General features: G+C 43.6%; 2 protein-coding genes across 8 annotated transcripts; one reads left to right on the forward strand and one right to left on the reverse strand.

Annotated features, from left to right (window-relative positions):
* Positions 1-1762: 1762 nt before the first annotated feature.
* Positions 1763-3604, forward strand: LOC105022670 (E3 ubiquitin-protein ligase RNF128-like). Its single transcript, XM_034295536.1, has one exon. The coding sequence runs from the start codon at positions 2110-2112 to the stop codon at positions 3226-3228; it is 1119 nt and encodes a 372-aa protein (XP_034151427.1). The 5' UTR covers positions 1763-2109; the 3' UTR covers positions 3229-3604.
* A 31078-nt stretch (positions 3605-34682) lies between these two features.
* On the reverse strand, positions 34683-55817 carry sema6dl (sema domain, transmembrane domain (TM), and cytoplasmic domain, (semaphorin) 6D, like). 7 transcript variants are annotated; one of them, XM_010891304.4, is made up of 19 exons: positions 55670-55817; positions 48545-48718; positions 47751-47923; positions 47511-47573; positions 46705-46806; positions 46481-46571; positions 46253-46372; positions 45876-45964; positions 44840-45057; positions 44475-44606; positions 43509-43664; positions 43207-43380; positions 42596-42736; positions 42310-42387; positions 41775-41833; positions 40873-40929; positions 40050-40262; positions 38847-39091; positions 34683-38716 (listed from the first exon to the last, which is right to left on the reverse strand). In XM_010891304.4, the coding sequence occupies exons 2-19, from the start codon at positions 48654-48656 to the stop codon at positions 37529-37531; spliced, it is 3411 nt and encodes a 1136-aa protein (XP_010889606.4). In that variant the 5' UTR covers positions 48657-48718; positions 55670-55817; the 3' UTR covers positions 34683-37528. The 7 variants fall into 7 exon arrangements, with proteins under 7 accessions (XP_010889606.4, XP_010889607.4, XP_010889609.4 ...); XM_010891305.5 differs by lacking the exon at positions 55670-55817 and adding an exon at positions 54994-55247; XM_010891307.4 differs by lacking the exon at positions 40873-40929.
* Between the last annotated feature and the right edge of the window lie 16272 nt (positions 55818-72089).

Consider the following 72089-nt stretch of genomic DNA (forward strand, 5'->3'; position numbering starts at 1 on the left):
TTCTGCTTGGCAGGAAATTATGTCCTTTCCACTTAATACCTCCTGTGTTACTTAAACAAGTATTAAACAGAAAAGGCTGTTTGCAGCCTTAGTGTACCGCTGTTCAATCTACAGAATCTGCCTGATGCCATCAGTGAAACTTCACTGACACTTTGCGGAATCTAGTCCCCCAAATCTCTGTTCAAAGGGGACAGATCTAGTATTCGATGGGTGTACCTAATAAGCAGACCTCTGAATCTTGTGGAAATATACATTTTATTCCATTCCTGTTTTTGTTAACCAGTGTGTTTCTGGAGAAGACATATTGACCTTGAGCTTTCTTTTTGTTTGTACTTAATTTCCCTTGATTAGCTGGATAATACCTCTGACATTAAGTGTTACAAATGTATATCCAGTCATCTAGGCACATTCAGAAAAAGTGACATGAAAATATCTTAAGACCCCATTAGTGTAATGGTAACCACTGAAGAGACTGTGTTGTACGTATAAAATTAAGAGACCACTGCCCCTTTTTGAGTTTTTTTTTTGTGAGGAAGAGAAGCGTTCAATTTGCAGTGGTCTTTTAATTTTAACCCTTCTCTTCCTCACTCAAAAAACCTTCCTTTTCGACTTTTTTGGAAAGTAATGAAAAAGTTGCAGTGGTCCCTTAATTTTAACACTTCTGTTCCTCACTCAAAAAACCTTCCTTTTCGACTTTTTTGGAAAGTAATGAAAAAGGTGCAGTGGTCCCTTAATTTTTTCCGAAGCTATATATGAGCAATAAGGATGAGACGTTTCTACCATTATGAAATAAGCTCATGTTGGCATGTGCATAACAAAACCACAACAAAACCCTACTTAGGATATGATTTTCCTGGAGCTCCTCCCACAGCTTTCCTTTTAATACCTCCTGCTTGACGTCTATGTCCTGTGAGTCCGTTTCAGTATGTCCATGGTGCTCTTTGGCATGCTGCCACAGTATTATTGCAGTTTAAAAGTTCTAATTTGTATAGATTAGAATTTGAAATGTAATTGATTCCAAGGGTTGGGTCTGAACTCATTTACAGTTCTGTTTACACTAGACCCATGATTTTGATTCCCTTCTCCTTTTTTTTCTGTGTGTCATTATATAACAAATGTACAGCTCTGGGAAAAGATAAGAGGCCACTGCAACCGTTTTCTTTCCTTTCCAAAACAGTTGAAAAGAAGAGTTATGAGTGAGGAACAGAAGTGTTCAATTTGCAGTGGTCTCCTCATTTTAACCCTTCTGTTCCACACTCAAAACCTTCCTTTTTGACTTTTTTGGAAAGTAAAGGAAAAGGTGCAGTGGTCTCTTAATTCTTTCCGGAGCTTTATTATCGTAAAATAAGAAAATGATCTATGTATATATTCTCCTTTTTTCCCATTCTCCTTTTTTCTCTGTGTGTCATTGTATAACAAATGTATTATCCTAAAATAAGAAAATAATATTATCCTAAAATAACATGGCACATGCATGTGTTCAGGTGTGTGTGTGTGTGTGTGTGTGTTTGTACAAACCAATCCTGGGTTCCAAGAAAGTAGAAAACAAGCCCTGGTGTGTTTGTGTGTGTGTGAGAGAGAGAGAGAACGAAAGTTGGTTATAAAGATCTGTTATTACTGTAGGCGTAAACCTTCAGCAGCATGACACATCCAAAACCACCAAGGGTGTTTCATTACCCATGGAATGTTCTTATCACTTCTTATCTTGTTGTCTTTATTGGCTTCTAGCTGTGTTTTGTTCCCTTCCATGACTGGTACCTGTTACCTATGGCCTTATACCTGCACCAGGTGGACCAGAAGCCAAGCCCTTCTGTCTCCTGACAGCCTGTATGGCTGTTCCCCAGTCCAAGGTCCATTTAGATAACGAGTTCATGGAGCTGACGCGGAGAGAGACGGGCTCAGGTTACAGCAGGCTGCTATCTGATTACTGTCAGACAGGTAGAGAGAACGACAGGCAGAAACAGACCCAAAGACGCAGAAGGTGGTGAGCAAAACAACAGCTAACAAACTACTTTTGAACCAAAGTCTGTACTAAATAGGAGACTGAAGAGGTCCGTACAGAGACAGAGAGACTGCTTCTTGTGGTAGTGTGGTGGTGTCTGAACAGAGATGTTAGTCCTGTCATTCGTCTGTCTGTCCGGGCTGGTCCAGTCCACGGCGGCGGGGATAACCTGGACGGCCTACGTGGGGACATCTTACCGCAACAGCAGCACTAACCAGACGGTGGAGAGCTTCTGCGAGTGCGGCGTGTATGGAGCGTCGTCCCCGGTGAAGAGCGCTATGGGAACAGTGGTCCTGCCGGCGTCAGACCCCACGGGCTGTGACCTGGACCCCTACCCCTTTAACAACAACACAGCCTCGGAGGGGGCCTGGATCGCCCTGGTCAAAAGGGGCAACTGTACCTTCGACCAGAAGATCAAGGCGGCGCAGGCCAGAGGCGCGGCTGCCGTGGTGATCTACAACGTGGACGGGACGGGTAGAGGCACCAGTGTCATGACCCATCCTGATGCCCCTGGCGTCGTGAGCATCATGATCGGGAACCTCCGAGGGACAGAGATCGTTAACCTGGTGCAGAGGGGCGTTGACGTCTCCATGCTGATCGGCCCCCACGTGCCCTGGATGGATGCCTATTGGCTTTACTTCCTGTCCATCGCCTTCTTCATCGTCACAGGGGCCTCTATTGTCTACTTCTTGTTTGTCTCCGTCCACCGGCTGCATGGCTTGAGGGCTACGCGCATTGCCAACAGGCGTCTGAAGAACCAGGCCAAGAAAGCCATTAGTAGACTGGAGGTGCGTAGACTCAAGCAGGGGGACGAGGAGATCCAGTCTGACAGCCACACCTGTGCTGTGTGCATCGAGTCGTACCACCCGGGAGACGTGGTGACCGTTCTGACCTGCGGCCACCTGTTCCACAAGGCCTGCATCGAGCCCTGGCTGCTGGACAAGAGGACCTGCCCCATGTGCAAGGCCGACATCCTGAAAGCCCTGGGGGTGGAGGGCTGCGAGGGCGAGGAGGAGAGCCGCGTTTCATCTTGCCCACCACCAGATGTCACTGTCGTCACAGTGTCTGGGGGATTAGGAGAAGAACCGCTGTTTGACGTTCCTCTCAACGACGATCGCACCCCGGCCCCTGACCGCCCCGTCCAGGCCTGGCAACCACATCACTATGACAACATGGCTTTTGTTGAAGAGACACACCCCCATGGGAACATGACCACCAGAGGATAAATAACAACAACAAACAGAAGATGATAATGGGCATCCCTACCTGGAGCATCAACAGACAGCTTCACACAGATACAACAGCGTCTTGAATATATTATCACTGTTATATTCTGAACTGCTATGCGAAATTCTACTGTGGATTTAAATGATCAAATAACTTATTGGGGTATCGATGCTAATATTATGGCAATGGTTTCTACTTCTTAACTGCTGAGTGGGCTACAGCACCTTTATCCAGGAAGGCTGGGAGTTATTTTTCATTGTTTTTGTTTTAAGATCAAAGTTTGTCTTGTATAATTTGTTAAATGAACAAACCACCTTGTATGATAATGAGAAATACCTAATATATTTTTTCTATTAAATTGATATCTCTGCTGTACATTTGTCTGTGTAAAAGACAGAATCAAACTATACTGTAACGGTTTGCATTGAAACAGATTAAATGACTAACCAAGAATCAGTCTGTAAGTATACTGGATATGTGTCTGGAGGTTTGTGATGGGGTAGGTGTCATCTCTAAATGTTATGTGAAAGTGTCATTTCCAGATTTGATGTTATGTGGTAGGGTAGATGTTATTTTGAGAAGTGATGTGTGAGTGGAGAGTAGGGGTCATTTCCAGATGTGAAGTGTCAGTGCTAGGGTAGGGGTCATTTCCAGATGTGATGTGTGAGTGGTATGTTTAGGGTCATTTCCAGATACGATGAGTGAGTGGTAGGTTTTGGGGTCATTTCCAGATGTGATGAGTCAGTGGTAGGTTTTGGGGTCATTTCCAGATGTGATGAATGAGTCGTTCATATCTCCTCACAGGCGAAGCGAAGTATGCATTGTGAATTATTGGCGAAAACTTTGCTGGCTATACTGGAAACTATATGCGGTTATGTTGCGACTGTTTCTGGCATGGAATAGTTCATCTTCAGTCTCGCTAGCAATTGCTCAATTCTTATTATTATTCCTAGGAAGGTAGTAGATACTAGTAAGCACATTACTGGCTAATAAGCTGTTCACACGGACAGTGGGAAAAGCAATATAGTTCATAGACGATATTTGTGGTGGAGATAAACTTAATAAGAAACGTTAGTCAGTTTAACACAATTCTCAATGGAGTCTAGCGACTGCTAGGGTAGCGGTCATTTCCAGATGTGATATGTTTGTGGTAGGGTAGGAGTAATTTCCAGGTGTATATGCTTGTGGTAGGGTAGCTGTCATTTCCAGATGTGATATGTGTGTGGTAGGGTAGGGGTCATTTCCAGATGTGATATGTTTGTGGTAGGGTAGCGGTCATTTCCAGATGTGATATGTTTGTGGTAGGGTAGGGGTCATTTCCAGATGTGATATGTTTGTGGTAGGTTAGGGGTCATTTCCAGATGTGATATGTGTGTGTGGTAGGGTAGGGGTCATTTCTAGGTGTGATATGTGTGTGTGGTAGGGTAGGGGTCTTTTCCAGATGTGATATGTGTGTGGTAGGCTAGGGGTCATTTCCAGATGTAATATGTGTGTGTGGTAGGGTAGGGGTCATTTCCAGATGTGATATGTGTGTGGTAGGGTAGGGGTCATTTCCAGATGTGATATGTGTGTGTGGTAGGGTAGGGGTCATTTCCAGATGTGATATGTGTGTGGTAGGGTAGGGGTCATTTCCAGATGTGATATGTGTGTGTGGTAGGGTAGGGGTCATTTCCAGATGTGATATGTGTGTGTGGTAGGGTAGGGGTCATTTCCAGATGGGATATGTGTGTATGGTAGGGTAGGGGTCATTTCCAGATGTGATATGTGTGTGTGGTAGGATAGGGGTCATTTCCAGATGTGATATGTGTGTGTGGTAGGGTAGGGGGTCATTTCCAGATGTGATATGTGTGTGGTAGGGTAGGGGTCATTTCCAGATGTGATAAGTTTGTGGTAGGGTAGGCATCATTTCCAGATGTGATATGTTTGTGGTAGGGTAGGGGTCATTTCCAGATGTGATATGTTTGTGGTAGGGTAGGGGTCATTTCCGGATGTGATATGTGTGTGGTAGGGTAGGGGTCATTTCCGGATGGGATATGTGTGTGGTAGGGTAGGGGGTCATTTCCAGATGGGATGTGTGTGTTGTAGGGTAGGGGTAATTTCCGGATGTGATATGTGTGTGGTAGGGTAGGGGTCATTTCCGGATGTGATATGTGTGTGGTAGGGTAGGGGTCATTTCCAGATGTAATATGTGTGTGTGGTAGGGTAGGGGTCATTTCCAGATGTGATATGTGTGTGTGGTAGGATAGGGGTCATTTCCAGATGTGATATGTGTGTGTGGTAGGGTAGGGGTCATTTCCAAATGTGATATGTGTGTGGTAGGGTAGGGGTCATTTCCAGATGTGATAAGTTTGTGGTAGGGTAGGCATCATTTCCAGATGTGATATGTGTGTGTGGTAAGGTAGGGGTCATTTCCAGATGTGATATGTTTGTGGTAGGGTAGGGTTAATTTCGGATGTGATATGTGTGTGGTAGGGTAGGGGTCATTTCCAGATGTGATATGTGTGTGTGGTAGGGTAGGGGTCATTTCCAGATGGGATGTGTGTGTGGTAGGGTAGGGGTCATTTCCAGATGGGATGTGTGTGTTGTAGGGTAGGGGTAATTTCCGGATGTGATATGTGTGTGGTAGGGTAGGGGTCATTTCCGGATGTGATATGTGTGTGGTAGGGTAGGGGTCATTACCATTATAAAGTAAATTAATAGTTTACCAAACCTTCCTTAGGTGCAATTTTGAATGACATTGCATTTTCTTGGCCTGGCTAGGTCATGTGGTAGGGATGCAGGCCTGGGAGTAATGATGATGACTGTCTGAGGAGAGGGGAGGAGGAGAGGGGAGGAGGAGAGGGGAGGAGGAGAAGGACTGTAATTACCTCCTAGCAGCAGGGCTTCACTGATCCCACATCCACTGATCTGACATAATCACCTCCCTGCAACTCAGGGGTCATGTGTGTGTGTTTGCACGTGTATGCGTGCATGCATGTGTGCGTGCATGCGGCCTTGCGCTCCCTAGGATGTGGCTAATAGAACCTGGTCGTTAATTAGCAGGAAATGATCCAGCCAGATGACCGCAGCCCACTTCTGCCCTCATCCTTTCTTTTTCTCTTTCTGTCTCTCCCATCGTCCCCTCTCTGGTGTCCAGCCCTCTGGACTAGTGGTGTCAGACCAAGCCAAGGTCACGATCATCTGTATTCTGATGTACTGCTGCAACTGACTGTGTTGAGCCAGACGAGAGTCCTCATGCCCTGTTATGGTCAGAGCAATGACCTCCATTACATCTATTTTCGAAGGCGGTCTGAGTGAAATATGAACAATGTAGAGCAGGTCGGAGGCTGACGGTATATAGGCAGTATAGGACAGCATATAGGGTTACATTTTCCAGTTAATGACTTTCAACCCCTTGTGGTTATACTCACATCCCTTTCTGTGTCTGGTCCAGGCCAGTGAGTACGGGCCTATGAGTACGGGCGTATGAGTACGGGCCTATGTGTAGTTTTTTAAGCCTGCTTGTAGCTAGCTAAGATAAATGCAGTTTCCAATTTAGGGGTTAGATTTAGGATAAAATGTTTTGGTTTTGGCATTACGGGTTAAGGTTAGGGAGTATGGATTTATGTGTCTTAGGTCCTCACAAGGATTGAAAGAGAAGTGTGTGTTTGTGTGTGTGTGTGTGTGTGTGTGTGTGTGTGTTTGTGTGTGTGTGTGATTTCTGAGGGTGAGATACATTAATTCTAACCATAATGTTTAGAGGTTGGGAAAGAATGAGAGGCACTGAGAATCGATATTACAGGTAATTCTAAGAGAGAGAGAGAAAAATGAAAAGAGAGAATAGATAGAGGGGTAGTTGTAGAGTATAAAAAAGTGTAGAGTGTGAGAGAGTCGATAGTAAAGTACAGAGACAAGGCAGAGAGAGAGAGAGACGAAGAGATAAAGGGGGCCAAAGAGAAGATGGAAAGAGAGAGGGAGAGAAAGAGAAGATGGAAAGAGGGAGGGAGAGAAAGGGAAGATGGAGTTGGAGAGGGAGAGAAAGAGGCAGGTAATACAAGCTGGGCCTCAGACTGTGGTGGTGGTGATTGATAACGGCTGTAGAAGGGAGAAGATTGGGTCTGAATGTTTTCATTTAGAGAAACATTGGATCATTTACAGAAACAGTGGTCAGTGGGGTAGCTGGCTTTAGCCATTTGCCCGTCTTGACCTTCGCTCCCGGACATCAAACCACAGTCAAACTCATTAGTGATAACTGGACCAAGACCATAATACTCTGGCTTTTACACACTAGTCCTCTGGTTTTGTGTGTGTGTGTGTGTGATTTAAGCCTGTGGATTGCAATTACAGTAAAATGTAAGGGACATTTTGTATATGTTTTCGTTATGTATATATTTTTTGTATACGTTTTTTGAGTATTGCTTCGGCTGCTCTGTTGTGGTGTGTCGTGTGATAGGTAATCAGCCTCTCAATGTGAATAATACCACACTGCCATCTAGTGAAACAGATAAGCAACTGCACTGCACTTGAATCTCATTTACGATTATGACTACAGCAAATGCACATCGTTTCTGCATTTCATCTTGCAAAGCTTACGTATAAAGATGAATGGGCTCGTTCAGGATGCTCTGCCATGGGATGGCGTGCTGCTTTAGTGTGGGAAATAGGGATATTATTCCTCATTTGCTTAATGTTTTTTTTAAACCACTGTCACTCAGACAGTCTTTACTGAGAGGCCCATCTATCAGAGGATGAAGAGTTCACAAGTCATCCTCTTCCTCTCAGTCAGCAAACTGGAGGTCTTAACTGTAGCAGCACCATCAGTCATTCTCTGACAGTCTGAGAGTGTGTACAGAATGTGTTGGGAGCGTGTGTATTTGGTCTGAAGTGCTTCGTAGGAAGAAAGCTTCTGTGGTGACGTAGCCCTTTCTTTACTCACACACACACACACACACACGCACACACACGGAACACAGCCTCTCTACACTGGGTCATTAGCTTGATGAAGGAGGTTTGATTTGATCAGAGAAATATGGGCACAGGGAAAACTAATACATTTTCCCGGTAAGTGCTGAGCATTGGAGTTGTGTTGCTGTGGAAGCTGCTGTGCCCTGTGTTTTGGGGAAACAGCACAGACTTCTCAGCCAATTCTTGTAAAAACTGAATTACCAATATGCTCATGTCACAATGCATTATCAGTGTGTTATTTGTAATGTTTACCAGTTGGCTCGATCATGCGCTTTACAAAGTAAATGTCACTTCGGGTGTTTTCTGTGTCCGTCTTAATCAGGTGTATTGTTTGGTATCTTGCTGATAGACTGTTAGACTCAACCCACTGTGCTCACAACCGCAGTGTGTACTCTTTGCTTGCTACTCTTTAAGCAATAAGATACGGTTGTACTTTTACAAACGCGTAGAATCTCTGGATTCCGCCTGGGGCATATTGGCCAGATGTAAAACAATGGTGGGGCCTAATTGCTTTTATAAACCAGCTACTAATGCAATTATTCATGATGATAAGGTATTGACATGGACAGTGAATTATTTCCTCTCCGGGTTATCGGTAACACTTCCTTCGTCCTGATTCGGGTGTCGGCGTGTGTGATCAGAATCACAATCCCTGTTTTCTGTGCGTTTATATATACACACATGATTGTGCTTAGTGTGATGGTGCTGCTTGTACATACATTCTTACACACATGTATGTACAATTTAGTATGGAATATTATGGGATAACACGTGGTACATCTGTAATATACATGGATTTACAGTGTCAGTGTCTAGGTACAAGAAGACGAGTGTGGAGAGCAGAGATGAGAGTTTTGAGTACGGCATGGTTCAGTTATTAAGTTTACAGGTTGGATGTGTCTTGATGTGGTGAGTGGCATTAGTCTCTATGGGCCATAGCAGGGGAAAGAGCCAGTTCAGTTTATTGTGTTTGGCCGTGATTGACCGGAAGGGTCCAGCTGCCATTACCGGCCGGACGTTTTTGGAGCACAGGGTGACCGGGGTCATGGGTTCAGCGATGTGCTCCCTTGTCCTGGAGTCACATGGGACCTCTGAGGTGGGCTGGTGGCAGCCAGTGACCCTTTCAGTGGATTGTACAATGTTTCAGCGGACGTGTGTAGCACCCAGATGCAGACCCCAGTCCTGATGAAATGGGCAAGGATAGTCTCTGTGATTTGGAAAGCCAGATCGGGATTTACTGGGGGGGGGTTTTCAGCTGTCACAAATGGTACATCGCCTGGTCAGGCTTCTTGGCGATCACTTTGATGTTGTCCTCCTGATCTTGTCGGAGATCATGGTCCCTAGGAATTTGAAATAATTTGCAGAGCGAACAGCTGAGCCCTCAATCTAAAGGGGTTGAGGAGGGGCATATGTCCTTAAGTCAACGGCCTCAATTTTGTCAGTGTAAAATTGATATTTTATTTTTCAGCATGATAGACCTAATTTTCCACTTCTACTGTTGAATAATCGTCCAGACAGGTCTTTTGTTCAACCTTCCATTTGTAAGATATATTTGTCTGTTTATTGTGCGCTTGAGTCATATACTGCCATGACTGGACATCTGTCTGGATGATGCTTCAACACGGTAAGAAGGAAATGAGGTATAACATGCCAAAACCCCCAAAATCCCTTCAAGCTCCAGATTTTTGACTGAACCAGGCCAGCAGCCTGCTACCTTCTCCAGGTACATGGAGGCATAACCATCAGTGACGCAACTTTAAATGGTTTGACGGATGCGTTGTTGGAGGTGCTGTCCTTGCTGTAGTGTGAGTAACGAAGGGTTGACAGCATGCATTCTTGTGGCACTCCATACCTGAGGGATGACGAGTCCGAAATGTACTTTCCCGTCTCCACGTTGGCCACTGACAGATGAAAATATTCAAAATGTACATAAGACACTGTTCTCCATCTCTGTATCGCTAGCTTTATCCCTTCCTCCCTCTGTCATCCTCTGTTCTCCATCACTCTTGCGCCTACCCTACCCTCCGTCCCTTTCTTTCCTTCCCTTTAATCCATTGCTCGAACCCTCCATCTATCCTTTCCTTCACTCTAACCCTCCATCAATCCTTTCCTTCACTCTATCCCTACATCTATCTTATTCTCCATCCCGCCATCATTCTATTCATCCTTGCTTAACCCCCATCTGTATGTACAATAAGAGGCAAAAGTTTGGACACACCTGCTCATGCAAGGGAATTTCTATTTTCTGCATTGTAAAATAATAGCGAAGACACCAAAACTATGAAATAACACACATGGAATCCTGTAGCTACCAAAACTGTCCAATTGATCAAAATACATTTTAAATTGTAGATCCTTCCAAGTAGCCACCCTTGGCCTTGAAAACAGCTTTGCTCTCTCTCCATTCTCTCAACCCCCTTAATGAGGTAGTAACCTGGAATGTGTTTTAATTAACAGGTATGCCCTGTTAAAATAAAATAAAAAATGCATTTCATTAATCATTCATTTAAGACATAAAGGTCATTAAATCTGAAATATGTCAAGAACTTTGTGACATTCTTCATGTGCAGTCACAGAAACCATCAAGCTCTATTGTTACTGCCCTCTTGCTCTGTCTGCCTTCTCTGTGTTTGTGTGTGTCTTTGTTGTTTGAAGATTGATGGCAGGTGGAGCTACAACTGGGTTTTGGACTGACTAGAAAATTAGAGATCCTGGTACCAATTCCTGTCTGTCTTCTCCATTAGCACTATTTCATCTTTTCAAAAATGTTTTTTGGTTGCACCCTTCAACACTTACACATTTTAAACTAACCATGCACTTCTCTTACACTCCTCATATGCCTGCTTTCACACATTTCTCTTTATTAGTTGTACGCATTGTTTGCTATTGAATAAACTCTTTTGCTTCTCCTTAAACCTCAACGTGTGCAGTCCCTTGTTTGTCGCAGGCTAAGAGCCTGGTTGTGATACTATGATGAAACCATAGGAAAGGGAGGCCCAGAGTGCCTCTGATACAGAGGGTACGTTCATTACCAGTTACCAGTCTGAGAAATCGGCAATTAACACCATGTCAGATTGCAGCTCAAATAAATGCTTCACATAGTTCAAGTTACAGACATACCTCAACAACTGTACTGAGAAGACGTGAATCAGGCCTTCGTGGTTGAATTGTTGCCAAAAAAAACCTACTGAAGGACCCCAATAAGAGGAGATTTGCTTGGGCCAAGAAAAATAAGAAATTAACATTGGGTGGAAATCTTTTCTTTGGTGTGATTAATGTAAATTGGAGATTTTTGGTTCCAACCACAGTGTGGGATGTAGAGTGGGTGAACAGATGATCTCTGCATGTGTGGTTCCCACTGTAATGAATGGAGGAAGAGGTGTGATGGTGTGGGGGTGCTTTGCTGGTCACACTGTGATTTATTTAGAGTTCAAGGCACAGTCAACCAGCATGGCTTCCACAGCATTCTGCAGCATTATGACATCCCATCTGGTTTGCGCTAGGTCTGACAATAATTTGTTTTTCAACTAGACAATGAGCCAAAAGACACCACCAGACCTTGTAAGGGCTATTTGACCAAGAGGGAAATTGATGGAGTGCTGCATCAGATGGCTTGGTCTCCACAATCACCCGACCTCAACCCAATTGAGATGATTTGGGATGAGTTGGACTGCGGAGTAGCAGCCAACAATTGAATAGCAGCCAACAATTGCTCAACATATACAGAAACTTCTACAAGACAGTTGGAAAAGCATTCCAGGTGTCTACTTCATGAAGCAGGTTGGGAGAATGCCAAGAGTATTCACAGTTGTCATCAAGGCTTAGGGTGGCTACTTTGAAGAATGTAAAATATAAATTTATTTTTATTTGTTTCCTTTCTCCCAGTGTGGAGAGATGGTGAGTGGAGATGGACAGATGACAGGATGGCACAGCAATAGAAAACATCAAAGATTGATGTTTGTTGACCGGTACCATGATCCACTCTTAGACAATTTCTAAAAATAGCTGAAATGGCTGAAATATGGCTGATATAATAAAAAAGAATCATCTGGAAGTTGCATTTCAGTAATCCACTGCTTTGTGCAATTATGTGTGGCTCGGCCATCTGTAGTTTCTGACCTTTGGTCGGGGTTAGAGTTCACAGAGACATAGAAGGGGGCCAGAGTAAATGGGTCTAGGGGTGACTGGACACGATCTGCTTTGTAAGACATAGTCATATTAGGGTAACACTAGGCTGTGTGTGTGTTAAATAAAGGCATCCTCTGTCTTTGTATCATCCTGCCAGGGTGTTAGTTTTGGGACTGTGCCTATCTGTTGTAATGCACCAGAAGTTGCTTTTCCTTTGTTACTTTTTTGAGTCAGTAGAGAACCTGTTCGCGCACACACATAGACAAACACACGCACACACTGGTCACTTGCTTGTAGGGGGAAGCTTGTTGGAGCTACTCAGGAAGCTAATAACAATGTGGATCTGTAGTGAAACGGGAAAACCATTTAAAAGACTGCAGTACTTATACATTGTCCATCTTACACTCTTTCCATCAGTAGTTCTACAATCTTCCTTTTTTACTCTTCCCATCTGTAGTTTTACAATGTCCCCCATTTGACTCTTTATCTGTAGTTTTACAATGTCCCCCTTTGACTCTTTATTTGTAGTTTTACAATGTCCCCCTTGACTCTTTATTTGTAGTTTTACAATGTCCTCCTTTGACTCTTTATTCGTAGTTTTACAATGTCCACCTTTGACTCTTTATTTGTAGTTTTACAATGTCCCCCTTTGACTCTTTATTTGTAGTTTTACAATGTCCCCCTTTGACTCATCTGTTGTTTTAAAATCTTCCTCCTACACCTTTACCATCTGTAGGTTTACTTTGTGCTTATTTGACCCTTCCTATCTGGTTTTTCTTTCTGTTTATCTGTCACGACCTACTGCATTAAATGACTGTCATAAAATAAGGGGGAAAAAAATAATTTAAGGAGATATTTGCTTAAAATAAGTGAAATAATCTGCCAATGGAACAAGACAAATTACACTATGTAAGAAATCTTGAAAAGAGCACACAAGCACAAATATTTTCTTGAAATTAGTTACAAAAAAATATGTTTTATCAGTCCTTAAAATAAGTCTGAAAATATTATTAATATTGATCTGATCTCTCAATACTGTTGCAGTGTCTCTCTAAAGTCAAAATAACACAATAATACATTTATTCTCCTCTCTCCCTTAGTTATTTTTCTATCTTTCACTCTCCATTCCTGCTTCTCTCTCTCCCTCTGTCTGTCTGTCTGTCTTTCTCTCCCTGGAGTGAGTTGCTCCATACATGTCATGCTCAGGTTTTCCAGTGTTTGTATTCATCAGATGCCAGGGGGCTGTAGGGCACCAGGGTGTGTGATGCTCGCTGGCACAGACTGGTAGACACAGCCTCGGAATTCATTGTCACAGAGAAGGAGGGCGAAGAGAAAAAGTCCACCGCCAAAGTGAGGGGGAGGGAGGGAGGAAAAGAGAGAGGATGGATATCTCGGCCACTGAATGTTCTCTCATTTCCATCGTGCCAGGTTTGAGAAACAGATAGGCATTCAGTCTCTGGCACGGTTGAGACCCACTTCCAAACCCCACCTACCCCCTACCCCTCATATGCTGCACACGTGTACATCGAGCTCATATTTCATTTTCCAAATGAGTTGGAAACTGTAGAGATATGTAGCCTTAGTTCTATCTAGTTAATATATTTCTATTTAGTTAACCTCAATGGTCGTGTTTGTATCTCGTTTTACAATCCCTCCTTATACATCTCCAGTCTTTGTGTCAGCTGAGTAGTGAATGCACACAATGTATGGTGTCTGTCGTCTTGGAGACAATGGAAGTGTTTGTAGCTGGTGGAGAACGGCTGCTGTTGTCCTGGTTCTATATGGGCAGGTCTGGATTACACCCCACTGAAGGCCCTATTGTTGGGACAGAGGAACGGATTCAGGGGCTGGATGGTAATAGGATACACAGAGGCTATGACTTTGAAGGAGAAGGGAGGGAGAGGAGAGATTAAGCAAGGGCGTGGTCAATCAAGTTTTTAAATGTAAATTAAGCAAGGTTTGTATTTGTCCTGTTCCAAACATCATTGTGTTGATGTGAAATGGAAATGTGTTTTCTACCCCAATTTCCCCCGGGGCCACCTTCAGTGAGTGGGGTTAGCAACCAGGGATCAGCTGCTATTGATGGTGACACTAGAGCAAATAGGGTTAACTGTCTTACTCAAGGGGCAGATTGATGGATCAACTTGTCAGCTCTGCTATCTTTTGGTTACTGGCCCAACACTCTAACCATTAGTCTTCCTGCTTGCCTATTCTTTATGAAGGCCTGTAACATTTTGTAGGTGTCAGAATACATTTATTGCCATAGAAACAAACCCTCACTTCTCAAACAATGTGATTCCAAACATTTCATACTGCTTTTGTTGGTTGAAAGAAAATGTTGTAGTTTTATGCTAAATTCCTTAATTCATTTTTGCCATGGGGCAGTGAGAAATGTTAACTGTATGTTTGAAGCTCATTAGGCTAGGTTGTTAGGATGGTAAAGATGTGTTGGGTTGGGTCTGTAGGATGGTAAAGATGTGTTGGGCTGGGTCGGTAGGATGGTTAAGAATCATTGGGCTGGGTCGGTAGGATGGTAAAGATGTGTTGGGCTGGGTCGGTAGGATGGTTAAGAATCATTGGGCTGGGTCGGTAGGATGGTAAAGATGTGTTGGGCTGGGTCGTTAGGATGGTAAAGATGTGTTGGGCTGGGTCGGTAGGATGGTAAAGATGTGTTGGGCTGGGTCGGTAGGATGGTAAAGATGTGTTGGGCTGGGTCGGTAGGATGGTAAAGATGTGTTGTCCTGGGTCGGTAGGATGGTAAAGATACATTGGGCTGGGTCGGTAGTATGGTAAAGAATCATTGGGCTAGGTCGGTAGGATGGTAAAGATGTGTTGGGCTGGGTCGGTAGGATGGTAAAGATGTGTTGGGCTGGGTCGGTAGGATGGTAAAGATACATTGGGCTGGGTCGGTAAGATGGTAAAGATACATTGGGCTGGGTCGGTAGGATGATAAAGATACATTGGGCTGGGCCGGTAGGATGATAAAGATGTGTTGGGCTGGGTCGGTAGGATGGTAAAGATACATTGGGCTGGGTCGGTAGGATGGTAAAGATACATTTTGGGCGAGATGCCTTCCATTTAGACGAATGGTGAAAACTAAGCATGAAGCAGAGGATGGGGGATGTCCAATACATGGCCAGTTCTGACGGTGGGCATCACAGCCTCAATCAGCACTTGGTTGTTTATTAAAACACAAACCATTGAGATAACCTTAAGCAGTCAGAATCAATTCTTAAATGCTATTGTCTAAAGTTGACATTCATAAGCAAAAGTGACATTTCAAGGGGAGTCCGTGAGAGCTGCAGATTTAAGATCTACGACTAAGCCCTGTGTGTCTGTCTGAAACACACAGAACACACCCTGTCCCAACACGACATGAATCACCTTCAGTCCCCTGGGAAGGAGTATTATTCCCAACCCCAGCCTCTCCGCACCAGGCCAAGTAGTGGTGTCAATGTGTGTCTGTGTGTGGATGTGTTGTGGTGTCTGTATGTGTGTCTGTGTTGTGATGTCTGTAGGTGTGTCTGTGTTGCGGTGTCTGTGTGTGTCTGTGCATCTGTGTTGTGGGGTCTGTAGGTGTGTCTGTGTTGCGGTGTCTGTGTGTGTGTCTGTGTTGTGATGTCTGTAGGTGTGTTTGTGTTGCGGTGTCTGTGTGTGTCTGTGCATCTGTGTTGTGGGGTCTGTAGGTGTGTCTGTGTTGCGGTGCCTGTGTGTCTGTGTTGCGGTGTCTGTGTGGTGGTGGTGTGTGTGTTGCTGGTGTGTATGTGGTACTGTTATTTATCCTTACGGCTGACTGACAGTAGCCGTTGGCATGGCAATACCCCCTGTGGTGTTTACGTCTTGCAGAATGATCAAAGACTATTCTAATACATGACTCCTGGCCCTGTCTGTGCGTGTGTGTGTGTGTGTGTGTGTAGAAAGACAACAAAGACAACCCAACCTGATGTTTTCCACTGTTCTTGGGTAGGATTAGATAGCTTACTTTCAGTCCTACATTGTGTTAAAAGAGCTCCCTCCCTTCCAGTGTAATGACCATGTCCTGATCTGAACTGATTTGATCTGTTCTGAAGCTCTATTTTTCAGAGACTTGGCCTGAGCAGCAGACTCTTCAGACGTATTTTCCCGTCCAGTGGATCTGTGTGTGTGTCTGTTTGTATGCGTGGTGTTTGTGTGTGTATGTGTGTGTGTGTTATCGATGTGAATTTATGCATGGAAGGTGTCTGAGAGTATCTCTGTCTGTGTTTTTTATGGTGTGTGTATGCATGTGTGGGTCTGTGTATGTTACGTGTGTGTGTGTGTGTGTGTGTGGGCTGAAACAGGTCTTGCGGATCTGAAAGTAATCGTGTGGAACATGGCCAAGAGGCAGACAGGATCAAGAGACTAAGACCAAATAGAGACCGTAAAACTTGGTGTGTGTCAAGTGTGTTTTGCTGTTTTGAGACCTTGTGATAGTCGGGTCAGGTCAGGGACAGCCTCTGTCTTGTGATGAAGAAGATGGTGAGCAGCAGTCTGATGATACCTTGGTTCAGGAGAAGGACGTTTTATGGATATAGGAACTGATTCAAACTCTGTTGTTACAAAACAGAGACAAAAGAGTCAAACAGAGTCAATGTCGATATGATATGATTCACGTTTTTTACCCACTGTGGTTTACTTTTGGACACTAAAAACTATTTAATGTTTTCATAACAGTTGATCGTTTAAAATGTTGCATAATACAACCCTGTTCCCAAAAAGATTGGGCACTGTAAAATGGAAAGACAAACAGAATGTTGTGCAAGTCATTTAAACTCTGTACTCAGTAGAAAATAGTACAAAGACAACATATTAGATGTTGAAACTGAGAAATGTTATTGTCTCCTGAAATTTTTTTTATTTGATGCCAGCAACACATTTCAAAAAAGCTGGGACAAAAAAAAAAACAGCCTAGTGGAACATCTCATAACTAATTAGGTTAATTGGCAACAGGTCAGTAACATGATTGGGTATAAAAAGAGCATCCCAGAGAGGTTGAGTCTTTCAGAAATAAAGTTGGGGAGGGATTCACCACTCTGTAAAATACTGCCCAGGCAAATAGTGCAGCAATTGAAGAATAATGTTTCTCAATGTAAAATTGCTAAGAATTTGGGGATGCCATCATGTACGGTACATAATATCAATAAAAGTTTCATAATGCGCCAAAAACAGTTGCAATCTTATATCAAGCAAGATTGGAAATAGATTTCATTTTCAAAACTACAGCATGTGATCTCCTCAGTTTTCAAACGTTGTTTTGTTAAACGAAGAGGTGATGCAACACAGTGGTGAACATGCCCCTGTCCCAAGACTTTTGAAAAGTGTTGCTGGCATCAAATTCGTTTTCCAAAAACAATAACATTTCTCAGTTTCAACATTTAATATATTGTCTTTGTTCTATTTTCAATTAAATTCAGGGATAAATGATTTGCACATCATTGCATTCTGTTTTATTTGCATTTTACGCAGTGTCCCAACTTTTTTGGAAACGGGGTTTGTAAATTAAAAATACATTTGCATAACAATTAGCATGCACTTTTGTAAAACAGCTTGCATATAATCTGGCATTACATCTAGCATACATAACAATTCTTTAGCATACATTACATTCTTCTATTTGCACTTCTGGTTACATGCTAACTGCATTTCGTTGTACTGTTCTTGTTCAATGACAATACAGTTTAATCTAATATCATTAAACATGCATGTTCTATACCATTCACAAAACCCTAGTTCCTGTGTGTCCTCACAGGGACAAGGGCGGTATATTGGGCTAAGCCGCTGCCTCTGGCATCACGTCCAACGGCCTCTCTCCCTCGTTTGGACCGCGGACACTGTTATCGCCCTCATCTGTTTCCCTAATCACTGTCCCTATTTAAGTTCCTCCTAACCCGGTGTAGCTTGGCGGCCTTTGTTTGGCGTGTGCCTTATGTTTCAGTCGTTCTATCTTGTCTGGCCTGTAGTGTTTCCTTTGGTTATTGGTCCTCTTTTCTCCCTGAGCCCGTGTCCCAACTCCGGTGAACATGTACAGCTGCTGCGTGGGTACGACCCTGAGAGCGCCGTTCACAGCAATACTTACTTACTTTTCTAAACCATCTACTCAGCCATTTACAATGAAGTGTACATTATACAGATTTGTGAATGTGAAGGATTGACTTCGAGATGATCGTTCATCAATATTAATGATTAATGAATTCTATCTGGTTTGTTATAGCTATAAATATTTGTTGGTTTGATTTGGTCCCTGACAAAAGCATTTGAATCCCTGCACAAACTTGAATGTGTAAATGAATGTGAATGTGTATATACAATTCATCTAAACCTCTAGTTGGATGATGATTGTTGTTGTTTGGCAGTTTTCTTTAATTATTTCTGTGAGTTAGTTACCTGTCTGTCTGTCTGTCTGTCTTACTGTCTGTCTCTGATGAGAAGATAATACACCTCATCTGTGACCTCTTTCTTTCTTTGTCTTTGTCTTTTTCTTTCCTCTATCCGGCCCTCCCTCCCAGACAGCTTCTAATTAAATCTGTTAAAGATTCTTCCAGCAGAGAGGATGAGACTGGACAGATCATTGTAGATGAGAGGAGGCGAATGGACAGATCAGAAGAGAAGGGGAATGGAGAGATCAGGGTAGAGGAGAAAGCAAGACTTTAATTTCTCTCTCAGGACGGGGCTTCTCTCTGGAGACAGAGAACTGTGACACACAATGACAGTGACACACACACACACACACACACACACACACAGCTCCTGTAGAGACAGGAGTGAAAGCCCTCTCTTCAGGCAGCCTTTTAATAAGCCCTGCTCCTGATCTGCCCCACACACACTTTCTCTCACACACTCATACACACACTCTCAAATACATGCACTTTCTCTCACACACACACATGTACATTGAACCCCTGTATGTTTCTGTCACTCAGCTATAACTCTGAGGGAACAGCTCTGGTGTTTGAAGGTCTCCTGGGGCCTGGTAGCCAGACTGCTGCCTGTTTACCATGCATTCACCCAGAATGAGGAGAGACAGACACAGTACTGAGGGAGCCCTGTTACTCCTAGCATATCATGTGTATAAATACAGTATTTATATGCCCCATTCTTCTCTCCACAATGTCTTAGGACTGGATTCAATCCGAATGGCAGAAGTCGTGCCATCTTAAACCAGACTGACATTTAAAGGAGATGTTCCTGCGGTTTGCAAACATTTTGTACTAGGTAAATGTTGCATATGTTGGACGTTGCCCAATCCGCTATAATTCAACAATACAGATTAAATCCATCCCATACAGTGAAGTGAGTACAAGCTATTCTCCTGAGCCCATGTTACACCACCTTACTGTTAGAATGGACACGGTTGATCTGAGTGGTGGTCCTGATAAATCTGCCTGCTGCGGGTCAGGGAGTGGCTAGACTGCACTGCCAAACAATATGTTTTATCAAGTTTATTTTTCTTGTTTTCAGGTAAAAAAAAATCTACCCATCCTTAAAGTAAGTAAAAATGTTCTTAACAAGCTAAAGATGTGTTAGATAAAACCACTCGGTTTTAGAAAATATGCCTTGAATATCAAGTCATTTGTCTTGTCCCATTAGCAGATCATTTCTCTTATTTCAAGCAAGCATCTCCTTAAATCTAATAGCATTTTGTTTTGTTTTTGAAGATCTTTTTTGCAGTGTGGGTGTGGCTGGACAAGGTGTGTCTGTGTAAAAGCCTGGCACCATCCCACCCTCTCTCCACACCCTCATCTTGAAGGAGATCCTGTATTAACAATGGTGTAGTGTTCAGTGGGGACAGGGATTAGGGAGAGTGGTGGGGAGAGAACTAATCTACTCTGCAGTGTGTGTGAGAGAAAGGGAGTATAGATTGGTGTGTTTTGTTTACTCTAACACTATACCAGACACTGGGATTCATTTAATTTCTTCTCTCGGTAATGAACTGGCTGGGGAGAGGTGTATATCTGTGTGTGCATGCGTGCAGGAGAGTGTATGGATTTTAAAGCCAGTGTTGTGTGTCGCTGACTAATCAGCTTGGACACAAACCCAGCTCAGTCCAGTACCTGTTGTTAGCCCTCACATCAGACCATGCACTGTGTTCTCCAATGGCCCTATCAGGAGAATGGAGGGAATTAGGTTTGTGTTTGATATACTGGAAGCTCTGTTCTATTAGTACCACTAACTAGCACCCCTCTGTTCTGTTTGGACCCCCTCAGTAACAGCCCTGTTCTGGTGGGGCTACTACTTAACACCCCTCTGTTCTATTAGGACCACTAACAAAGCTCTGTTCTGTTAGAACCAGTAACTCACATTGTTACATTGTTATTGTTACTTTATTGTTATTTTGGTGCCATTGACAAACTAAAGAGACACAAAGGAAACACACAATACGTTTGTTAGAATATTGTTTGTTAGAATAGAATTTGTTTGAAGTGATTGGTAGAATATTGTATGGTAGAATAGTTAGAATAGAGTTTGTGACAGTAGAGTTTGTTACAATAGAGTTTATTACAACGGTGTAGGTTGTTTAATATAGGTTATGTAGTGTATGTTATATAATGAATGTTAGAATTTTGTATGGTAGAATTGTGTGTGCAGAAATAAGTTAATTAGAAGTGTTTGTTAGAATAGTTTATAGTAGAATAGTGTTTATTAGGATAGTGTGTGTTAGAATAATTTGGAGTAGAATAGCGTTTATTAGAATAGTTTGTGTTAGAATAGCATATTGCCGAATAGTGTTACAAGTGAAAGGATAGACAAAGTTCTAACCCAGTCAGCATTCAGCATAATCACTACTGTCTGGCTGTCTGGATATTGGTTGTGGTGTCATGATACTGCTCTTCAGATGTGGCTATGGCTTTTATTGCATCTTCATCCCAATTATATAGTCGTTATCCACTCAGGGCAACATGTTATTCAGTTCTTGTACTGAGGCGTGTGGGTACATGATGACTAAACTTTCTCTCTGTGTGTGCCCTGTTAGAAAAAAATTGTTCTAAGGAACACATACACTTGTTTTACCTGTGAGGTCTTTTTGGGACTTTAATGTCTTCAAAATAAAAATCAGATTTTACCTAAAACGAATTCTTAATCCAACCCTTACTCCCCAAATCTAACCCTTATTACTTAATTCTAATTTCTAACTCCAAGCCTTACAACTAACCCCAATTAATCTATCTAATTCTAACCCTAACTTGACAATATAATCCTTGCCCAAACCTTAACCCAAAGCTTATTACAGTACCAGACAAACCTTTGTTCAAACTTACCCATTCAATTGGATGGTTTGTGTGTCTAAACCTTTGACTGGTTCTGTGTATTACAATACTTTGCTGTTGAAATGTACCGTAAATATTAAATATTCAAGCCTCTGCATCCAAGCTCCAGTTCACGTGTAAGATGGAAAGAGAGTTAGAGCAGATGTATAGTTTTGTGTGTACTACAAGACATATTTTGATACTTTTAACACAAATGTTATCTTTGTATGTGTATTGTGTGGTGTGTATATATTTTGTCAAGTGTGTTTGTCTGGTTGTTTTTTTTATGTTTTATGTGTACAGTGTGTGAATGTGTGGGTGTGTGTTTAACTTTTAACATCTACTCAATGACAAAAATGTCCATATGTCGGTGTGTATGTGTGTGTTTCTAAGTTCATTTGGGACTTTCCCTGGGTTTAAGAGCGTCTAAGGTGAGGAGATCTTTGTCTGGTCTTGCTGCCCTGAGGGTGGGTTGGTGGGTGGTTGTGTGTGGGCGTGTGTGTTGGTTTGTGTGTTGGTTTGTGTGTGGGTGGCTGTGTTGGTTTGTGTGCGCTACAAAAACGTATTCTCTCATGACATTATTTGACGTTTGTCCAGGGGAGATGCAGATCTACAGATCTCTATACATGAAGGAGACCAACATCTATGGGGGAGGTGAAAGCAGATGCCTGTGAAGTGAGGGATGACAAGATTAGCATGAGCCTCATGCATGACAGAGAAGATTAGTATGACCTCTGTGCAAGGATGGTGAGGGCAATTTTGATATAGAAATACGTTCTTCAGCTCTGTCTCCCGCAGTAATTAGCGTTATTAGCATTGTTTAAATTCATGAATGGAAACCCTACGTACCTCTAAAGCTTCATTGCAAGCGAGAACCTACTCTAAAACACTCCAAAACAAGACCAGTGTTGTTGTTCGCCTAAATGAACATGACAGTGTTGTATTACTCGAAATAAAGTTTAAATTTTTGTGATATAATTCAGATTTCAATTAAACGGGTACTTCCCGTGTTTACCGGTCAGTTCTGTTCACAATGGTATCTATTCACGCATTCGTTCGGGAGGAGAGTGTATACACAATAAACGAAAGTTAGTATTCGCTAGCTAGAAAGCAAGTTACCTATTTTGTCTTTGATATTCACCTCAGACAGTCAAACTATTTGCTTGAGTGAGAAAGGAAAATACATATATGTCTCACTCTGAATACGAGCAGTAAGAAAACATTTCGTTAGATACAGCCTTACTTCTAACCATAATACACAGATGATGAATTTACCGAATAGATGCTTGGACAGCAGCTAAAGGGGGGCGATGGTGAACACGTTAATCCCCAAGCCTTGTCCAGAATATCCAGAGGCAATGTGTACTTTGTGTATTATAACATAGCAATCAGAAGTATTACTTACAATCTGCCTTGTCTCCAGGGGTTGAACTGGGTAACTTGATGGAATTGCATTCGCCTGTCCTCTTCTAAGTGAAGGTGGGGTACGATCCTCTGTATATAAATGTTTTAGCAAAAACTGTGTGTCTCGTTGATGAAGTTGCTCCATTTATTGGCCCACAATATGACTCAGGAGAAGCAGAGGCATTGTCTCAATTGCAGAGTGGGTAGAATTAAATTTACTCAAGACCCCGGAGTTCATCAAATTCACTGAATAACACAGAGTAATCCTGCACAATGAAATTCTTGTGACATGGCAATTGACATCTACGTAGTAGAATTAAGAAATATAGAAAGCAAAAATAAAGCAAAAAAGGAATCTTCAAATAGATTGTTGAGGTTAAAATGTATGCTCATCACGAAGACATCACTGCTGAAGAACAGAAGCTGTGTATGGTGTCTATAGGAAATAGTTTACTAGTACTAGTTTGAATTCTGCCAATTCCGCCAGCAGTTTCGTCAGAGTACTGTTTAAAAAATGTATGCTTACCGCGATATTTTGAATGTAGTTTGAAACGTTTTGGAGTCGCTTTCCGCTTGCAATGCACCTTTGGGATAGCGGTACGAAACGTTTCCATTCATGAATTTGGATGATGCTAATAACGCTAATTACAGGCTGGTACAGAGCTGAATAATTTGTTTGAAGAAATGACTATGGGCCTTCTGGAAGATCTTTTGGTAAGTAAACTTTGAGAAAAAAATACATTTTTGACGAACTATCCCTATAAGTTTAAATGTGAGGTATTTGGGTTATAGTTAAATGTAATTCAGAATGGCTAAACTAAGGGAAAGCATGGGAAAGTCTTATAAACAAAAATAATTAGCCTCTACATGGATTTAAACTCAAACTTGTTAGTCGGAGTTAGCGGCTTAGCTGGCCACCCACCACTAGCAAGCCTCCAATTTACTTAAATGGAACAGCACTCACCCACTGGATAGACATCTAATCAACAAGTTGATCTGGAGGGATCTTGTCTGTTTGTATGTGTTAGGGTAAGTGTGTTCACAGTGCATGTGTTGTGTATTCATTGTGTGTTGTGTGTTAGGGTAGGTGTGTTCACAGTGCATGTGTTGTGTATTCAGTGTGTGTTGTGTGTTAGGGCAGGTGTGTTCAGGGTGTGTGTCTGGTTGGGATGTCACGTAATCAAGCATTAAACTCTAAATCTGGTTTGCTCAAGGAACCAACCTAGTCTTTAGTGGCCATCTGCAGTGGTGGGAGAATCAATAGAAAGGAGAGGACTTAAGCTGTGTGTGTGTGTGTGTGTGTGTGTGTGCGTGTGTTTTTTTTGTGTGTGAATGGAATCACAGAGCCAACAACCCTGACTACCTCCCACAGGGGGGATTTCCCAAATCCCAGCAGCACCTCCTGCCCCACCCCTCCCTACCCCCACGCTCTCCTCCTCTTCCCAGGTGTACTCTGATTCACTGTGTCCAATAGTCAGGCTGCTGCTTGTCCCATTACACATGCACGAACACACTCACCCACACACACCAAACACACCTATACCGAGAAGTTACCAGTAAGCAGGTTCATCTGCAACCGAACTGTGGTGCATATTAAAGAGACATTAGAGTGAGCTTTGGCTCCTCCCTGCTCCTCTCCCGTCCAGGTACCTCCTCTCTCTTCGCCCTCCTTCCCTCTAACCCTCATTTGCACTCTAAACAGGAGCTCACCCTTTCACATTGGGATTTTGTCAATGCAAAAACCAAGAAACAATGTAAAGCCACAATTGAAGTATAGCCTAATTCAACATCATGACTTGGGTATGAACTTAAAGGTTAGATTTACACTTCACGGTTACATTATTATTGTGTGGTTAATGTAAGGGTTTATCTATATGGTTTAGAATAAAGATAAATAAGCAAAAACGTATTAAACACTAAAAACACTAAGAATTCCTTAGCACTCCCTGGAAGGCATTGTTATTGGCTGGCACAGCTTGTGCAGAATCACATAACCAGTCTAACGGTCATCTCACCACAAACGATGCACCATCTGGCTATCAAGCCAAACTCTTTCAAAATAAAGTTTACAGAATCATGTCACTTTGGCTCCTTCACATGGTTGGGACAGTTAAAACTATTTAAGACATTGTCTCAACTTTTTCCTTTAGATCACAGGAAAATTAACTAGTGAAGGATTTGTCATTCACCTCATTGACTTGGGAAACCCCAAGGGGGGGGGGGGGGGGGGGGGGGTTACTTCAAATACCGTGTCCGCTAAGTCAGAGGGTTGTGGCTTGAGGGAGCAACGTTTACTTCGTGAATACCGTAAATCCAGAGCTTCAGACCCGCAACACCCCATTCACAACACCCTAGCAAGCTGTCCTTAGTGGGCATTATCAAGGTTTAGGGGTCCTGGATAAACATTTAATAGTGCAGTTGATCACTTGTGCTCTGTCTGCCAGGCCATCCTCCGCTCATCTGCCTCAACCCGCTTTTCTCCACCATTTGACCTCTCTCTCCCTAACCTCACCTTAATCATCCTCTCCATCCACCCTCCTCGCTGCACCACTCCACATCAACCCTCTTCTAGTCCTTCCCACTCATCCACCCTCCTTGCTGCACCAGTCCACATCAACCCTCTTCTAGTCCTTCCCACTCATCCACCCTCCTCGCTGCACCACTCCACATCAACCCTCTTCTAGTCCTTCCCCTCCATCCACCACTCCTCGCTGCACCACTCCACATCAACCCTCTTCTAGTCCTTCCCCTCCATCCACCACTCCTCTGTGCACCACTCCACATCAACCCTCTTCTAGTCCTTCCCACTCATCCACCCTCCTCGCTGCACCACTCCACATCAACCCTCTTCTAGTCCTTCCCCTCCATCCACCACTCCTCGCTGCACCACTCCACATCAACCCTCTTCTAGTCCTTCCCACACATCCACCCTCCTCGCTGCACCACTCCACATCAACCCTCTTCTAGTCCTTCCCCTCCATCCACCACTCCTCGCTGCACCACTCCACATCAACCCTCTTCTAGTCCTTTCCCTCCATCCACCACTCCTCTGTGCACCACTCCACATCATCAACCCTCTTCTAGTCCTTCCCCTCCATCCACCACTCCTCTGTGCACCACTCCACATCAACCCTCTTCTAGTCCTTCCCACTCATCCACCCACCTTTACTGCACCTCTTCTGTCATCTCCCTCCCAGTTTCTCCCTCCATCTCTACATGCACTCGCTACCGGTAGTTCCTCTCTACATAAGGAACAGAAACTCAGTCCTTTTTCTGTTTTCAACTGCCTACCCCTCATTCTCTCTCTCTCACACACACACACATACTACATCCTAAGGGCATCCCCAGTTGGCTGGCTAATTGATTGTTCTGCCGGAATGGCTGAGGTTCTGTTGAAGAGGATGTCCAGCAGTAGGCCAACATAGCAACCACTTTGTTTTACTTTACCTTTTAGCGTAAAGCTCAGACTTAGTGTTAATATATACGTTCACTGTCTGTACGACTGATCATCATTTTAAAGGATTTAATGGATCAAAGCCGCCTCAGGAATTCCCACTCTAATGTTTCTCATCTACCCTTTCTCATTTTATACCCCTCCACATTTCTGTCATCTCATAATCACTCTCTCTATGTGTTTATATGTATCACTCTCATCACTCTATCTGTCTGTCTCTAATCTCTCTTTTATTTTTAACTTTCAGTTATCTATCATGTGACTTTTTCCATTTCTCTCCATCTACCTGTTTCTCCTGTCCACCTCTCATTTCTCATCTTTATAATTTCTCACCTTCTTCTTTCCCCTCTTTCTCCTCGTTCTTTCTCCATTTATCTCACTCCATCATCTCTCTGTCGCTGTTTTTCTCTCTCCTTCCTTCAAAGTTGTCTTTTAAGTCTGTCCTCAAAGCACAGTGAGCCACTAACTAGGCTACCCCTCCATGGTGTGGTTCTTCCTGTGGCATATGGATTAGTTTAGATGACAGTGTGTATAGTCCAGAGATTCTCCAGCCCTTCCTTCCTCCTAGAGCTGCTGGAAAACTCTTTTCAACTCCAGCCTGCTGCTGTTGCCAGGCCGACCAGGGTATTTAAGCTCCCTGTCATTATAATTGGGGTTATAAGTGGCTGTTGAACCCTCTTTGTATGTTCTCTCTCTGTGTGTGTGTGTGTGTGTGTGTGTATGTGTATGTATGTGTGTCTTTGGGTTCACATGTGGCTGGGTTCCTGTGACTGCACGTGTGTGTGTGTTTGTGTGTGTGTTTGTGTGTGTGGGTGTGTGTGTGAATGACAATTGAGACAACATCTACACTATCAAGCAGACACTTCAGAAAAGCTAAGCATGACTACCATCTCTAACTGCTTATTTATTTTTATTTTTATTATGAAAATCCATTGAAAACTATAGTTAACGTGAGCCATGCTATCTAAAAACCTACGGAAATAATGTAAGCATGTGATCCTGTTTAAAATAACTCTCAAATTCAAGTTATTTAAAAAAACTAATATTTAACCAGGAAAAATCATTGAGACCCAGAGTCATTTGAGACCCAGAGTCATTTGAGACCATTTGGCTATAAAAAATATCTATCATGCTCTTATGCCCATATTACTTCCATGGACTTATAGCTTTTCACAGCATTAGCTGAAAGTAACAGCTGTTTGTAGAAAACTGAACCATGGATTACTGCTTCTCCGGGCCCATATACTACTGTCAGGGTGATAAAGCATCTAAAATCAACAACAATATTTTCTTTCAAACTGAATTGCATGGATGGTTACTTGATGCCCTACTGTAGTATTGTAACATCAAACATCTAGCTGGCTCACTCCCAACGGTTAATCACTAGTAACTAGCGAGTGAGAGAGAAACAGAGAAATGGAAATGGCCTTAGCGTGGGTGTTGTCAATCCTGCGACCCGCTGCGTAGTTCGCTGATACTACAGGCTAGCCCAACTACAGCATGTTGAAAGTTGGCTGGAGGGCCAGCATGTGAAGACAAGAGCTTGACAGTCAATCAAGCAAATGGTGCATTTGATGTCCACCAGCTTTGCATCATTTCAGAATAGTCAGTAGCAATCTAGCATAACGGACCAACGTTGTACGGTGATGAAAGATGCCCGCAGCTTTGCCCTGTTGGTCAGTGGGCCTATCAACTGCCCTCTAACTCACTTTCATACACATTGTTCTTCCAATAATGGCTTGAATTATTGCTAGTCTAAATAATGTTTCCGGCAGAAACCATATCGTGTTTGTAATGAGACAGGTAGCAAGCGAATGCTTTGTTAACTTTATAAGTTTGTTTCTTCTTAAAATGTGTGCAAATGTATCAGAATAATAGCCAGGTGCCAAATGATGACATACTGTGCTACCAATCAAGCGATCAGTCTTGAAAGTAATGGCTCGAGTTACTGTTTGATAGAGAATGTGCCTGTTTAAATGTGGCAGCTACCGGTTTCTCTCAATGTGTAGCCGTCTATACATACTGAATGGGAAGAATACTTGGGCTTGGTATTGACAGCTCATCAGATTGTTTTGTAATGTATATCATCTGTGGGGTGATGGCCGACCTTGCCCCCTCTTCCCTAGCCCCGCCGCTGACCACGTCCATGTCAAATGAGGCTTGGACCATATTAGTTGTAATATCTGTTTTACCAATTGGAAATGTATCCACATTTGTATTGCTTTGTTAGGAACAAGGATTTTTCAACTTTGAATCCACTAAGAATGCTTTATTACAACCTGTATAACAGAAAAAAGTAGTTTTGTTGTTAGATGGATTTCTCTTATCCTAAACAGTAAACATTATCCTAAACAGAAAAACATTATCCTAGGTTTCCCTGTTTTCTTACAATGTTCTCAATTGTAGTAGTAGTTAATGTTGTCTCCAATATACAGTATCTTCCAGTTGGGATATCTCTCACTGTGATGAATATTGTTCGGTCTCTGTAACTTACCACCTGGGCCACAGAGACTAGCTGTTCATCACACCATGGCACCTCCAAACTGGTAACTGTAAAATAAATAGCTGTATTATACTGAACTGAAAACGTCCTGTATTTAGGTACATATGCTGGACATGGACATTGGTAAATACTGTACATCTATGTGCATCAACTGTAAAATAATATATATTAAATACTCAGGGCTCTTATGTCATTTTCATTTCTCATTGTATATAATTGTATACGTCACGTTTTAGTGTGTTCTGGCCCTGTATGTCGACTACCCCTGGCATCATTACACCAAGTACAGAGGATCTGGGTTTGTGTAAATGTTCTTAATGAACAAAGGCAATACTGAGTCTGGTATGACCTTTTTAATTCAACAATACATCCGAGGGACATCCTTCTTTTTTTTTTACATGGTCTTTATACTGTCCCCTCAGGCCCCTGCTTCAATAGATAAATTATACCCTCTCTTTGTGGGAGACAGTTTTTCATTTATGTATGAGTAATTAAAACATGATAGTCATGGATCTTTCAGTAGTTCATAAGAAAATGTGATTTACCTCTATTGGGATAAAATCAAGGCCTGGGGTTTTCCCTGTCTGAATGGAGTCAAGTGCCAACTGCAGTTTGTACACTGTAATCAGTCCTTCAGAATCACATTTTTGTTTCACGGATAGTTGAACTAGATATTTTTGGGAGCATGGTTTCAGGAAAGTTATTCAAACGAGGTTGGAAGATCATAACAAGGGAATTTGTTTAAAATGCTGCCAGTTTTTCTCCTCAATTTGTGATTATGGCCCTGTTTCATCACAGCAAATCCAAGTTCACTTCTGACAGTCAATGTGTCTTCTGAAGCTTCAGAATCTCTTGTTGGGACAAGGAACTCTGCGTTGTTTGTTTAACTTGTCTGTAGGTTATTTTAGGTCATGTTTCTAGGTTAAATTGTTGTTCTTTCAGTTTTTCAAATACAAATATTAAGTGCTTTTATGGAAGATTGATTATCACAGTCGATTTGCATCATAAATTGTTCAATCTCTGTTGGAAGTTGTTTCTGCTCTGACCAGAAATGTTTTTGTGATGAATTGAGTGGCCTGTCTTGAAGGAATAGTTGAACTCCATCAACGCATATTAAAACTATTGTTGATTTGACCCACCTGCCCTGCATGTTTTAGATCTCTCCCTGCTCTGTCACACCTGATTCAAACGATCAGCTCATTATCAAGTCCTTCATGTAGTGATGGCCATTTGAGACTTCATTACCATTCTTCTAGCTGCAGGATATTATGCCAGCAGTGCTAAGATTTTCTTTTTCAAAATAAAAGCCATCTCTGAAATATATACGGCAACATAGTTAACAATCTAGTTAACTAGAACAATGTTGTTCTTGTCTGTTCCTTTTTACAGACTAGATTGTTAACTATATTGCCTTATGCATTTCAATGATGGCTTTTATTGTGATAAAGAAAATCTGAGTGCTGCCAGCATAATATCCTGGTGCTAAAATAATGCTAATGAAACCTTGTTTGGCCATCACGATCTTCATGAGCTACATCAGGTATGTTAGGGCAGGGAGAGATCTAAAACATGCAGGGCAGGGGGGCATCCAGGAGCAGGGTTGAGAAACACGGGTTTTAGGTTACAGCCTAAAACTTCCCCATAGTTTCTCCATACTTTTTCATAGTTTGTGGTGCGGGTGCGCCAGCCCTGACATCAGCATCGTGCCACCATACCTGGAAGGCACGGCAGGAGTGTTGAGAAGCTGAACGCAACCCAAGCCAACAGCGCTGACAACCCACACTTGAAGAATATCAGGGCTTGTCAGGGCAAGCATAAAATGGTACTCCCAAAGTGAGGCAAGAAATGTATAGATGTACTAAGCTGTTGGGCGTGTTTGTTTGAGCGATCGCCTCCATAGACAGCTTTTGTGCTTACTGCGTGGAGAGACAGTCCAACAATTACTTGAAGCAATTACAGTTAGAAGATTCTTAGGTATTCTTCATTATTCCCCTTTAAATGTTTGCCTCAACTCCGGTAACACTCTTATTAATGAGAGTAAATGTTGAATGGTGATATTGATTACCTAAAAAAGGTAATCCGTCCCCAGAAACAGAAATCATGAAACTCTTATCCTAATCTTATCTTAAGCCTATGTACTATTAGTGACTTAATTCACTTTTTTTCACCCTGGGTCACCCTCTCAGGCTTTGTAACATGGGTTGTTGTTGTAACAGAAGTCGGGTGTAGTCTGTTAACATTGCATTCAGGTGAAACATTGTTTAACCACCAACGAAGCTGCTCTTGTTGTGTTGTAATTTTTGTAATTATACTGCCATGTGATTGCCTGATTTACTGAAAAGAACACTAGCCTGCTTTGACTGCTTGTCAAACCATGATGAATCAGTGTTCACCACGCAATTTGATCGAGCATTATTTAAATGGTTTCAATGAAAGAACACTGCCTTTTAGACTGCCTAGCTGGGTCTTGCATGTGTTTGATATGCTGCCTAAATAGCTTGCCTAATATTACTGCCTGTGCAAAACTGCTGCTTTCAATAACCAACAGAGCTCTGGAGAAGATCAGAGGGAGGGATGGGGGGACAGAGGAAAGGAGAAATGGAGCAGGATAAAAAGGGAGCAGTACATGTAGTATAGAGTGTAGTGGAGGAGTTGGACAACTGTTTTCCCCATTGAATTGGTTGATCCATGATCCACAACAGCATTTGTCTTTTCTTTAGCTCCTCTGTGTGTACAAGCTTTAGTACATCTACTTATTACAACTGTTATTTAATTATTCCTGGGTGTATTGTGCGTGCGTGCGTGCGTGCGTGCACACTGACTGTGCCTCACTTAGAGTGTGCCCACCACAGGGTGAGGGGTTTTGTTTGGGAACGAGCTTCCAGCTATGTCCTTAGGCACACACCTATCCCGGGAGAGGCCGAAGAGGAGCGTGGCAGGGCGAAGGGGACATGAGGGGGGAATAAATGAAGGAGAGGACAGGATCACTCTGTGTTTGCTCTGCCCTGCCCTCGCTTATTCAGCTTAGATGAGACCTGCATTATAATTTAAAGGCAAGGGAGAGAAAGAGAGAGAGGGAGAGGGAGAGCGACAGACAGAATGAAGGCTTGAGACACTTTGAGTCTCAGAGAGACAAAGAAAGAGACAGCTAGAGAGACAGAGAGAGGGAGAGGAGACAGCGAGCCTCTGGCCCTCGTCCAGCCTGATTCCCCTAGCCTCTGGCCTCTATTAGCCTTGTAGCCACACTAACCCTCCACAGAATGTTCCACTGTTGTTTGAGAGCAGAATGAGCTATTACAGACTAAGAAGGGGGAGAGCAGAGAATGAGCAATGGCGAGAGGGGTTGCTGGGAGGTGATAGTTTTCAACCTGCCCTGCTGAAAGCAAATGAGGGAGCTCTTGTGTCAACATTCTCAGTGCAGTGACTACGACCCACAATGCATGCTCCTCTAACACACAGCCTCTAAACGTTAGATTTCAGGGTTGGTGATGACACTGCTGCAAGCCGGTTTACATCTGTACCTATTTATACCCCAAAGTCTGGTTTGATGTCCGTGTTCACCATATGTTGTTTGTACCAGGATTATGCTAGGCCAGGATTCAGTCAGAACTCTCTAAACTGCAATGCATCTTTTAAAGACTGTGTGCTGTGCACTCTGAGTTGGCAGAAGCATTGCAGATGGTGGCCCAATTGGAAGTGATCTTTAAATGTCAAACCCGCTACAGGCTTGTTTGGATGGGTCGAATGGACCCTGTTAGTCTGATGGGTTTAGGGGAGACTATGAACTAGTCTTTGACTAATGCATGTTAGTTAGTCACTCCTGATAGCTTAGTTGACGCAAGCCTGATGTTGAAATTTGGATGAATGACACATCTTACCAGAGAGATCTAGCATTTGACTCTAGTAAACAACAGACATGGGTTAGTCAGGCGATATGTTAATTGGCCTGAGAGGGGACACTGCATGAGTGCTTGTTTTGCCCTGTTTCTACTCCCTAGTAGTGACTCTGGAGAGAATGACCTCAGGATGCATGATGTCCTTCAGGATGTTCAGTGTTACTGAGTTTGTGTGTGTATGTGTGTGACATTAGTGCTAAACAGTGAGGGATGTGTGTATGGCAGGCAAAGTGGACCATTAAATAGCACTACATAAGCCACTGTAATGACAATGCCATGAATCAAACAGATAAGCAGAATTCTAGTGGTTGTGTGTGTGCGTGTTTGCGTGTGTGAAAGACAGAATGTCTTTCTTCAGGATAATGATTGTCGATTTTGTGAGTCAAGCGAGGGGATAGTAGCCTCCTCCTGACCCGACCCACTCTTCCACAGCATCACTGTGGCCATGCAGTATACTGGGTTAGTGTGTGTGTGTGTGTCTGGCACGGTGATGAGGCTAAGCGCAGAGCAGGAAAGGACTTGGACCAGATGTTTGTCTCTACAGCAGCAAACCATTATGGAAACTGTCCCACGCAACCACACACAACCACACACACAAACATTACGTTTCACTATTCTTGTGGGGACCCTGAATGTTTCTCCAGTTGTTCAAGGTCCCCACCTTATCCCTAACCCTTACATTAAAACACTTAACTAAAAATAACCTTCATTTTAACTCTGACCCCAATTGTAATGTTTACGGTAAACCTAACCAGTAAGGTCAGATTTTTTTTGTTTTGCAATCCTTGTGGAAATCACACACTCAAACAAACACAGAAATAACTCTGTCCTGCCTTAACTGAGAGAGAATTAAAACTATTGAAATCATCAATTCTGTCCTGCCATTACCAAAAGACAGTCAAACTATTGCAATCATGCATTCTATCCTTAACTGACCAAGAAAAATAATTTCTGTACTGCCGCAATCAAAAAAATTAAACCACTCACAAATATCAATTCTGTCCTGCCATGACCAAGAGAGAATGAGACGACTGCAAACATCAATTCAATCCTACCGTGACCAAGAGAGAACCAATTCACAGCAATCATCAGTTATGTCCTGCTGTGACAAAGAGAATCAAACCACTGCATTACACATTCTGTCCTGCCAAGCCCAAGCCAGAATGAAACCACATCTGGGTTCCAACTTAGTATAAGATCCTCTACATTATAGGCTACATTAAAGCATGTGATACTGGATGTATTCTGTTTCAGCGTGCAATAACACTACATTTTTGTCCTGCCAACAATTCCATATTGACAACAACAGCATGACGACAACAACGGGGCAAGCAGAAACCGCTTGGCTAGCGGCACCAAAGTAAATAAATCTTCATCCAAGTATTTACTGTTTTGTGTCCTACATGTGAGACTGTAGATGTGGTATACAGCTCACGCAGTGCCAGAGGAAAACAGGAAACATTTTGGAAGAAGTGCAAGTGCTATTTGATGTTAGCTAGTGGCTTTTGATGATTGCACATTGATGTATGGAGGATGCTCTTTTGCTGTGGGAGAAGGATAAATATAGACACTAGTTACAGTTGGACTTAACATTTCAGTCATGAAACTCTAATTACTCAAAAGCTAGAGGACGAAGGGGTTTGCTGAATCACCATAGTTTAACATGAATAGTTTGTGGATACAGGATCTATCGGAGTTCAGTGAAGCTTTATCACATGCTCGCTAACTGGATTAGCAAGTCTTGTTTAATCAGCGGTCTTCCTAGAATCATAAAAAAAGTCAAGGATATCACTCAAGTCAGATTTCTGTGCAGTAATATTTTTATTTTATCTATACATGCCGTGTTAAAAAAAGAAAAATCAACAAAAATGTCCTGAAACAAAAAGACAATAATTATGTACACATTCACAGTTACAACTTTACAACATATCTACAAACACTCTGAACAAACATCTGGATGTCTACCGTCCAATCAGAACAGTATTAGAAAGGTTAAGTCAATGAGTCTGGCTCATCTGCACACAGAAAGCATAGATAGACAGGACGGTAAAAGGCTTTAGACGGACACTGCAGCACAAAGACCCAAGTCAATATGGCAATGTACAAGGCAGCTGAGCTCAGTCTGTCTGTCTGGAGGGATGGAACAGAGGGCTGTGTGTGTGTGTCTGGCTCTTGAAGCCCAAACACTGCTTAGCAGAGGACGACTGATAGCCAAGTCTTAATTAATACAATCATCTCTTGTAAACAAAATGTGTCTTTGAGTGCCAGACAGGCAGATAGATACCCAAAGACCAATGTTCCCAAATCATCTCATTCTCAATGTGAGACTGTACCCAAATCTTTTTTTAGCTTTTTTTTATTTTTTTTTCCTGTTCACCCCCTGTTCAAAACATATTCCTCTGTTGCTGTTACAGAAAATAGAATTATGAATATCACATGACCACTGTTCACTCTAAGGGCACAGGATTATTAAAACATTAGCATCAAATTGATCTTCAATAATTAACTAGAGTGTTGACTTTAGTACCTTGTTTCATTTATCATATTTTATTAGCTGTTTATAGTGCTTTGTTCAGCTGAGTGTTTCAAATAGAATATTCAGTTTACATCCCACTGTCATTATAGTACATTCACTGAGTGCAACCTCAGCTTGGCCTATCAACAACCTTCTCCTTCACAAGGTCAAATACTGACACTGTAATCCCAAAATGCTTTGTTTCAGTCTGCATTCTGGAATGGAATGTTGGGTACTAAACCTGGCCTTAGTTCTAGAATCTAAATTACTGTAGTTTGGTTGTTTTCTTGTTTTTTTTGGAACACAAATAACTCGCTGATTAAAAATAATCAGAGTTGCTTAAGCTATATTGTAACCACAATGACATGTTCAGGACCAAATAAATTGTTTTTCCCAATATTACTGTATATCGATCATATGTTGAATAAGGCACACGATGCACAGAATGGGGTTAACTGGCCTAAAAATAGGTATACTCATATTTATAATATGTACAGTAACTTGTCATTACCAGCATGACTCGGTAGGACACATTGGTAGATGTTGGTGTGACTACACTGGTCACAACTCTCACTGGGAAACTGCACAAATAGTACTGCCTATGGAACCAAAATGGCCCCCCAGAGACTTCTCTCTAGACACTGATCTAAGATCAGTTATAAGTTTTCCCTCCTAATGGTTAAGGTTAGGTTTGGGGAGGGCAAGCTGATCCTAGACCAGTGTGTTACCTCTTACAGGGGCACAAAGACTTACAGTAAAGACAGATTTGCAGTTGGCAGATGAGCCGGAGAGATACTATAGGTGCGTGTCAGGTGTGCGCAGACATGGGCGTGGCTTGGAAACAGGGATGCTTACAGAACGTCGTTTCAGCCTGACAGAACTAAACTCATTGGCATTGCATGAAATGTTTACATCGTCAAACAATTCCTTAAGAAAGAAAAAGCCAAAACAAAACCAAAATCCAAACAAGTTGTCTAAACACCATTGCTACATGAAAGGTGACTGGAGAAGTGGTCTCTGCAGTTGTCAGCAAACTAAAGCCATTCTGCATCTGTATAGTGTGAGACTGTAGCACATGTGTGCTGTGTTATTAAGAGATAAAAGACTGCACCGACATGGTGACGCACCAAATTACACGGTCTGTACGCAGTCCCACACACACACACATTCACTCGCACGCACGCACACACACACACACACACACACACCAACGAAGACTCGTCAGGAGAAAACGGCAGCTGAAGGATACAAATACATATGAGGCCAAAATACACATAACACAAACCAATAGCAGCACATGTGTCTAGTAAATATCGCAGTGAGTTACAGTGTCCCTGTCTGGGTACATAGGCAGCCAGGCCTTTCACCTCCCCAAACAGAGTGTGTGTTTGTGTGTGTCCGCTGTACATTGGTGTTCCAATCACAATGACATACTCTGGCTGTCCTCTCGCTTGCCTTCCTTCCCAGCAGCTGAAAGAAACACGTCTAAATGTAACCTATTTAGTCTGTCTTCTCTCTCCCATCTGCCACACAGATGAGATGCAGACCGTTACAACCCTTAAGTTCAGTCCAGTTCACATTAATGGGGAAGACTTGTGTCTCCCGAATGGCGCCCTACGCCTTACATTATGCACTACTTTTGACAGCGGCCCTATGCGTCTCCGTCAAACGCAGTGCACTACAAAGGCCACATGGGGCCATTCGGGACACGATGAGACAGTGCACAGTGGCAGTGAGACGTCAGACCCATTCTTCAAGTATTCTCTGCGTTCCACCGTGCACAATCACGGCCACGGGGGCCCCAGTTACACAAGGGGGGTGGGGGGGGGCACGCCAGTCCCTTGCAGGACCCCTACACAAACTGGAGAGCCACAGTCCAGATCCCAAACCTGCCTTGTCTAGGAGACAGGGCATTGTGAGATGGAGATAGAGAGCAAGATGGAGCCACAATATTTAACACAGCTCCATGTCACGTCTTTGGTCACTGGTGTGATATTCCACTTGCCGACTGAATGTATGAATGTGCCCTGTCATTTCATAGGGAAGACCCTCGACACACACACACACACACACACACACACACACACATCCCAGGGCTGACTCCCTCTCTACGCCTGGTCCTTGAATACACTCGGAGACGCCCTGTCCCAGCTAACACACTTTGCGGTTCACTCCGCAGCGTCTCCGGTGTCCTAGTAGCTGTATTTGTTGACCACACGCATCTGAGGAGTTTGTGGAGTGAAGCCGTTGGGCTTAGGGGGGACGTCTGGCTTTAGGGACGGGGTCCGTTTGAGCCCCTGGCGGGGGAGCGAGCCATGCCCACTGTAGCTGCTCTGCCGGGACAGGGAGGGGGGGTGTGGGGAGTGGAGCCCTCCCTGGGAGTCCAGTCTGGAGGGAGGGGTGGGGGGCATATACCCCCCTCTGTTCATACTGTGTTGGCGGGACAAGGACACCCCCATACTGACCCCATTGGGAGAGGTGGCGCTGAGGGAGTGTCTGTGGGAGGAGCTCCTCTGATGTGAGCCGTATCTCCTCTCCAGGGTGCCCCCCATACTGCCTCCCATACCCAGGCTGCCTGTGGGGGAGGTGGGGGTTGAGGGCAGGGGGACATCCACCCTCTTGGTGGGACTGTGCCTAGGCAGGGAGGAGGAGGAAGGGGAGTAGAGGGAGGCCTCCCGGCTGGGGACCTTGGGAGGGACCTCGGTGATGTCCCCTAGAGGCTCCAGCATCAGGTGCTGTCTGCTGGGTCGGGACCCTGAGCCGGCCCCCTCCTGGAGGATAGGCTTGGGGCTAGCGCTAGCCGTGTTGGCATTAGCGTCACTCAGGTGCTTTAGTAAGTCGTTCAGAGTGTTCCTGGCGTCCAGCGATCTCTTCTGCTCCTTCCTGCTTCCTTTAGTTCGAGGGGGCGTGGCCTGCAGATGTTCCGTGTTCTGAGGCTTCTTGTCCAGGGTGCGAGGCGGTGTGACGTCATCGGCTGAGTTTCCGTGGTAACCGCTGCGGTACTCGTGCGTGGCGTTGGGCAGGACCACAGCGCTGGGGATGTGGGAGTGACCCAGCGCAGGGTGGGGGTGGGGGTGAGTGTGGGGAGGTGGGGAGGAGGGGAGGAACTGGGGACTCTTGGCAGAGGCGGCGTTGGAGTTCTTCTTGGACCCGTTGATCTTGCCATGGTGATTGGCTCTCTCCCACTGGTTCCTGATTGGTTGCAGGCCTTTCTGCTGCAGCACAGGGGTGGACTCTGGGGTGGGCAGGGCAGCCAGCTCTGGGGGCTGACAGCCGTCCCGGAGGATCATGGTCTTGGTGTCTCCATTGGGGGTAAGGTCATTGCCGCTACTCAGCAGGTTGGTGTATAGCTTGGGACACTCCAAACCTGGCTGGTACTCCTGGAGACAGGACAGAAGGTGGGACAGCTTTGTTAAGGTGCTCCCTCCAACCAACACACACAATCTATAACCACACGGCATAACACAAAGGCTGTGTCACTTGCACTCTGCATTGTGGTCTTCAGATTACCTTGACGGGGCTGTCGAAGAGCCCGTTGAGTTTGGCGAAGGATCCAGTAGAGTCACTGCAGGAGGGGGCAGACTCCGCGTCTTTGTGGGCGTGACTGGGCTTGTGGCGGAGGAAGGAGTCTCTATAGCAAAACACCACCAGTCCTGCCACTAGTGCCCCGAGGAGGAAGGCCACAAACACGCAGCTGATCAGGATATTCATGTGGACCATCTGATTGGCTTCTCCTGCCTGAATCTCCCACACACCTGGAGACACAAAGCCATTGGTTGTCGGACAGCCAGGCACAGCCAATTGCAGCGGAGCTCCCTGCAGGCAATCTCTACTGAAGGCGTGTCTGCTTCAGTACATTCAGTCATGCATGGGTTCTCTGCTTTTCCCCTCAAAGGTATTCTGTCAGCTATACTATCAAAATCACTCTCATCATTCTGAACACATGGCGAAATTTGAGAAATTGTTAGGAACCCCCAACCAGTCCGTTGAGGAAGTCAATCTAGAAGAAGCAGTGTTTTGTTAGATTGAATATTAGTGTCTGATGTGTTGTTTTTCCCTACCAAGTGGCAAATGCTTGTCAGATAAAAAGGTGCGTTAGTGCATTCATAATTAGGATTGAGCCCGACAGAAAGACCAGTGACACTCCAGAGTGCTCAAAGGAAAGAGGACTGTAGTTTGTCCTCTACTTGATGAGGCTGTTAGACAGCAGGTTTGTTAGTAACCACAGACACGGAACAGTTAGTCATCCTGAGCAGGACTGCAAGAGTTAAACCTTTCCACCCAGCATTAAACCCACAGACTTAACAGCCCAGGTCATAGGGCCTACTGGCAGAGAGAGAATTAAGGGCCAAAGAAAAGAGAGAAAGTTAAAAGATAAGATGTGGAAGGGGTAAAGGCATTTGAAAAATAGGAAAATAAATGTTCACCATGTAGAAAATCATTACAATCATGATAATAAAATAATAAATCAAAATGCATGAATACATAAGGTTGATGTAAATATAAAAATAAGAAAAAGAAAAATGACAGCCATCTCAGCTGATGGAAATCCAAGATCGCTGCCCCCTGTGTGTCTGTGCGTGGGTGTGTATCTAATGTGTATGTGAGTACATATGTGTGTGTGTGTGTGTGTGTGTCAGCAGCTATGGGGCAGTCCACATAGGCTTCCATACAGCATGGTAGCAGCAGTTGTCTCTCTCTGCAAGGCCTTACCCTCCTGGCCCCCTGGGAGTGACTCTAATGAATGGGACGTGGCTGGATCATCCCAGTACAGCTCTGGAGAACCAGCCCCAGGCCCCGGCCCAGGCTCTGCCCCGGGACCAAGCCCAGGACCGGGGCTTGGGGTGAGGGTGGGTACTGGGGGTACTGGGGGGTGTATGCGCCCACTGGGCTGGTCTGTGACTGACGTAGATGACAACTCCATGTCTGTGGTGACAAACAAAGTGTTAACACATGGTGCTATGCCACAAGGCTGGCAGGCTGTTAGCTAACATCCTGGTTAGTAGGCATGGACTGGTATGAATACGCATACGGGTTAGTTTACACAACAGAGTTGGTTTACGCTTTATGATAATGCTGTTGGATTTGACTTATTTCTTTGTGTATTTTCTTATGCGGGGTTTATAATTACCAGTAATAGAAATACAGTAGTAAAATTCATTTTGTAAAGACAGTATACGGTTTGAAAGGGGAAAAGGATGAGAGCTGTCAAGAAAGGTCTTTGATACACAGAAGTAAAATAGCAGTTAAGACGTCAGAGCGGGGAGAGGCCTAGTGAACATGCAGGAAGTACAGAGGAAGTGATGCATGAGAAAGAGAAGGTGTCAGTGCACTGGTGAGATGGAGATCTCAGACATGACCCAATTATGTTTTTTTTGCTGTGACAGTGGTGAAAATGATGAAGACAATGTGATGAAGAAGATTAGGTTTGTTAAGAAGATGAAGAGCGAGCAGCGTTGAAGGAAGGAAAGGACAGAGGACTTTGAAGATGCTGAACTAAAGGAAAGAAACCAGACGAGTAAAAGATCAAACTAACCAGAGGTCGGGTCGCCAAATGATTTGTAATCTGGCGCTGATGTAGTGGCCAAAAATGCTAAAAACAATTAAAAGAACAAGAAATCAGTATAAAGAAACCCTAAAGTCCCCAAAATAAAAAAGACCTGATAACTAAGACTAGTGTTTCTTTATTAAATAGTAAAAGGTTGAAGGACAGCTTAGCTGAGTAGGACTTTTGCTCCCAGTCCTGTCTGTCTGTATAGCAGAGGAGAGACAGGTATGTATGGCTTCTATCCTAGTCCTGTCTGTCTGTATAGCGGAGGAGAGACAGGTATGTATGGCCTCTATCCCAGTCCTGTCTGTCTGTAGAGCGGAGGAGAGACAGGTATGTTTGGCCTCTATCCCAGTCCTGTCTGTCTGTATAGCGGAGGAGAGACAGGTATGTTTGGCCTCTATCCCAGTCCTGTCTGTCTGTATAGCGGAGGAGAGACAGGTATGTTTGGCCTCTATCCCAGTCCTGTCTGTCTGAATAGCGGAGGAGAGACAGGTATGTTTGGCCTCTATCCCAGTCCTGTCTGTATAGTGGAGAGACAGGTATCCCAGTCAGTTCTATGGCTTCACTGGATGCCGAAGCTGCACTATCTTCCTTCTACTTCAGGGACTGGCACTGCTAGAGTTCGTCCGTGTTTCAGCTTCCAGGTAAGTAGAAGGCGGTCTTGATGTGTGTGGTTTTTAGATGTGTGTTAATATTGAACATATAGCAATGTAGGGAGTGTTATTCACTGGTGTGTGGTATGGTGTGGTTACTGGTGTTACTGACCGTGTCTTGCTAGTTGGTTGTGCACTTAGGATGTGTGTGAGAGAGTGAAAGAGAGAGAGAGAGAGATTGAGGGAGGGAGAAAGAAAGACAAGGGGAGAGAGGTGTGAAGGAGGTTGGCTCACCATGACAGTCACCCAGATGAACTGTGTTCCCAAACTCTACGTCCTGCTCATGCCCTGACCTGAGATAGGGAGAGAGATGGAGACAGGGATGGATAGAGATATGGAGACAGGAGACAGAAGAGAGGGAGAGGAGACAGAAGAGGGATGGAGACAGGAGACAGGACATAGGGAGAGGAGACAGAAGAGAGATGGAGAGAGACAGAAAGAGGAGACAGGGAGACGGATTGGGAGAGATGCAAGAGAAAGAGAGATACAAAGGGTTAGAGCAGTAAAATCCTCCCTTTGTCCTGGAATTGTAGTATTTAATACTTAAATTGCTCTTCAGTATTTTAGTATGTAGTTCCTCTGTATTGTAGTATATACCTCTGTAGTATTACTGTAAATACTTCTGTAGTATGATAGTATATACTTATGTAGTGTCATAGTATATAGTTCTTTAGCATCGTACTATGTACTTTATTATTGTAGTTTATTATTGTAGTTTGGGATGTAGTATGTAGTACTTCAGTTTTGTAGTTTAGTACATAATACTCACAGAACCCCAGGCAGGATCCTCTCACAGGCTCCGTGAGGCATCCAGCCACAGTAGGGGTCCCTGGACGCTATACATGACCTAGAAGGGCCAGACGACACCGGGTTAACCATGTCACACCACAGTCAGAGGCAGCAGCAGCTGAGCACTGCCATGGTCCCATTAACCCATGAGCAACAGGTGACTGGGGGTGTTCTGTTCAGAGTTCATGACATGTAGAGAACATCACAGCAGTTTTGGGACCAGACACTGTTTGTGTGTGTGTGTTTCTGTCAGGGCAGTGACTCACTTATGGCAGGTAGTGTGTCGTTCACAGCGGCTGAGGGGCATGCGGACCACACAACTGGAGAAGGCCACGTACACACTGTGTGTGTCTCTGTCTACGTGGAGCGATAGGATACGCCTGTCATCGTCACTGTTAGACAGACACCTGGGAGGGAGGGAGGGAGGGAGGGGGAGAGTGAGGGAGGGGAGAGGGTGAGAGAGAGAGAGAGAAAGAGAGAGAGAGGGAGGGGAGAGGGGGAGAGAGAAGAGGGAGGGAGGGAGGGGAGAGAGAGAGAGGGGGGGGGGGGGGTATGGGAAAGGGAGTGGGAGAGGGGGAGAAAGAGAGGGAGGGAGGGAGTGGGAGAGGGAGAGAGAGAGTGAGAGAGGGGGGAGGGAGAGAGAGAGGGAGGGTGGGAGGAGGGAAATGAGCGTTTGGGAGAGTAAGGGTGGTTGATAGAGGGAGAGAGAAAGCAGAAATGACACAGGTTTCAGGATCAGGTGTTTATCAGATTGGCCTGTCTACTGTTTCTGCTTCCAGATGTAATCAGAGTGACACCATTTAACGCTCACACCCCGATTCAGGGAGTAACTGAGAAAAGAGGGTGAGGGGGGAGAGAGACGTGTAGTGTTTCGTACTTGGCTTTGTTGAACAGGTTGATCTCTTCCAATAGGATGCTGTCGTTGAGGGACAGAGGGGAAGTCTTGGCTAGAACCTTCAGCACCACGCCCGCCTCAGAACCAATGAACAGCACTGTGTAGTTACCATGGGGACCAGCAGCGTTATCCACTGCCAGGGCTGTCAGCCTGTACCTAGAGAGACGGTGACCATCAAGATGTTCGTTCACAGTTTTCAGGGTCCCGCAACAAAAGTGCATTTCTTCTGTTGCGTTTAAAAGTGCAACCACTTTTCGTTACAGAAGAATGGTGCGTTTCCTCACCGGACACGTGTCTTGGTGAACCACGGCTCGTCTCCAACGTTAGGCACGGCTGCCTCCATGAGGGGGTGGGACTTGATGAAGAGTAGGGTCTCGTCAGGGAACTCTATAGACGTCTTAAAAGACTCCGCCTGCCCATGGCCCGCACAGCAGCCCGGCCTAGAATGGTAACGCAGAGTTCAAAGGTCAACATAGGTGACACGACCCCACCTCCTATCCTACCGTGGGGACTAACAGATTCTATTCAGTTGAACCAAGGAGGAGTGACCGGTCGTGAAAGACGACAGGTGCAGGTGCCTGAAAGGACAACAAAGGGATGGGCTGTTCTCAACAGAAATGAATATGTATATCTCTTATAACACGGGACTATGTCAAATGCACAAATATGGCCAGTAATTCATTTACTAGGATAATGAGCAGCCCTCTGTACTTTGTGTGGGTCAGGAGAGAGCGCAGTGACATGTCTTATGTGAATGCGTATGATTGCATGCAGGTTAAATATGCAATGTGTTCTAATCTAGATCAGCTAATAATCAGCAGCTGGCGTGTGTATGAGCGATGGGTCAAAGAGCACGTCTCTTGTTCAACCGTTTTATATGAATGAGACCAACATGGATTTGGAGATTGAACCTAGGTATCCTGATAAGCACAGGTACACACCTGGGTTTAGGTTAGACTGATGTGCAGGTACACACCTGGGTTTAGGTTAGACTGATGTGCAGGTACACACCTGGGTTTAGGTTAGACTGATGTACAGGTACACACCTGGGTTTAGGTTAGACTGATGTACAGGTACACACCTGGGTTTAGGTTAGACTGATGTGCAGGTACACACCTGGGTTTAGGTTAGACTGATGTACAGGTACACACCTGGGTTTAGGTTAGACTGATGTACAGGTACACACCTGGGTTTAGGTTAGACTGATGTACAGGTACACACCTGGGTTTAGGTTAGACTGATGTACACACCTGGGATTGGGCAGTTTCTCCTCTGGAAATGCTGTCCAGACGGAGTCAGGTGTTTTCTGTTCTTTAAAACGGCCCCTGAACACCTTCTCGATGTCATCCATGGAGAAGGCACACACTGCAGACCCCGGGATACTGACGAGGGAGGAACACACTGTTAGCCACCTATTATTAACCAGACTAACCTATGGAGGCAACCTACACCTGAATGACAATCTGTGGCGCCAATATGAAGTGGGCGTGGTCCCCAGTCCCCTATTCTCTACACGTATACCGCACTACAGGTCCAGACCCCTAGAATCCCGACTCCAAAGTAGGGCGCCAAACGGATCAGGGTGCCACCTGGAAATCAATGTGGCCCTGCGTACCTGTTCATCTGTGTGGTGAAGACTCCCACTACAGAAGGAACCCCGTCGATGCTGATGATGTCGGTGATGGACTGCAAAACGTCAAAGTAAAAGAAGGACTCTCCTGGAACGGAACAGTTGAGTCTGGCCTTGACAAAAGACGTCCAGTGCTTATCCAACACACGCTGGGACCCGCCGACGTCGTTCTTGCAGATACGAGCCACCCTGGAGTAGACTGCCTGGGCAGGGGAGGAGAAAAAAAGCGAATCCCTAAAATGGATGTCACTAAAACACTTCAGGCCTCTAAATAATAAATTCCCTTCATCCCGTGGCCTTCCAGCGTGACACACACACACACACACACACACTTATTTAGGACCCTCTTTTAGAGGGGAAATGTGTTTTAACACCCCCTGTCACCCCCCTCTTAACCCCAAAACCCAGTCCACACAAACACCTCTTGACCCAGCCGGGCTGTGTGTATTTGCTGGCTATGAGAATTAAAGTGCTCTAAAGGTGTTGCTTGGACCGAGCTACGAGGAAACATCTAGGGACGGACTACGTGACAGGAAGGGGCTATATAACAGGGAGAGGCTATAGTACAGGGTGGGGCCTTAGAACAGGGCGGGGCTATAGGACAGTGCGGGGCTATAGGACAGGGCGGGGCTACGTGTTGGGAGTGTTTTAAATGAAGCGTGTGAAGCAGTCAGCTGAAACTACATTAATAATTGAGTAGTGCAAAGCTCCATCTGCTTAGATGTCATCTCAGGCCCATCAACATTAGCACACACACACACACACAAACAGCCTCTCTAACATTAGTAGCACTAAAATATTTATCAGCGTGCGGTTTTAGCCTGGCCGCCCATTCTCTGAATGATGCAAAATGGGTAAATCTGAGGCCAGCAGTGGTTAAGCTAATAACTGCATCCATTTACACTAATGGTGTGTGTGTGTGTGTGTGTGTGTGTGGGTGGGTGTGGGGGGGGGCATCAGTTATAGTGTTTACTGTTCAACAGACATTCATATGTATGATACACAGTGTTGTGTGTCTTACCTTGCCCAGGTTGTTGTGTTCTGCAGCGATCTCTCTGTAGAAGAAGTAGACATAGTTCCCATAATCCACAGCGTGCAGGAAGTGGGGCTCTGAAACGGACAGGATTTTTATATTCTCCATCTAAATCCAGCTCTGTCTTCCTCTCTCTCTCCTGTCTCTTTCAGTCTCTCCCAATCTTTCCCTAACTGTCCTTCTCACTCTCACTCTGCATCTCTCTGTCTCTCTCTCCTGAATATTTCAGTGTTTCTGACCTAGATAGTCTGACAGAACATAGCTACAGGACATCTTCACAGGACAGGGTCCGCTGACACCAAACGCACACAAACGGACACAGGCGCATGTGCACCCACACACACAAATGGCCACGTTCTGTTTACCTTTCAGCCATTTGGAGTCGTATTTGATGGTTCTGAGGGCAGAACCATCGCCCATACTACGGTAGATCACTGCGTCACTCGCCAGGAAGTCAGCAACCGTGGCTGAGTACAGTTTCCCGTCTGAAACACACAGACAGACAGGTCAGACAGACAGACAGGTCAGACACAACCGCTCTGTCATAGAGGACCTGTCAAGCTAAGACCCTGATTCAAACTGTGTGGTCATACCAGCAAACAGAGCAACGTTGGTCTGCTTGGCATCAAAAGGGCATCGTGCCAGTCCACTGATCTCCTCCCCGTCAAACTCCAGGTTATCCAGCTACACACACACACACACACACATCATTAACAAAGACACAGACGGTATAATAAACAATTGTTGCTTATCGAGGCAGAACAGCCGGTAGAGAAATTATTTCTCATACATACACAGACACATCCTGCTGTCTTACCCTGTAGTAGCGGCACATGGGGTTAAAGCCATTAGTTCCACAGATGAACACCAGGTCATCGTTTCTAGGAACCAGGACCTTGATGAAGTTATGGCACTCCTCCTGGAGCAGCGGAAGAGGGGGATGAAGAGAGAGAAAAGAGAGATATAAGCACAAGTCCTCAGACCTTTAGCTATAATTGAAGCTATAGCTAGTTGCTATAATGAAATAAAGACTGAGACTACAGATCTAGACTAGAGAGGCAGAATACTGTTACTATAACATAGTAGAGTATGTCTTACTCTAACTATAGACACATAGTATAGTTAGTGTTACTCTGTAAATATAGACAAATAATATAGTTAGTGTTACTCTGTAACTATAGACACATAGTATAGTTAGTGCTACTCTGTAAATATAGACAAATAATATAGTAAGTGTTACTCTGTAACTATAGACACATAGTATAGTTAGTGCTACTCTGTAAATATAGACAAATAATATAGTAAGTGTTACTCTGTAACTATAGACACATAGTATAGTTAGTGTTACTCTGTAAATATAGACAAATAATATAGTTAGTGTTACTCTGTAACTATAGACACATAGTATAGTTAGTGCTACTCTGTAAATATAGACAAATAATATAGTAAGTGTTACTCTGTAACTATAGACACATAGTATAGTTAATGTTACTCTGTAAATATAGACACATTGTATAGTTAGTGTTACTCTGTAAATATAGACACAGTATAATTTGTGTTACTCTATAGACACAGTATAGTTAGCGTTACTCCGTAATTATAACACAGTACGATATTTCTTACTCTGTGTTTCCCTTTCATGGCACAGTTCTTTCTGTCTGCTTCCCCTGATCGCCATGTTAACTTCTGTAAATATGAACACACACACATTTAGAAACACATACAGTAAAACACAAACACACACTTCAGTACTCCCAGTATCAGGCACTGCCTGTTGTGTGATTTACGAAGCTGTGGTTCCCTGAAAGGTCACGCGTGGACCTCTGTGACTAACAGGTAAGACGGTTAGACAGGCAGACTTACCCTGTAGGGAATGATCTCGTTTCTGTAGGACTCTCTGAGACTCACTAGGTACACCTGGTCTCTGCCGGCAATGAACAGCGTGTCTTGTATTTTAGTCATCAGCTGGAAGTCTAGCCTGTGCTGTGACTCGTTCCCAGAAGGACGACCCCGGAAAACCGGGTACTGCCGCGAGTCTGAAACACACGCGCGCACACAAAGGTTAATCAGAGACCGCGCACACAGACACAGCATTTCTCTGTCTCTCCGAGGACCACGCACTATTCATCACTGTATTGATTAAGTGTAAATATGTCGAGTGTTACAGCTTTATTGAAATCTCCCAGTAATGTAATGCAGTCTGCTGACACAGCACCCTGGGTGTGTATGAGCCGGTGTGAGTTACACTTGGCCAGGTCAGCAGTCTTTGTATTCCCTGTGTACATCAGAGTGGAGGAGAATCTAGTTAATGGCTGAGCTGACGATGGACAGGATGGACTTTCTGGCTGTGAATGCTGTGTCTGAACCGTCAGCACATTACATCATGACGAGGGCCTTACAGGCCAGCGTAAACTGCCTTGATTCATTGCTACCATACAGGACAGTGACAGGCGCATGAGTCCTGGACAACAAAATGGACCGAGGCAGTGGTCTTAGTCTCTGGCAGAACAGATAATTGTCCAGAAGTGTATTTATGTCCGCGTGAAAACTGTATGATGTGTGGGTCTGTGCGCTTGTTTGCATCATGCCTGCGTGCAGTGCGTGTGTGTGTGTGCGTGTGCGTGTGCGTGTGTGTGTGTGTGTGTGTGTGCACTCACAGTATTCATCGACAGTGTCCAGGGGTGTGCTGTCCTCTGGGAAGCTGACGGACAGTGTGTGTTTGACTATGGCTAGCAATATGCAGAGCAGAACGCCTGCTTTCCAAGCCATGGCTGCCGCTGCTGGTCTCAGACCACTCCTTCCAGCCCGCTTCTCACACAACAAGGTGTTACCTGGAAAACACAGACGCAAGATCAGTAATGAGATACAGACAGACAGGTGTGGTCCTGAATGTCCAGCAATGACGGACGTGTTCCATTTGCGGTGCTTGCGACGCCAGGGCTTTTGGGGATTTATTCCAACAGAGGAAAAGGTAGACACAAAGTGCTATTAATCACTTTCGAATTGTCTGCTGAATTTACTCAAATGTATTACTTGTTGAAACCTCTCGGGCAGATCTGAGGTCTGCATGCTCTAGGTTTGGTTACCTCGTTCTGTTCAACTTCAGTTTGTTCTCTTTCTTTCCCAACACGAGGAGCCTCTCAGATGACCCGATCAGCTCAGTGTTTGTGTGCCTGTTAGACACGGCTTGGGTGTTTGTCCACATTAATGAACGCTGTCCAGTCAAATATTTATAAGACAAACAAATAATTAATGTGGACGAGTCTGAACGGTTAAAAAAACCTATTTACCGCTAGACAACACACGTGGGGGGATTAGCCCACGGCGTGCTGACACGCACAAACACGCCAGTAAAGTAAACCACAGCGTCATTGCTGAGCACACCGTCTTGTCGAAAATGCCCCCCCCCCCCCCCCCCAACGCAGACAAAATAATATTATTGACACATTTTCAATTAGCCCCGGGCCCACCTGCTCCAGAGCACTGTGGAGTTGGCTGGCAGCATCCTGTCTGGCCAGGCCCATTAGTATCTGATTGATCCAGCCAGGATGTATGGCCCACTGGGCTTCCATACACGTTAGCCGTGTGGACTATTATGCTGCATACAACGGCCTTTACAAACTACAGCAGTTTACCGTGGTATCTTATATTACACCAGACCACAATACAAGGAATATTAGATGTCATCGTAACAGCCACACAGGTGTCCAATGAGTATGATGATATCTGTCAGGGGCAATCGGGTGGAACCACACACCCGCAGGCAAGATCTGCTCGTCCCGTCCAATACAGTTAGCTGGCTAAATACACACAACCTTATATCTGGTATCTCACTGTTAGCACCCTGGGGAGGATTCTACCACTGTGGTGCTGAGGGAGAGAGAGAGAGAGAGAGAGAGTGTTTGTGTTTGTGTGAGTGTGTTGTTGTCAGCGCTGTCATGTGTTGAATCCCAAATCTTCAGTCTGAGCAATTCAGGCCTTCAAACGGCGAGCAGTGTGAGTGGGAGTGATGTATTGCTAGCCACTAGGGAGGATCTGAACTACACACCACACACACACCAAGGAGGAGCCGGGCCGGTGCCAGCCGGCTGCTCAGAACTGCGTTTCTCTCTAATTAGTGGTGTTATTTGGACAAATAAGAGTTCTGATGTTTCACCAATCAGAGCTGTGCAGCAGAAAGATCTCTCTGGTGATCTAAGTCCCATCAATGAGGCTGGCTACAGGAGATCCCATGGATTCTAATCAACAAACTAATGATTCACAGGCCACTGACCATCCTCTGATCTATAAAAAACGATTCACTGATCTATAAAGAACGGTTCACAGGTCAATAGAGAACGATTCAACAATATGCAACTATCAGCAACACCCCCCCCCCCAAACCAGGAGAGGAGGTGGAAGATGGGGAGAATGAACTAAGAGAGGAGACACAAGCATGTTGACTCACAAATCTCTCGTTTTCCAGATTGATCGTGAGACAACCACTCATAATGAAATACGTACCAGGCAAAAAAGGAATACAGTTAGTGTGGTTAAAGAATAAACCCGGGGAAACATGATATATACAGTAACATTGCATTGGTATTCTGAAGGCTGCCTCAAGATACAAGGCTTTTTAACAAATGTTAATCATTCAATCACCGCTAAATCATTAGCGTTTCCGTCATTCCTGGCCTGACCTCTCTTTTATTTCTGTTATTTTTGTTCTCTCCAACTTGTTTCTCTTCGTATCCTCTAGTACTGTTCATTTCACAACTGTTCCAGGGGTAAAAGTCTCCACTCCTGCTAAGTGAACACTTCTAATATGAACCAGAACAGAGAGGGAGAAGGGGAGACATGTAGGGGTCAGACTGCTAAGATTACTCTGAGGCCAACCCATGTTCCCTATTCACTATCATATTTATACCCCGCAGGGTGTGTGTGTGTGTGTGAAGGACTCAACAAGTCCAGAGATGCAGGAACAGAGCTAGTCACGCTACTCTGTCCTGTTCTGCCTTCCCCCTCCTTCTCGCTCTGCTTTCGCTGTCTGTTATTACAGGCTTTTTAGCGTCCTACAATCACTCTCCCACTGCTGATGTTGTTGGCTCAGACTCATGCTTTTTAAACACCGTGGGGAGGGTGTGTGTTTGTGTGTATGCGTGTGTGTGTGTGTGCGGCTGGGGGTTGTTTGGCCGGTTGTTTCTGCTTGGCAGTCTTTGCAATGAAGTTGCCTTGTTTTAGTGAGAGTGTTTCAGTCACAGAACCTAACTAACACCTATGTGAGTTTTGACTAGAACAAGGTTACCAAAGAACTTTGATTCAGAGAAGAAAGCAGCGTGGACGTGACTCTCTGTCTAAATGCTATCATGATTCAGACTGTTGGACATATGTCAAGTTATTTCCCTCGCTCTCTTTCAATCTAGTTTTCTCTAAGTTCCTCACTCTCTCTCTCTCTTGTTCTCTTTATCCAGTTTGCTTGAAGAAACCAGAGCCTTCTTCTTTATTCAAGCGCAATACAACTGGAAATGTGGAGGAATTGGCCCAATAAAGGGTGTTGAACAATACAAGTGTGTCATAATGTGTGTGTGTTTGTGTGTGTGTGTGTGTGTCTATGTGTGATCTGGGTGAATAGAACACTGAACAATAGATGTTGCTCCAGGGGGCAGCTCTGTTTGTCACCCAGCCTTGTGTTGACAGTATTACACACACCACCGAGAGTCAGATAACTGAAGAATGTTGTTTCAGACCCCAGGTTTTCCTCAGTAGAACCTTACCATGTGTACTTGCATGTACGCATGTACGCATGTGTGTGTGTGTGTTTGCCAACTTGCATGCACGTGTGACTCTGGTCATGCCAAATTTGACGTACTAAATAACTTAGTTGTCCACATCAGGGCTTTGGGAGAGAAATCAGTGTATGACAGAAGTCAGACGACCAGCAGACCTCCATTAAAAAGACTACAGAAATCATTAGTGCTTCCTGTCCTTCTCTCCAATAACAACGTGAGCCAGTCTTCTCCCAGTATTTATTTAGGATTACATCTGAACAGTCTGACTTGTTGCTTCAGGGAGAGTTGGCAGAGAAAGAAAGCTGTGCCACCTCCCTCCCTCCTCGTGCCCTCCTCTCCTCCTTCGTTCCTTCCCTATACCTTTGTGAGTGGAGGAGTGTAATAAGAGAAGGGCAGTTCTCCCTCCTTTTCACTCTCTTTCCCTAGCCCTTGATGAGAGGGGGATTGAAAGAGTAGAAGGGCCGTTCTCTGTGGTAGTTCTGTTCAGCTGTATTTCTACACCACAAAGGCCGGAGCTGCAGGTGTGACGGGGAACAATAAAGGCTTTGGGCAGGGCAGTACAATGGAGCCAGCGACCCTGACACGGTCCCAACTCTCTGGGGTCAGCATTAACACTAGTGGTTTATAACATGGACCTAACTCTCTGGGGGTCAGCATTAACACTAGTGGTTTATAACATGGACCTAACTCTCTGGGGGTCAGCATTAACACTAGTGGTTTATAACATGGAGCTAACTCTCTGGGGGTCAGCATTAACACTAGTGGTTTATAACATGGAGCTAACTCTCTGGGGGTCAGCATTAACACTAGTGGTTTATAACATGGAGCTAACTCTCTGGGGGTCAGCATTAACACTAGTGGTTTATAACATGGACCAAACTCTCTGGGGGTCAGCATTAACACTAGTGGTTTATAACATGGAGCTAACTCTCTGGGGGTCAGCATTAACACTAGTGGTTTATAACATGGACCTAACTCTCTGGGGGTCAGCATTAACACTAGTGGTTTATAACATGGAGCTAACTCTCTGGGGGTCAGCATTAACACTAGTGGTTTATAACATGGAGCTAACTCTCTGGGGGTCAGCATTAACACTAGTGGTTTATAACATGGAGCTAACTCTCTGGGGGTCAGCATTAGCACTAGTGGCTTATAACATGGACCTAACTCTCAGGGGGTCAGCATTAGCACTAGTGGTTTATAACATGGACCTAACTCTCTGGGGGTCAGTGTTTGTACTCGTGGCCCCTAACATGCTCCTAATTCTGTTTGGGTTAGTACCAAAAGCCTTCTGTGGTCCTAACTCTTTTGGGTTTGGTTTGGTACCAATGGGGTTAACAACACTGATTAAGAGGTTGAAGTTGATTGTCTAGTGAGATGGGAGATCGGACCTGTTATCATTACATGGCCAGATAAGTAGTTCCTATTGGCAACATATTAGTTCTGGAGTTGGTTTAAAACTGGCAACACCATGGTTTTGGTACTGGCAACATAAGAGCTTTGTATTTAGAATGATACCAGAATGTGTTTGTTTCCAGCATGTTCTAGGGTCCAGGGAATTTAAACCTGTATTTAGGAATGCAAATGTTTTAGTCCATTTCACTCATGATAATGTTTTGTTGGACAATTTGTATTGTATGGTTTTAGTATGTGTGATTAAAATGGACTGCTTTCTTGTATTTCTTTGGCCATGTCCCCCTTGAAACAGAGAACATGTGTGTTACTATTTTCACTGGTCACAAATGGTTATAGGTCATATACTGAATGTGTTAACTGTAAGTCTACTAGTTCCTTCTACATGCTAAATCACCATCTACATATTCATGAATCTATTCATATATTTATGCATGTGAGTCTGGAGACCATGTAGACATGATTATAATGTAGGTCTACTGGAAGACGTTAAGGTCTACCTTTTAAACAAGGGATTAAGAATTTAACTTTCCATATATGTCCACAAACGAAAAGCAAACTCTTGACTTACATTGTTATTTTATACGATGTAAACAGAATGGCATTAATAATGTGATAATTTTACCACTTGAATAACATTTAATTGAATTAAATGAGGCATGGTCCTCCTATATTCTACAGCGTGTGAATATTGACTTCTCCTCCGATTCGGTCAATCCACGGCTGTCATTTCATTAGCGAACGATATTGTTCCCTACTCATTTATACACCCACGTTAACCTCTACACTGACTGACCATAAAAAAAAAACTACCCTTAACCCATTCATCCCATCACTGGATTAGAACACAGATGTTCGGGTCTACAGATCCGCGGGACAATCTGGCTATTTATGGTTGCAGGAAGGCCAGCGCCGGACCAGGGTGCGTGGGGGGACAGAGAAGCTTTCTAGTGCCCATGGACCCACGCCACATCCCGGCTCCACAACACCTATTGTCCCTACTGAGAAGAACGCATTCAGAATTGATCCGTGCTAAATCCTTTACTCCACATGAAATGCGAAAGACAACAAAGACGGGAGGGAGAGAAGAGTGGAGTGACACAACAGTGATGGGGACTGGAGAAAATTGATTGTGCCACTAATGCATGGCTGCAGGGATGGGTTCGGCGGGCGGGTAGGCACTCGCTAAAGCTCCATGCCACCGCGGACGTAACATAGGCTGCCTAGTTGTTCACAAGCAAAACCGAATGTATTTAGTTTCTAACATGTTTAGATGTAGTTTATGTTCCTAAAATTTAATTGAAGTAGGCCAAACAATCAGATAACGCAATAGCATACCTGTCCATTGTAATGCACAAGCTATAACTGATAAGCCCAGTCTAAAAGACCGTTTCATATTCACAATGAATGTGCAATTTCGCGGTCAAGTCCGCTATGTGAGAATGTGAAAGTTCACATCTTATTCCCATTGTCTTTCTGCACGCAAATACCCCTCCGCGACCCCCCAAACAATGTGAAACCCTTTCTTCCCTCCCCTTTAAATCAACACTCAATGCTCACCCATCGAATCTCTATATTAATCTAATCTTACTTGTTACGCAGTAGTAAAACCCGAACAACGTTCTCTCCCAGTGTTCTCTGTTAATATGCACATTTATTTCTGATCATCAATGAACCACAGAGTTAACCAACTACCCTAATCATTACTTTATTCACCTAAAAATAAAGCTCAGGATATCTAGAAGCAGAAATCTATTCTGAATTCAGTACGTATTTCTATCTGAAAAAAAGACACTGCACAAGGAATATTATCTAGATAATAAACATGGGACAACATGACCGATTAAAAAACAACACGTAGCAACCACATTTTTCTCACTTTCTAAACTAATCAATATGGTTCAATATTAACACCAACAACCTACCTTATGGTTCCAAAATGACACATTCACGAAAGCGAACCGAAGATATCGTTACCATCCCAATGAAGACTATATTCCCTACAACGTTATTCCATTAAAATAATTCCATTTGGTAGAGTTATACTGTATAAACGCGTGCAATTCCTTATTCCCATGGCCATAAGGTGTCCACGCTTCTCTTTTCCAGTCGCGTACCGGGGACATTTATTCCGATATGTGAGTCGCGTTTTCCAGCGGACTCTCTCTGTCCTTGCGTCCTGCTGACTGCTTACTGATCTTCATTCTTCAAAGATCAACACCGATCAAATAGCGTTACAGCCCCCTCCTCTTACCTTACTTTCCCATCCCCCTTTACTATTAACTTTAAACCATAGGAAATTACACCAACAAGAACACTGCGCTTCCCGTTCACCACTAAGTTCGCACACAGAATAAATCAGACATATATACACATAGACAGATACTTTTCAATTACCTATACGAGAATATACAGCCCAAAAAAAATGTATCCCAAGTAAACAGTACGTCGGAAACTATTTCGGTACTGCATTCACCACTTGTGCAGGGCAGCCCTATGAGCGGCTGTCTGCAACAAACAATCTTTCCCCTTCAGTTTGCAAGGGCGCTTTCGCTGCTCGTTGCAGATTCGAAAAGTATCTCCTAAAAAGAATAAACTCACCTCATCGGGATAAATATTTTGTATCCTTTTTAGTTGCTATACAATCCAAAAATCACAAATGTAGTAGTCCAATTTGTCGCCGTTAGCTTGCTGTGGGCAGGCAGAAAAACAATCTAACGCACGGCAAATGGTGTAACTCGATCCGTACTGAGTCAATCCATCACACAGCACTCTGCCTGCCTACCAATAAGCTGCGCTCACGCTTCAGTCCCTCCCCCAACCACCCCCTTCCCCTCTCTCTCTCCCTTTCTGCGTCTCTCTCTATTTTTCTCTTTCCAGAGCTGTGGTTTTTGGCGATGCTTCCTACCGGACCGCTTTTCTTCCTGCCGAAGAGAAAAGAAAGAGGAGAGAGGCCCCCCACCTCCCCCCTGACCCTGCCTTGCCTCACCCTCTTTCTCCCCCTCTCTCCCCTCCATCATCCCCATCCCCCACAGCCAGTAAGTGAAGAGCGTTGGTAAATCTTTTCAGCAGAACTGTTTTTGAAGGAGAGAAGGGAGGACTTGCTCGCCTTTTTAAGTATTTTTCTTCACTAGACTATAGCCTAATGCTCTGACCTTTCTACACCAACCATAATGCAATAATATATATATTCATTTTTTTGTATGAAACTTTAGCCATGTGTTTTAGCGACTTAATTAATTGCCACATTAACTGCAGCTGAACTGCAAATCTTCCCATCATCACAGAGCAAATAATGTGCACGATGCGATGCTTCTGAAGGATGCTGATGCTTTTAAACACTTGTCTTCTATAAACCCTCAAAACCCAAATAACTCATTCTTAGATTTAACAACAATGAGCACAGTCGTTTCTGTTTGTAGCCGAATGTTACAGACACAGATACAACCGAACACACACATGCACACACACGCACTAACACTGCCCGGCGCTGAACAATTGGTTTGGCCTATGGTAATATATTCTTACAATTTGTTCCATTAACCCAGTTTGCCAGTGAGAATCATGTCAGATGGATAACAGCGGCCGGCTGAGGGCTAGTTAGGCAGAGACCAGGGAAGCGTGGGGAGATTTGGAGATGCGGGGACATCTCTGGAAGACCAACAGACACACACACATTTGGAACCTATCTGAGCTGAAGGAAATCCCCACAAGTCCCTTGTATTACTCAGCCTCCAGGACTATGTAACTCAATTCCTATACCATGCCTCATGATATCCTATAACATGCTTCATTCACCCGTCAAATGTTTTAACTTTACGCCTCAACATAGTGGCAGCACTGTGCTCATGCAGCAGATGATTCTGCATGCACGTTTGTAGAATCGCTGTGAGTGTTTTCTGTGAGTGTTTCTCTGTGTGTGTGTGTGTGTGTGTGTATGTGTGAGAACTAGATAGAGAGGATTGGAGGAGTGAAGACGTTCTATGGCCACATACCCAACAGTGGCAGTCCATTTGCACCCTGTAGAGAGGGTTAGCAGATGTGTGTGAACACCCCTCACACACACACACACATTCCCTAACACTCTCTGCCCCAAGTCCCAGCCCCCAACACACACCTACACATATACATGTATACACATACTCACTGACTCCAGCCCCCCATTAGTAGCTGTGAAACTGGCATTTGCCTATGAATGGTTCCACAGGAACAGCTAGTTCACACTGTTGATCTGCTTGACCTCACTCTCTCTGTCTTTCATTTCTTTCTTATGCTCCCCCCCTCTCCCCTTCTCTCCCACTCTCCGCCTTTCCGCCTATATCTCTCCCCAGTACCCCATCTATCCAGTTAAACCCGGTCTGTCTGTATGTTGCTCTGCCTGTTTCCGCTGTGCCACTGCCTCTCTCCCCCGTCGGTTGTCTCCCCTGGTACCCACTATATTGACCAGAGTGCTGGCCTGACATCTGTGTGGTAGCAGGATCAATGTGCCAGTTGCTGACGGGACAGAGAGATTGACGTACTGATGGTGCTAGATGGACAGGAGTATGTAGGCGGGGAATGGAGGGTGGGTGGGGGGAGGACGGACAGATGACAGAAGGAGAAAGTAATGCTTCTAAGCCTTTATGTGTCCCAGGGGAGGGAGGGGGTGGTCCTCGGTGGTGTGCAGGGGATGGGCCTGTGACTTTAGGGGTGTGGTCTCTGTGTTCTCGGGGGTGTGTGCGATGACCTTAAGGGGTATACAAGGCTGAGCCGGGGGCCAGAGGGCCGCCATTGCAACCAGATTTATAGACAGAAATGCCTATACAGATGGCCAGGGGCTGATGCTGGTTCCTGGGGGGGGGTTGAGTTTGAGATATGTTTGGACGAAGGACTGGGTCTGAGCTGTGGCTGCAGAATAGGGCTGTGTAGGCTGAGCTGGGCCTATAGATGTGCCTTGGTACTAAGATAAACGATACTCAAACTCACAAGTCAGACGTCTCTTATATTCTGTGCTCAGATTTGCTTACATCCCTGTTAGTGAGGATTTCTCCTTCATCCAGTATAATCTATCCACCTAACAAAATCTTTGAAATAGTGAGTTTTTATTTTTGTTCAGTGTAAATTACACAAGCTGAATGAATCCCTTCAAAAGGTTCCAGTGTTGATGAGGTTATGGTAAGGACTAGGTAACAACGATGACAGCTGGTGATAATGACTGGGTGACGGTGAAGTTAATTGTCAGACAGGCAAGGTGAGGCGGTGTACCTGTCTGGAGTGTGGTCCCTTGTCTGACTCCTGAGTCACTGTCTGAACCGCCTATTTCTCACCTAACTCAGTCAAAACACGTTACCATGGCAACACAGGTGAAGACACATCAAATGTTCCAGAACTCTCAAATTATGTCCCGAAAATCTGAGATAAACCAAGCTGACAGAATAACACATGGAGGCTATATTCGTGGCCGTTAAGGAACATCATGGGAATGTATGTTCTTACAGATACCCTTATCCAAACTCATTTACTTAACCAATTAACGTAATTATGAAACCAAATAATGAAAATAAAGTTTGACCAATCTTTCAGATGGATCTCTAGGGGAGGCGGCAGGTCTGTCTCCTGACCTCTGCCTTATTTAGATGGAGTATCTGCCACTCTGTCTGGACAACATTTGTCACTTGGACTGTGTCCCAAATGGCAGCCTATGCCTAGGGCACATGCTATGCATCACTTCGCCACTTTCACAATGCTTATTTTTTAGGAACAGAAAGTACTGCAGTGTTGCCATGGACTTGGATTTCACACGTTTTCACATCGGTATTAGACCGACTTGTTTTTCCTTGTCAGTCGATTATCTTCGATGCTTCTATTTAGAAACATTACCATCACCATGCCCCTTCAGGTCTCCCAGAAATGACCCCACAAAATAGCCAGAGACCCCTTGTATGGACATCTACTTCCAATTGATGGAACATTCAGGTAAGTTAGATATATAATGTGAATGTTCACCTCTGGGGTTATGACATTTAAAAACTTCATTGAACATAACCTAGTTTGATAAAAGGTGACTAAACTTAGTATAAAGCACTTGTTTTTATAGTTTTGTCTGAAATCAATTGCAGCCCTGCATTTTAGCCTCCAGTTCTGTATCAGCATGTTAACCTATTGCATACAGCTACCAGTCCTTGAACAGTGGAACTCAATGAAGCACCCAGTGTGTTTCTAATTTATGGCCCCAGAAAATAACCAATATTACATTCTGGAATTAGTCATTCTCCCGTCATTTAAAACGTTATCCAGCATGTAAAATGAAGAAACCCCCACTCCCTGGATCCAGTGTATGGATGCAGACCACCTTGGACAGGAGACCAGATGACTTCTTGAGACTCTAACTTCCTTAAAAACAAGTCATTCCCCTACACGCAGGGGAGGCTAAAAAAAACCTGGCCTGACAAAGCTGCTCGTCCCGTAACCTTACATGAAACGCGGACAGTATCTGTACCCTTCATGTAAGCTCACAGGACCCGAATGCGCCAGGCTACAAAATACTTCTTACGACGCTCAGGCGAGGCTCACAATCCTTACCATAATCCCTTATCTACACGGAACACTATTACTATTAGATGTCGGTCTTTGGCATCATACAGTGTGAAATGAAGTGGAATTACCCGTTGTCCCGTTTGTTTTCACAGGTGCAGCTGCGAAGGTTTCCCCGTGGTGCAGGCTATGCTGATGGTATCACCTGAACCCACAGTTGTGTCATCTTCCGTGTCCACCTACAACCCCATTTCCCAAACATTTGTGAGGCTCCGTAAAATGCAAATAAAAACGGAATGCAGTGATGTGTGAATCATTTAGCCCTGTATTTATTTAAAATAATACAAAGACAACATGTCAAATGTTGAAACTGAGGATTGTTTTTGGAAAAATATATGCCCATTTAGAATTTGATGCCAGCAACACATTGAACATTTTTTTGGGAAAGGGGCATTTTTACCACTGTGTTGCATTACCTCTACTTTTAGCAATACTCTGTAAGCATTTGAGTACGTGCAGAATGTGGTTTGGCATTGTCTTGCTGAAATAAGCAAGACCTTCCCTGAAAAAGACGTTGTCTGGATGGCAGCATACAATTGTGCTCAAAAGTTTGCATACCATCTTTTAATTACATTGTGTACCGTAGATGACGAGATCCCCAAACTCTATGCAATTTTAGGTTTAGAAACATTATTCTTAAATTGTTGCAATATTTGCCTGCGCAGTCGTTCACAGAGTGACACAGAGTGGATGCTCTTTTTATACCCAGTCATGTTACAGACCTGTTGCCAATTAACCCAATTAGTTGTGAGTTGTTCCACCAGGTTTTTCTTTTTAGCATTATACAACTTCTCCAGTCTTTTGTTGCCCCTGTCCCAGCTGTTTTGAAACGTGTTGCTGGCATCAAATTCAAAGAAACATTAACACTTGAGTTTCAGCCGTTAATATGTCCTTTTTGTACTATTTTCAATTGAATATAGGGTTTATTATTTGCCATCATTGCATTCTGTTTTTCTGTACATTTTACACAGCGTCCAATTTTTTTGGGAAATGGAGTTGTAGATTGGGACCTTTTATATTTTGTATTTTTGTGTGAAATATAAAGTTAATTCAAAATTTGAACAACATTTATGCTTTGTTGAAGCATAAATGTATTTACGCTTCAACAAAGCATAAATGACTCACAGACAGACCACCCCCTGGGGTGAGTCTGAGGGCTAAGGGGCAGGCCTGAAGCCCCCCTCGGGGTCTATCTGTGAGTCTGAGGGGAAAGGGGTGGGGCTGAACCCCCCCCAACACCCCGGGACCTATCTGTGAGTCTGAAGGGAAAGGGGCAGGGCTGAAGACCCCCCCCACCACCTGGGCTCTATCTCTGCATGTGCCTGGGTGATGTGATGATTGATGTATTATATCATCATGTAGTACCACAGCCTACCTGGTCCCTACTGTATTTGTGATTTGTTGGATATATACTTTATGTAGATTTTAGATTGCCTAAAAATATGTTGATGTGGAAATATGTGAAAATGTAGTTATTATTAGATAATGTTTAATCTCTCACTGTTGAGGCTTTTTAGCTAACAAAAGGCGTAATCTGTGTCAGAGGAACTTCCCTTAGTGCTGAACAATTAATGAAAATGTCCTGTTTTTCATTCCTGGTTATCGTACGTCCAAATCGCTGAATAGGTACAACACAATAAAGAGATTAGAAATCACACAAAAAAAAGATTTTAAAAAAGTAAGGTTACAAGTGATGCCATTTCTGTATTCTATTTTTAATTGATAATTAAATGTAATTATAATAACAAAAAATCCTGTTGAAAGTGTATGGGGTGTTATCTACACACCAAACTCAAATTGTAAAGCGGAAAACAATTCCATATTCAAATGCAGGACATAGAGTTACTGAAAAAACGAAATGTTAACAAGTTCAAGGTGCTGGAGACTTCATGTAGCCACTATAAATATAAAACTGTTGGTTGACCAGTTATTACAATGTACATGGTTCTGCAGCATGTGTGTGTGTGTGTGTTAGTGAATGTGTGTGTCTGTAACAGAAGAGGCTGATGGGAGGAGGACGGCTCACAATAATGTCTGCAATGGAATAAATGAAAACCATGTGTGTGATGTGTTTCACACTTATCCATTCATTCCGTTCCAGCTATTACTTTGAGCCGTCTTCCCTGATTAAGATGCCACCGGCCACCTGTGGTGTGTACAAGTGTGACAGTGAGTGTGAGAGACTGTGCATGTCCCTGGAGTGTGTGTGATTCGGCCTGCGCATGATGAGTACGTGGTAATGAGCTGGAGTGTGAATTAGTGTGTGAGTGTGCAACAGAGCACTAAGGTGGAGATAGGCAGTCAGTTTGATGGCCTCGGGGGTAGAAGCTTTATTTCAGTCCTTCTGTACTGGCGGGTTGAATCCCCGGAATCCTCTCTGTCTGGTGGGCCATGGTTCGGCTGGGTCAGGCCCATAGTATCTTTGAGGTCAAGCTGTGACAACGTGTGCAGTAAATGTTGGCGGGCATTGGCCAGACTTCAGCACCCCCTGGAGAGGCATACGCTCAAAGGTGACGTAGACCCTGTACCAGAAGATGGAGACCAGGCCTGTGGTGGAGGCGACGTGACCAGGGGTGTAGCACAAAAGTCTGGGCCCTGTACATAGGCGGTCTCTGAGGGCCCCTCCCCGCATTATACAGGATTCAAAATGTTTTCAAGGGCCCCTCTACATGTTAGGGCCCTGTATACTTAGTACTCCTTTCCCCCCCATGTCCGACGCCAATGGTCGTGACTGACTCACCACCTAGAGTCCCACGTCAGGAAGTAGTGTGCCCAATTGCGGTCCAGCCCCAGGTCTCCCAGCTTCTTAACCAGGTTGAGGGCACTACGGTGTTGTGAACAAAGAAATTGCATTCACACAAGTGTTCCTATTGTCCAGGTGGGATAGGGCACAGTGCAAAGTCATGGAAGTGTTGGAGAAATTATTATTACGAATACAAATTTAATATTTAATGCTAAAGCAACCCTGTGTCTCCAACGTTTAGAAGACTGGATTTTAAACAATAATGTGTCTTGTCTTCTCTTCTTCCGTTACTGAACGAGACTGGAATAATATTTGCTAGTTCATGTGGAGATTAGTGGATTTAGGGTGTGGGGATAGTATGAGTGGTAAGAGGAGACTACAAGTCAAAGAGAAAGAGAGAGATAGATGAGGACCAGTGAGAAAGTTGGAATGGTGAATACCTCAGGCACCTGGAGCAATTCTGTAGGATTTTTTGGGGGGAAGTAGAAACGTTCACGTCAAACACTTCCTGCATATGTCTTCTGGTCAGTTATGCTAGTAGTACAGTAACAATCTAACAATCTTACAAAATTGAAATCGTAATTGAAACACTGATGTGTTTAATAATACAACCAATTGTCTTTATACTATTTTCGATTGAATATAGGTTTTAATAAAGGTTTGCACATCACTGCATTCTGTTTTTATTCACATTTTACGCAGCGTCAAACCTTTTTTGGAAACGGTGCTGTATGAACACATAGACCTAAAATGAAAGTTAATGCTCAGCACTCATCCCTTAATGTTTAAATATTTCTAACATGCCCTCTTGTCCTGAACTGGGATAAACAAGTCATAACACATCTCATGATATTTCCTGTTCTGTGACCTTGACAGTGTTAGATGATGTTGTTTACCCCACTCAAGGTCTCTGCTCTAACCTGCAAGGCCTTCTAGCTGTGTGGGTGTTGGTTCATTATAATCACCATGAAAAAGAGGTGCAGTTTTAGAGCAAATGATAATGAGAGTTTCCTCCCACACACACGTGAACAAACAACACACGCACACAAACCCTTTTTTCATTACACCATCAATCCGGTAAAAACGTTATAGTTGAATCTATCATCATCACTTCTGTTCTGATGGTTTAATTGTAAACCAAACAGCCCGCCAGCCAACTCTGAGGAGGGCCTGATCACACTTCCATCATGAATTTAATGATGTGGCGATTCTAGAGGTTATTGACACGCAGTTTTCAAGACTTCGTTTGAATCCCCAAACCATATTTTTGCCGGACAGCATAAGCCGACCAAGAAGAGCGAATGTCTCTTACTGAGTGAATGACTGATTACCCATTGTTATATAGTGTAGTGGTTAGAGACGCCGACTGCCATATGGGCGACTGGTGTTTGATCCTCGCCATGGACAGAGCAAGGTATGCATTAGGATTTGTTCAGGACAGACCAAAACTTAGCTGGCTACAAGCTTCAGTAGCTACGTTATAGTAAGCCTAAAATAAAACTGTTTATGGTTATATTTTGACTATTTTTGGTGGATTTCTGAAGTACACATCCATGCATGCTTTTTGGGGTAATATAGGCTAGACCACAACCCATTGCACAGTAAAAAAAGAGGGGATTCCACAATTCTCTTGTCTTTTCACTTGACTACAAAGTCAGTTATCGTCACCTATATTGATAGCTATTGTATCAATGTCATTCACAAATAAAAGAAAAATGTATGTTGTTGTGCCATGAAATAAAATAACTTTGGCAGTTTAAAGTTAATCTTCAGTCTCGTTAGCATTTGCACAATTCTTATGACTATTTCAAGTAGTAAGTAGATACTAGTAAGCCTATTACTGGCTGGGTTTCCTATTACTGGCCATATTATTTTTGTAATATATTTAAAAAGCCATACAGTTCATAGATGCTATTTGTGGTGGAAGTAAACTTAATAAGAAACATTAGTCAGTTTAACACAATGATTAATGGTGTCTAGCTAAATATTCAAACTTGCCTTGATGTTAAAGCGTGACAAAATTATCTAATATCAAGACGCAATTTTCTGATTAGGTTGTATGTCCCAATCGGTCCCAATACTGGAATACTAGCTTACTACATACAAAACAGTGTGTACTTCACCATCATCCGCAAAGTATATACTTGAAGTATGAGATTTGAGATTCAGCCAATGCCTTAGAGTTCCTCATAGTTCACATAGCGTAGTGGTTAGCTATTCAACTGTTATTGTATGGTTGACCATCTACAGTAATCTTTGAAAAAGAGTAATGTTAATGAACGTTCTGTTGCCCATGTTATTTCAGCAGAAATGTAATGACTGGGATAAAAGTTGCATTTAGAGACTATACAGAGGTGGACTAACTTCCAGCAAGCCCTGTGCTTTTGTGTGAACTTCCCTGACTGTCAATATTTTGACCCTGGTTCGATTCCCCTCTCAGATGTTCATATTTTTGTCTCTCAGAAATATTTATCCACTCGTTACTTTTCAGCCGTTGCACAACAATATATATCCACTCTGTAATACCATGAATCTAATATATTTAAGAGAATAATTTTATTTTATACTGTTAATGTTTTCTAAAGAGACAAACCAGACATGGAGTGATTGGATTCATTGTTTTCGTTATAGGTAGGCTGTATAGCTAACAGCTAGCCATCTACTGTAATCTTTGTATAAGAGTAGGCTACACTTTAGTTCGGTAAATAAACATTCTGTTGCCCACATTATTTCAGCAGAAATATAATGGCTGGTGTAAAAGTAACATTTGGACACAATACAGAGCTGAACTGAGTACCAGCAGGGCCTGTGGTTTTGATGGAACATTCCCAACATTCAATATTTTTACCCGGGTTCAATTTCCCTCTCAGATGTTCCAATTTTTGTCTCTCAGAAATATTTATCCACTCTGTACTTTTCAGCTGTCGCACAACAATATATTCACTCTGTAATACCATGAATCTCATATATTTAAGAGAACAATTGTATTATGTTACCCTTTTGTATTGTTATTGTTTTCTAAAGAAACAAACCAGCCATGGAGTGATTGGAGTCATTGTTTTAATTATAAGTACTGTATAGCTATTAGTTAGCCATCTACCGTAATCTTTGTACAAGAGTACTCATTAGTTCCGTTAATAGACGTTCTGTTGTCCACGTTATTTCTGCAAAAATTGTAAGGGCTGAGGTAAAAGTTGCATTCCTGCAATTTAAATAGTGTAATGGTTAAAGGCAAAGTCTGCCTCACAGACAACTGCATATCAAAACCAGCCAGGGACAACAATATACATCCCTTCTAATTGTGGGCCGGCTGAACTAGGTATGCCTGGTTCCTTTTTTGGTTTCTATATTATTATATTTACACAAGGGAATCCAGCATTATTGGACACAAGTATACATGGAAATAAATAACTCCTCCTGTTTCATACAGTAAAATGCCTATGACGGATGACACAGAGAAGATCCTCGCTACTTTCTGCCCTTTGATTTAAGGTTTGCAATCGTAAGGCCACACATACTGTCATATGGCCAAGACTCACAATAATCAGTTTAGAAACTTGCAGGCGTAATCTTTCTTGAGATAAAGGGTATGGCGTAATATGAGGGACAGATATTTAAGCAGCTCACTTCCAATACAAGCACTTCACTCTGGCCTTCCACAAAAATAACAAAGTCAAACATGTTTTGTATACCTAGGAACAAATTATCATTGCTATCAAACCAGCTTCATCTTACACAGGAAATTCAGGGGGAATCTTACCAGACTAACTATCAGATAGACAATGCTGGCATGTCTGGAAATGTACAGGACCTTGCATATCTAGCAACTATTCACAATATGAGCAACGGACTCCTTTACATTTGTCTCATTTATATAATCCAAAATGTGTGGTGGGGACTAGAAAACTGATTCCCCATGTTCCCTATCTCTCTAACCCTAACCCAAATGACTAACTCTAACCCTAACCCAAATGACTAACTCTAACCCTAACCCAAATGACTAACTCTAACCCTAACCCAAATGACTTACTCTAACCCTAACCCAAATGACTTACTCTAAACCTATTTTTTACATTTTATTCTAACACTAACCCTAACTATAAGTCTAATCCTATAACTAACCATATGCCAGAAATTGCTTTAATCCTATTGTGCACTGGCTAAAAAACATTTTGGGGAACAATTTCTCAAATGTCTTTGTGAGTCCCCCCCCCCGCACACACACGCGCACACACACACACACACACACACACACAGAAAGTGCCACCAGACAGGTGTGGTGAAGATGTGGTGACTGTATGAGGATTAGTTGAGGAGCGTCAGTGGCATGTCAGGAGGTAATGCTTCTGCATTCTCAGACTGACCCACCGGACACAGAACCCCCAACAAGCCCTCCCGCCCTCCCACAGATATGCAAGCCCAGACAGCTGTGGGGAGGCCTTCAATATCCCTGAAATAGAGAATGCTCTCTCCCAACCTCCAGACCTCTAGCTCCGTGTTTCCCAAATCCTGGTCCAGCCCTGTATCTCCACCCCGGCCATGTTTCTCCACCCACATCTCCACCCCACCACCGTCTCTGTACCCCAGCACCATACCTCCACTCCGGCCCCACCTAAAACCTCCCACCCCAGCCTAACCTGCTTGTCTATTCTGCTAGCCCCCTGCCCTGGTCTTGTCTGGCTAAGTCTCCTGTGAACTTTGAGGCTATGTGGCAGTTTAAGAGGAAAGCTGTTTATCCATGGACTTTTACTGGTTGAGCCTTTACTACAGACCAGTGTCAACAGAAAAATCTCTGCTCTCAGCAGAACCATGTCCAGGCGGTAAATGCTGCCTCTCCGAAGCTGTTATCCATTTTGGAAGTGATGAGGTTATTTGGTGTAAATTCTGTTATATGTTGACCCCGAGAGCATGGGAATGTCCATACAAAGAATCCACAGCTGTTATTTAACCATTTGGCCAAACCTATTTGACTATGACTGTAAAGCCACCACATTTACCCTTCTTCTGTAAATCCACAACCTACATGTTTGAATGTCTTCCCACAGAATATGTATGAGCAGGGTAGGTTAATAGATTCCCCTCTAGAGTTCTTTCATGCCAAATATACAATATAGGATTCTAGATTCCTTTCTAGAGTTCTTTGTTCTTTCGTGTTAGGATGAACAGATGAGAGTGAAGGGACTTATATAGAGTAGCAGAGCAATGGTATTTCCCAGTGTGGTCTGGGTATATGTGTTCTTTGGCCGGCAACTGACACTCAGACAGGACACTGTGCTGACCTGAGGATTAGTGTCCTGTCTTTAGGAATGCCTACGGCTGCTATACACTGACCAGGTGTCAACCCAGCTGGATGTGTGTGTTTTGTCGTTTAGGTGTGTGTTCATGCAATTCTTTATCTGCGTGAAGATAGTTGGACCCGGGTTTCCTTGTATGACAATAGCAAGTGCAGGGCTTTACAAGAGTTGCAAGAAGGCCAGAGTATCACACGTCCAGCACAGTGTAAGTTAAGACGTTTTATGGGACAACACGTGTTGAGCGCTGGTCTGACACTGTCCCTCACACATCCTGGTACTGCTGCTTTAGACCCTTTCTATGAGACATGAACTCACACTTAATCAAGCACTTCCCCAACCCAAAACAATTGCTCACGATCATGTTGTTTCCTGAAGGATCTGGTTCATGAAGTTTTCCTCATTCAGTTCCATGACGTTCCCACATACATACATTCCTAGTTCCCCATAATTATTAGTAATACGACAGACACACTAAGCTGTGATCCTTCTGTTTTATTACTCAATCCCTTTAATGACGCTGATCCCCCATAATGACGTCCGCGCCTTCATTACGACAGGGCCTTTAACTTCATGCCTTTATGAGGGTCTGGCTCTAACGAGGGGTGGGGTGTGATGGAGCAGGAAGTGTGTGTGTGTGTGTGTGTGTGTGTGTGTGGAAAGCAGAGAGAGATGGCAGCTGAAGAGGTAATCCCATCCTGTCTCTGCAGGTCACACACTGACAAGCTACAGCAGGCTCAGCCTTTATCTGCTCTCTACTAATTAACACACACCAAAAGGGAAATCTGCCTCTCCTTCTCTCTGACTCTCTCGTTCTTGCCTTCCCTCGTTCTATCTCTTCTCTCTATCCCCCTCCTCTTTCAAGCCCCAGTCGACCGTCTATGAGTTAATTTATATGATTGCGTCCTAATGTTTCCACATGAGGCTTTGACCAGCTATAACATGCTTCAGATTGCGCTGCTTCACTGCTCTAGTTCTGTAGAACCTTTTCAGCTGGAGGAGGCAACGCAATTCAGCCTCAGTCTGATTTCTGCTGGAGTGGATGGCCAGGGGACTGGGACGTAATTATACTGTATATTATAATAGAATAATACATATTATAAAATATATTTGTTAACTTCAGATTCACCAAAATTAACTAAGCCTATAAGATAGTATTTCAAAATAAAAATGTACACTGAGACAATGTCTTCTTTTTTTAATTGCTATATTTAGAGAATTCCTGTTGGATCCAAATGAACTCAACAGTCAACATTTTGTTTTGTAATCTATTAATTAGTAATGCTGAGGGGTTGACCTAACTTCCAACCATCAGTATTGCACTTCCTATTACATTAAATCACAGAGTGTAATTGCATTAAAAGACCAAAATAAAAAAAATATATATAGACATGAATAGACAGGAAAGTTATTGGCACATTCCTAGCCTCTTAAACCAGGCCTAGCATGTCTCTGGGCCGGGGGACTACCTAGAGGATTTTTGTTGCAAAGGGGTCATAAAACTTTTTTTGTCAGCAACATCCCAAAACATGTTAACCAAATCAAATTAATTGCTTGGGCTAACGCCTCAAAACACGTTAACCTAATCAAATTCATTACTTGGTAGGGTCTTATACAGGAGCTCATGAAAATAAAACCTTCAGTGCCACAGTAGCTGGCTCAGTGAATATGGCATAAAAACCGCTAAATAAAACCCCATATTAATCTGTGGATGTATGTGCCTTTGTGGTGAACCTTGTCAGTCTTTCAGCAATAAACATAACCTTTTCCTAGGTAAATCATCATTATTGCAACTGGACTACACACTTGCGTTAGAAGATATAATATGACCGTTGTGCCAAAAATCTCCCTCCTTTGCATGAACACTCACTCTCTCGATTCTCATTGCTGTGACGTGCTTGCTTGTTGAGAGGTCTACTCTTCACTCACATTTCGTAATCATTTTGGTAGCTCATGTTGACCAACTGAGTGTACCACAAAAAGTGTTTGACTCTAGTCACAATTTGAAGCAAGTTTTTACCAAAATTTGTGTGCCAGACTTTGCAGTCCCAAGTTGGGGGGAGGGGGGGGCAAGCAGGAGAATGGCCTCGCTGAACCCCCCTCCCCCCACCCCAACTTGCTTCAAATTATTTCTAGAGTCAAATACTTTATGTGGCGCTACAGAGTTTGGCAGGCAAGAATATGGTCTTATCCTAATTTGACTCTATAGTTGCAATAGAAGCACATTGTAAATATTTTTATAAAATGAAATAAACATTCCAGAACAACTATGGCTAAATTAGTATCCTTAAACTTGAGAAAACACTAGTCGAATAAGCAATGGGAGATATGGACGATTTTGCCCAAGATTTGTTTCTAGTAATACACATGAGACAAGTAGTCAAACCGAAAACTGCAGACAGTGCCTTCCCACGCGATCAACCTGCCTTAAAAAATCGAATAAAACGCAGCCAAACGTGGTCATCGATTGCTGCCTTGAAGTACACAATTAAATGAAAGCTTTCTTCTGTGAAAATCAGTAAAATGTAGGCTAAACTATTAATAACGGAGTGAAGAGCAGACCTCTCAACAAGCCAGCAAGTCATGCAAAGTGGGGTGGGGGGGGGGCGGTCTGTAACCACACCGGTAAAGTTGAAGGATCTGTTTTCTAAAACTGTATGTGGCTCCTGTCACAATCTTCTGCTAAAATATGAAAGAAGTGTGGATGAGGTTGTAACGAGGATGCGCGCCATCCCCCCGATGTGGTTTTCGGCGCACGTCATCGCCGGCCTTCTAGCCACGCCGCTCCTCCTCCCACCGCACTGTCCTGTCTTGTTATTGCACGTACCTGGTGTCCATTCCCTCATTAGGTTGTATATATCAGTTCCTGTGTTTCCGGGTGTCTTTGTGTGGTATTGTTGCTTGTTCAGTGTTGTTATGCGCTATTTCAGTACTACATGCCTTTTTTTAAACAAGAACGCAATACATATACTTTGACTGCCTACCTGCATTCGACTCCTTTTTTACACACACGCCACGAGGACAACCTGTTACAGAGGTAGAAAGAATTACCAACATTGTGAGCGGAAAGGTTCATTCTAAACTCTGAATGAAAGAGATGTACCACAAGATTTTTGGCTAACGAATTTTGTCGTCCTCCATCTCGTTTTCACCTGTGTATGCTGCTGCGATGTGCCACAAGATGCACGCCAAGATTGTCGCCAAACACATTTTCCCTCCATCTTGTTTTCATCGGTGTACAGTATGCTGCTTCCCTTTGTGTTCAGAACACGAACCTGATCCTTGATAATTTAAACCACCAGTATCATTGACTTGTCCATTTTCAATTTCAATACATCGCAGACTGTCAGTCATGCTTGATTCAATTAAAATTTTAACATAGCCTGTGAGAAGGCACCCCCCCCCTTCACTTCGTTCTTTTTGTACAAATATTTTTGCAGAATCGTGAGTAGGATCTTCGCATCTCATTCACCTGAAATAATGATGAACGAAATGAACGGTGATCCGTGGCTCTTTCGGATCTTCAAATCTCGTTCACCGGAAGCAACAATGTACGATGATCCATCGGTCTTTTGGATCTCCGATTCTCGTTAACCGGATTTTCGTTAACCATGAATGATGATCCATGGATCTTCAAATCTAGTTCACCGGAAGGAATGATAACAAAATAAACGATGATCCATGGATGTTTAGGCACTTTGGATCACTTTGGTCCTGAGAACAATGGAAGGCAAACGATTAATAAATCTTTCTGATCTCCAAGTATCTCATATTATGATCCTTAATGTTCCAAAGTAAGAAACATTAGCAACAATAAATATTAGGACAGTAGGCTGTTATTCAGCAATCAAGTGATTGTTATGTGAATGTCTATTGGTAATATTGTATCTGTCAAGACTCGATTAAACTGATCAGATTTATTAATTAACTTTTTCTCATGGTAGTTTTCATTCCGCGATTACCAGAAGGAATGAATATGACTAAGGAGAAAATAGCTTAAGTCTTTAAATCTTTTCAGAGTATTTCATTTATTATCGGCCTAATAGACCAATTAAGGTCCATTATTTGGTCTATTATCATCTATTAGATAAAAATTGTATTGTTAGAACATTTTAAAAGTTGTAATGATAGGATGAATATCATTACGCTTAAAATGAACATTTATTACTATTTTCTAATTATTTATTTTTATCCTTGATCTTGCCTCTTGATTTTCTGGACAATGAGTTGCACTTGTGCATTAGGTAATACACCTAATGAACATAGTTTTGGTGTTGGCTGTAAAGCAAGATATGGTCTAGCATTTACTTTCAGTGAGAGTATTACGGTTCTTTCCTATTCCCATTTTTGTAACAAGTGTAGCCCGACTTTGACTGTTACTTGTGGGAGTGCTGCTGAGAGTCAGAGGCAACGT

The sequence above is a fragment of the Esox lucius genome, chromosome 2 (assembly GCF_011004845.1).
Source record: "Esox lucius isolate fEsoLuc1 chromosome 2, fEsoLuc1.pri, whole genome shotgun sequence".
NCBI lineage: Eukaryota > Metazoa > Chordata > Actinopteri > Esociformes > Esocidae > Esox > Esox lucius.

What these genes read in the sequence shown, in the direction of transcription:
- sema6dl (XM_010891304.4), bottom strand. Translation starts at nt 48,656, where the DNA reads ATGGCTTGGAAAGCAGGCGTTCTGCTCTGCATATTGCTAGCCATAGTC. An exon ending in AACACAACAACCTGGGCAAG is followed by an intron (nt 45,058 to 45,875) that starts GTAAGACACACA and finishes TCCCCTGCCCAG; the next exon opens with GCAGTCTACTCCAGGGTGGC. An exon ending in AACCTGTTCAACAAAGCCAA is followed by an intron (nt 42,737 to 43,206) that starts GTACGAAACACT and finishes CCTCCCTCCCAG; the next exon opens with GTGTCTGTCTAACAGTGACG.
- LOC105022670 (XM_034295536.1), top strand. Translation starts at nt 2,110, where the DNA reads ATGTTAGTCCTGTCATTCGTCTGTCTGTCCGGGCTGGTCCAGTCCACG.